The 58,831-nt window shown below is 42.4% G+C and overlaps 2 protein-coding genes and 1 long non-coding RNA gene across 3 annotated transcripts; 2 read left to right on the top strand and 1 right to left on the bottom strand.

Annotated features, from left to right (window-relative positions):
• Positions 1–309: 309 nt before the first annotated feature.
• On the top strand, positions 310–5,326 carry tmem238l (transmembrane protein 238 like). The gene is made up of 2 exons (XM_071896131.2): positions 310–942; positions 1,129–5,326. The coding sequence occupies exons 1-2, from the start codon at positions 429–431 to the stop codon at positions 1,137–1,139; spliced, it is 525 nt and encodes a 174-aa protein (XP_071752232.1). The 5' UTR covers positions 310–428; the 3' UTR covers positions 1,140–5,326.
• A 2,169-nt stretch (positions 5,327–7,495) lies between these two features.
• On the top strand, positions 7,496–23,040 carry foxk2b (forkhead box K2b). Its single transcript, XM_071896120.2, has 9 exons — positions 7,496–7,957; positions 13,429–13,623; positions 15,612–15,765; positions 16,489–16,635; positions 16,997–17,190; positions 18,216–18,418; positions 18,988–19,233; positions 20,150–20,356; positions 21,302–23,040. The coding sequence occupies exons 1-9, from the start codon at positions 7,665–7,667 to the stop codon at positions 21,517–21,519; spliced, it is 1,857 nt and encodes a 618-aa protein (XP_071752221.1). The 5' UTR covers positions 7,496–7,664; the 3' UTR covers positions 21,520–23,040.
• Positions 23,041–34,248: 11,208 nt separating this feature from the next.
• Positions 34,249–34,831, bottom strand: LOC144539526 (uncharacterized). The gene is made up of 2 exons (XR_013505004.1): positions 34,585–34,831; positions 34,249–34,490 (listed from the first exon to the last, which is right to left on the bottom strand). It is a non-coding gene; the product is annotated as an uncharacterized LOC144539526 (long non-coding RNA).
• Positions 34,832–58,831: the final 24,000 nt, after the last annotated feature.

Raw genomic sequence — 58,831 nt, forward strand, 5'->3', positions numbered from 1 at the left:
TGCAACATATTGACGGTAAAGTTCACATGTTGGGTCATGGAATGCAGAGGCCTGTATAATAAGGGAATAGTCATTTGACTGTCAAATTAAAAAAGTCCTTCGTCAGGCCTGCAAATCCTGCATCATTTGCATCTGGGCAATGAGACCAGATGTGACATGTTGGTCAGCCTGTCGCAAGCCTATTTTGAACTACATATTTGTAAAGTCAGCAGTGTTATCGTTGATTAGCAACACAAAATGCAAACTAGCGATGACTCTGAGCGTGTGTTTAAAGTGTACGCACACAGGATACGCGTAGGGAAATGCCTTGTTTACCCTCTGCTGGAGGCGGGGCGTCTCTCCACAGGTGCGCTCCGGGCAGCTCAGGTAAAAAAGGATGAAGCATCCTCCCGTTATACAAGCTCAGGTCGCTCTGTAATGCTCCCAGCATGGACGTGACAAAGTGCATAGGCGGCTGCGTGATTTTATTTTTCATAGCTATCATTCTCGACGTCGTCGGTCTGATCGTCATCTTCGTTGGCATATTCGCCAACCTGCGTATCGACGGCAGGTTTTACGGCGATTTCTTGATCTACAGCGGCGCTCTGATCATTTTCGGCAGCCTGGCCTGCTGGCTCATGTGGTACATAGGAAACATCCAGGTCTCGGACGAGGACACTGACGGCTCCCTGAAAAAGACAAGTAGCTTCGTGCAGCTGGCCAGGAAGTTATCAGAAAGGTTGAGCCAGAAGCTGAGGAGTGAGGGTCCTCGTGCTAAATGTGTTGAGGATGAGGATGATGAGGATTACAGCCAGGTGGGTCTGCCCGCGCACAAAGCCAGCAGGGTGACATGGGGGAAATCCACCGCCTACCTGAACCAGGGTTATGATGCCAGCCTGGACTCCCTGCCTGACGAGAAGAAAAACAAGAGGCCTGACCTGCCGACAGCTGCCACCTTCCCTGGTAATATAGAAAGACTTCTCTGATGTTGATAAGCTGCCTGTGCTGAAATAGCCCTAAGGAAATAGGCCTATGGGTCTTGAAATACTGTGTGTGGATTTGCAAAGAATATGTGTTTGCCTGCAGCTTCATTTCTCAACCAGCCCTAAATGGAAGCAAAAATAACATAGTTTCTTGTTTTTTCCGAAGACTATTCCTAGGCCGGCGATGTCACGAGTGTCAAGACCCTCCGAAGGCCTCGTCCAAAATCCCTGAAGATCTCGGTTATCATCATCACCATAACACCGTAGCCATGACTCAGGAGAAAGGCCGTTAAGGGCGTGAGGTGAAATGTCCCTGTGTGGATACTCCTCATCTTCATTTATTTTTTTTTACAATGCTGAATGAAATGCTTTGTCACATATTCCACAGATCAAATGTAGATTACAAATTTTCTTTTATAGCAATGCGTCCCAGTAGCGCAGAGGCAAAGTTGCGTCCGCCTCCGGGCAAAGTAACGTGAAGTCTTCTTGTGTGCCGTTTGATTTGCTGCCAAAGCAACAACAACACTGGTCGGACTGGTTTGGCTTTGTGGTGTGGGTCAAACAAGCCTGAAGGCCTCAACAGAGCGTCATGTGACCTGGGGGGTTGGTTCTGCAACATGTACATATGGAGGTTACACACATTTCACGCTTTAACTCAGCACTTTTGATGGAAAACATAGCCTCCTAGGATAGGTTTTCACATAGTTACAATAATGGCACGCCTTATGCAAATAACACAGCTCTGATGGGAACAGGTTAATAACAATAACTATAGATTCTGTCAAATAGAAAGTTAGAAAAGAGGTTAGCAGCGGCCCTTCTACTCAGCTGAACATGACTGATAACATAAAGCCTCTTTAATCAAACTCAGGGCGTTGTTACAGTACATGAACATAATTCATCACTGCTACTCCTCCTGGTATAATGGCAGGCAGCACATTGGTAAGTCAAAGCCCCATAACAGTGACAAACAGTGACAGCTTGACTGGTCAAACAAGGTACTTAGTTGTAAATTTCCATTGCCTGCATTTCCTCTTTATGCCAGTCACTTAACAATAGGCGTCATTATTATCATGAGGCATGAAGCATGACTTAGCAAATTATCGGGGAACGCATGAACGCAATGTACACACTCACCAGGCCTGCTTCCAAGCGAAATATAAAGGGTGAATATGTTTTCAGGGCTGCATCTCTGAGCTCAGTGATAATAAAGTCAAGAGGGAGCCTTGAATAATCTGATATAAGATGCCACACGCTGGTGCGGCCCTGAATTACTTTGGTTTTATTAGCTTAACAAAAAGATCAGGGAACCCCAATTAATTACAGGAGGCTTATCGTTGTGTAAACTGAGGTTCAAGTGGCAGCTGATTAGGAAATATATGTGCATCCATCTGTCACGCAGAGTACAGACAAAACGTTGATCTATCACATGATAACTACACGAAAGGTGTTAAACAAGTCAGTTTTGCAAAGGAATGAGGTTAGACTGCGAGGCTTAGAGCTTTTGTTAATGAGTCGTCAAGAGGAGTTGTGGTTGAATACCAGTCCTGCCACTGTGACTTCTGCTATGAGAGAAATGTAAGGTGTGCTGCAAGTGCAAGAGAATGATCCAGAGGGTAGAAAAGCCACTTTCTGGAGAGGTGTCCTCTCACTCTCGTCGCACCTCCTGACAACGCCGACCCTTCCTTCGATCGGCCCGACCATGGCGCAGGGAAAATACTCCATAATGTTCCTGGTGCTGGCTTTGATTTTTGACATCGTGGGCCTCATCCTCTTCTTCCTGGGGATCTTTGCACCGTTCAGTTTCTGGGACTTCTTCGTGCTGTCCGGACCTCTGCTTATCTTCCTCAGCCTGGTCTTCTGGATATTCTGGTACATGGGGAGCCTCACTGTGCCGTACGAGGAGCTCATCCTGACGAAATGAGACGCAGCGTGGCTGTGAGTGAAGCTCGGCCCAGTAGATGCCGGCCTAGCTGCTGGACTCCCTCGCACCAGCAACATCAGGAGGGAATTGGCAGGTCAGAGCGGAGCAGGAGCTTCTCGTCAGGTTTTGAGGCCAAGGCTCTTCTGGCTCTGTGAGGTTTGTGCCTCAGTGAAGGATATGCGACGAGTCCACGGCCAGGCACGACCAGGAAAACACTTGGCTAAACCCATGAGAGCTCAGGAGATGAACTGAGACTTTATTCCACCCTTTGATATAAGGCAAATAATTCATGTGATGTCATCTGTGGACAGCAGTGATTCCTCTGGACTGTGTCGGAGTGGAAAGAGCATTTCTGTTTTCAAGCACTTTTATTGGGACGATTTTAAAACTGCAATATGAATATGTGCTTAATTTATCTCATTGTTATCACCTGTGTACAGTGTCAATTGATATTTATACTTCAACAAATGTGCTGTGCTTTATCCTGCAACCTGATGTAAGACAGACAAGCTTGAAAAAAAGTGACTAAACACACAGGACATGCTTTAAAGTGAGCGTTGTTGTGTTCCTTGTGAGACTGCTTTTCGAAAAACTAGCCAAACAGGCGCTGTAGGTTTTGGCTCGGGGATATTTTAGTGAGATCCACCCAGTCAAGAAAGAGGCCAACAGAAAGAATACACATCCCTCTCATCAACTTCCACACAAAGAAAATTACTGAGGCACACACAGAGACTCGGGAAACATGTTCTCTGCCAAAGCAGTGAAGCAAGTGAAAAGCTCCAACCGGAGCACCATCATCAGACATAACACCTCATTCCGAGTGGCAAAGCATTTTGCCAATTAGCAGTTTTGCCTCAAATAACGTCAAGCGCCGGAGTTATACTTCGGCTTGTTCATTGTAGCACAGCACAGTGAAGAGAATGAAACTAACACTACTCCTCCTCCACACCCATTTCTTCCCTGCCTTAATCAGCACTCAGGGCACCATTAGCTCCCTCAGACATGGAGAGTGTTATTAATGTGTCCATTTGGTTCCTGCCCCTGAGAGAGGAAATGGAGGAGAGGCGTAATGGGGCTCTCTTTGCAAAGAGAGAGAGAGAGGGAGGGAGAGAGAGATGGAAACCCTGCTGCTCAGCCCCCTGCCCATGGGACACCGACTTCACTGTTATGCTGAAATCCCAAGTTGTCATGATGGTAGATGTCATTACGAGATGCAGCTTGATCACGACTCTTCTCATCACGGCACATTATCGCCTCCCACGAGAGACGCAGATTAGGGGGATTTGCCTTGAGAACAATGAAAAGGTTCCCTAAAATCACCTTGTGCAGAGCGTACGCCCCTGTCACTTTACAGGTAATGCTCGGCAGATATTAGGCTTGCTACTTTGTTGTGAATTGCAATCAAGTGTTGGTTTTTTTTTGCTTCTACGAGGTCTGAAAGAGCTTCACTTAATAGTTTATACTTAGGATACCCATTAGCTACGCCACAGCGGCTGCTAATCTTCCTGCAGCCCACAGTGAAAATGGGACTGACTGTCACCACTAGACAAACAAGTATTTACCACAAGACAAATACATGGAAAACACTGGAAAAAGACTAAAAAAAGATACAAATGTACATACATGCATGTACACACAGATCTAAACAGATAGATAGATAGATAGATAGATAAAGTCAAAGATACAAGTAAGTTAATCAAATAAAGCAGGGAACAATAATACATTAGGTTTCCCGCTACACCCTTTTAAAAGTCATCAGGCCGACAGTTCAAGAGCCCTAAAGCTTTCAGATATGGATTTCTAAGTAGCTCCATTAAATCATTCTGATAAGCACGATTACCTGTGACTTACAAAATCAAAGCAGTGTCAAATCAATGAATTACTGCAATTAGGCTTTGTATTCTAATGTGTATTAATATGTGCTAGTGAGAGATAGGGAACAGGGCCATTAGGCAGTCTGGGGAAGTCGGCCAATATTGATAAAACCTGCACTACCTGCTCTAGAAGTACAATAGAAAAAACAAAGTACAACAGACTGGGTTTAACAATCACCAGCCAAGAGCTGGTACATGTTGGCTGCCTGTCATTTCCTCCAGACACGCTGGCAGGTGACAGTCCTGTGTTTTCTGTTTTCAACACTGCTTTAGCTAAATGCTTAAAATGGCTGGTGACTTTATGATGCCATCTTGAGAGGCTTGTGAAGGTGCATGTCTCCCTCCAGTGGCTGGTAGAGTTGAAGTTATACTGTAGTGAGGTGATTGTGGCAGATTGTTTCAGGGCCCTTCAACTCATCAGTGCTTCAACTTCAAAAAGGGAAAAGAAAGAAAAACAAACACACAATATCCTGTTTTATTTCTGTATGAGAGGCTGCAGAGTCGATTCTTCAATGTTATAATCATTTAATTGTACTAAATGGAAAGTTACCAATGAGTTTGAATTTCCTGCCTAAACTCAATTTCACCACATTAAAAGCATTATTATTATCCATTATCCAGACTAAGTCATATATGGAGAAAAAACAGTGATCAAACCTATTTATTTGAAGACATCACTTTTTATCAACATTGCCAAATGCTGTTTCAATTACTAGTACAATGGCACTAGTACATAGTATATAGTACAATAAGTATTGCATTTGTTTGTTCAGTTTTATTATCTTTATGATGATTCATATCAATTCCCAGTATGTTATTCCTGATTTGCCTATATCCCCTTGGATTTTTTTGGGAAATGTTTTGCCATTCTCCATGTTTTACACCATAATTTCTCAAACTATATGGTCATAACACAAACAAGGTGAAGGCTACCAGTATGTCGATGATAGGCCTTGGTCTTGGGGTGACACTGTATTCAGTGAAAATAGACTATTAATGCATGGAAAAATAGGTGCATTAGATGGTTAGAAAGGTCAACAGTTAGAAGTACATGAAAGTTCACCAAATATGGAAAACAAACTGCAAGAATATCAATAAAATACAGGATAGGGAAAGAAAAACCAGATGTTTCAGTTTCTAACAGTAAATATGTCATTATATAATTTTAACACAGTTATATTTGTCTTATTGTTGACCATTTTTAACAATTTTATGATCAAATTTTATCCAAAAACTGCAAACTTTGGTAATTTCTTTATTTTATTATTTTTTTTGGTTAGCTATAAAAAAAAAATATCAGCAAGGAAGATAAAAGTGGCTTTTATTTCAATGGACTTATTTGCTTTGCAATAGTAAAAAATCATATCTTTCAGCACAAAGTGGCATTAAGTATTTATGAAATTAAAGCCATGAGTACTAAGGTTTTCCCAGAAGTCGTAGACCGCTTCACAGGAATAGAATGAGTATCAAATTTTCATTATTATTTCCACCAAGGAGCAGACATCATCAGTATCACAGCATATGGAGTCACAGTGATGTGTCTCATGCAGATGCACCATCATTAATTGTCACCTGATGATAAGTAATGACAATTAAATTAGTTTTTTGCGGTTGTTTCTCGTTGATGATGATTCATATCAGTTTCCAATGTGTTGTTCCTGCTTGGCCTTCCCCCTGTTGGCCTCCTCCCTGTTTTATTTCAGCGTTTCTCAAACTAAAAATGGGTTCAACAAGAGTAACAAGAACAGGTTACTAGTATGTTAATGAATCTTGGTCTCAGGGTGACACTGCATTCAGTGAAAACAGACCATTAATGCATGTTCATTACTTGTCACCTAGTGAGAGGTGTGATTGACCTGATAGAGGTGGGTAAGAGATCTGGTTGGAGGTGTTGACAACCCCTCCCCCCACTCTCTCTCTCTCTCTCTCTCTCACACACACACACACACACACACACACACACACACACACCCCACCTCCCCATAACCCTCCACTGTTTACAAACAAGTGTCTTAGGCTACAGATGGCAGGGTCATTCACCCTGACAATATCATTGGGGCTTACAAACAAGCCTGCAGCACCACCAGCTCATTTCATATTAAAAAGCAGTATAAACAAGTAGCTGACGACGCAACAAGATATTTTTCGCAATTATTACAGATTGTAACAATGATTATCTAAAATATGGACAAACTCATGATTACAAAGTAACAAGCTGCTGCTGCAGAAGGAGGGATATTCAAAGCAAGGCATGGATTATGTAGTGGACGAGGCAGAACATTTTGCACTGTGATTTTGCGCTGGTGCGATGTGGTGACTGAGCTGATTTTCTTGCCAGTCGATTACATCGCTATGATTGTTTTTTTTTATTTCATTATTGCATTGTGTACATTATTGCCGATGCATGAGCGTAGATGATCAATAACCATCCCCCATGTGATCATTATGGGGGATGGGGGATTGCACGTGTAAACTGATTTAATCCTTTCCCTTCTTGTATAAAGATCCACCTGCCGTTTCTTATATCTAACCAAGCATATGCGCGTATTGCTACCGATCAACCGACCTTGAGTCTGTCCTCGGGTTAATGCTTACGTGTGATTGGCCGCAGCCGCGTAGCTGCATGCGCTTCCTCGCATCTCATTGGTTGGGAGCGCTGTCAGTAAAGGCATATCCGCCTCTTGCGCCGTTTGGTTGGATCTTTCCGCTACCCTTTCTCTCGGCGGTGGGTCGGAGCCGCTGTCCCTGGCCTCGCATGTTCCCCTCTAAATTCCTGTTTTGAATTTGATGCCCCTGTTGTAGATTTGCTCCATTTACGACGCCTTTGAAAGGCCGCAGTCGGGCGTCCGCATACCGGTGTTTTATTTTTCAAAGTATTCGGCGTTTAGAGGCTTTAACCTGAAAATGGCCGTGGTAAGCGGATCGTCTGGGCCGGTTGCCCGGCTCGAGGGCCGTGAATTCGAATACATGATGAAAAAGCGCTCGGTGACCATCGGCAGGAACTCGTCTCAGGGCTCCGTGGACGTGAGCATGGGCCACTCCAGCTTCATTTCGCGAAGGCATCTGGAAATATTCACGGCCAGCGACGATGGAACCGGCAGCGGAGACTTCTACCTGAGGTGTCTCGGTAAAAACGGGGTGTTTGTAGATGGAGTGTTCCTCAGACGGGGCGCCCCTCCTCTGCAGCTACCACGAATGTAAGTTTCCCTTGGTGAACATGTGGATGCTAATGCTATCTGTTGGTGTTAGCCAAGCCAGCTAAAGTCAACAGTTAACAACATTGGTTTGTATTTGCTAGCTAGGTTGAGAGGAACACGTGTTTTAGCTTGTTAGCTAGGACTCAGCATCCTGTCCACAATGCCCTTTTTCTTTGTTGTCATTCTCGTGAGTAACGTTAACCGTGTTAATTAGCCGACTGGCTTACTCACCGGCTGGCTCCCTCATTGCCTCCAGTGGCTAGCGATAGCCGCATTCCTCAGTGTCTGTAACGTGTCTAATTAGCCATCACAAGATTTTAAATGCGATGCTATTGGTGATATGGTGTAATGTTAATGGTAGTTGCCGTTTGTTATATGAACATCCCTAAGTCAGAAGTAACGTTATACTGTGTTATTTTAAACATGCGTTGAGCCACCGGGTAACCAAGTTAGCTAGCAGTTAGCTGTAGCTTCGCTGTAGTTGTGAATGGAGCTCCTCTCGACCCCTAAACGTAAACAAACCAACCGTCCCCGCCCTACCGGCTCACAACAGCAGCAGGACGGGGGCCTGCTGGACCTTTGGCCTTTCGTTAAGACTGGCTACCTTATGCTAAACAATATATCACCAATTATCTGCTAAACATTTAGCATTGTATATGTAGGCTGTAGATGTAGGTTTATCAGACCAGGAGTCGCCATTAATAGAAAGTTAATGAGCTAACTTAGCTAGCTGTAGGTAACTTGTAGCGTCTAGCCTGCACTATGCCATTGTTTAACTTTGAGGGTTGTTGATAATGTGAAAAGGCTTGTTTTGAAACCGTTGTTTGTTATCCGTTGGGGAGCCTGCATCACCGATACGTGTCTCTTGTATGTAGAAAACATTCGCCAAACTTCATTCAAAACTATAACAAAATAATATGGATTTGATTTTTAGCAAACGCACACTCCTCGTAGAACATGACCTCAGACGTTTTGCGTCGTTTTTTAATGGTGTTTATTATTTGTTTATTATTAGGATCCCCATTAGCTGTGCATAATGCAACAGCTACTCTTCCTGGGATCCACCCAAAACATAAAAAACAGGACATAAAACTTAACATTAGCTGTGATTGCACTTCACTTTTTCAGTACAATACAGTTCATTACATTGCTTAGACTTTGTGTTATTCTAGAACAGTCCATGCAGTCCACAGAGAAAGGAGAGAGGGGACAAAAGAAAAATTAAATTATCACAAAAGGTTGGCATGTTGTGTAAATAACCAGCATACAGTATGTAATCTACATCTTGACCAAGAAGTACAAACCAAGTTTACATTTGGATTTCTTTTTTTTTTCTTCTTTTTTTTGAGTTTAGCACTATGGCATTTTACTTGCCGGGTAGACAAACTCACCAGCCACAGCCAACATTGACCAGGATTTTCCATCTTGCTCTAAACTGTTCTCTAATTCCTTAAGTTGCCATTTGAACCACTTTATTCACACTAAGCAACTTTGTGCAAAAATGTAGTCAACTGGTTTGGTTTGATGCAATTTCTGGACTGCTAAAAAAGTCCTTACCAGAGCTAATAGTGAATATTACATCTGCTTTTTGTTTTATGGTGTGTTTTATATGGTTTATTTTGTCATTAACTACATTCTTGTCTTAACTTCGTTTTTGTTTGTTTTTCTCTGCTTGATAGTCTAATCCAGTTTCTGCACTGCTGAATGTACATGGACAATAGTTTTGGTCTGTCATTTGCAGTTGCTGGCTTGCTGATACTACTGTAATATTTGTATTTGAAATTATTTTGTAATTGTTTTTATCAGCATCATCCATGTCCTCATTTATTTTGTTGTGTCGTAATTAACTTTACAGGAATTGTAGGTTTAGAATAATATTGCTGCAGACACTGATGTATTGGGACATGATTGTGATCTGAACTCCTGTCCCATTAACTACACATCATGCTGGCTGTTACTGTACTATGAGGTACAAGGATCAATTCCCATTCATGGAACACCAAGTGGTTTCATGTTCTCATATTGATCAGGTTGACTGGCACTAAAGAGCTTTTAATCAGCAAGAGTCCTAATACACTTGCATTTACTCCTGTTGGTTAAGACACTTCCTAGCATGGCCGCGACCTTCCTCACATGCTTTATCGTAATCTGTAACTCGTTAGCGCAGTTAACGTTAACAACCCAGACCAGTGGATCAAAAGAAGGGTGCCACTAAGGAAGCAGGCTGACAGCATGAGAGAACTGGCTGAGCTCTGGCCCAGGGGACAGGTTGGTTATATTCCAGGGATTCCTCTTTGGTGATGTAAACAGACTGAAGAGAAAGGAACAGCCACCCCCCTCTCTCCCTCCCTGTCTTCTCCACACCCACAGATTTTCTCCCAACTTGTTACTCTTGCTCTCTTGCTGTCTTCTTTTGTTTACATTCTGCAAAATGGTTTTGGGGGGGAGGTTAAAGCCCTGTAAATATAAGTGAAAACCAAAGCGAAAGTGTTTGCTGTGATACAGAGCTGGTAAGTTTTCGGTTGAACAAGCTTTGTTTGTTGCCATCCTCACAGCTTAGCAGCATAGCAACTGTGCATTTGTGTTTTGTGGTTCAGGCGTCATTGTGCATAGAGGAGAAAAAAAATTTGGCAAAGAGGTCCTGATGAATGCATGGGGGGGGGTGCTCAACAACATGAACAGGGCTTTCTATTCTGTGAGCTCAACTCGGACATGTTTTGTTGTATTGAGATTTCCAATATTAATTCAAACTGAAGTGTTGAATTGCATCATTTTTTTGAAAGTCTGCATTTTTAATTATTAAAAAGGCAAATGCCTGTTTTTACAGTGGTGGGGGGATGTTTGGGTGGGTCATCTACTTCCTCAAGAGGAATTTATCAGTCCGACTTGTTGAGCCCCTTACAGCAACAACGTATTAACACTATCTTACAACACATGCATGCACACACACACACACACTGTGAACTTCTAGGGTTGTAAACCCAGCATGCGCTGCCTTTTGTAATCATACACAGCGCTCGGTATGGAATGTGATGTCTAAAGCTGAGCATTCCTGTATCAAAGACGTCCTAGTGGTTGCCAGGCGAAGCCGGAGTCCAGGGCTTGTTTTTAATGAATTGTTTTAAGGCCGGCAAGTTATGAGTATTGGAGTTAATATTAATGTTTGACCTTACAACAACAATCAGCAGCAGGTGATGACAAACAGGATATGACGTAATGAAACACGATTGTTTTTAACATCTCTAATTCCATTTACAACAGTGTATTCCTGTTTTCAGAGCTGTGTTGGCATTATCCTGTTAGTTATACATAGTAGTTGGATTCTGAGAAATGCTCTGATTTGGTTTAAGGATCTTCCATAATTTTATCAGATCTTTATCAGGTCTTTGCCGGAGATGGAAGTCTATACCCTTCCTGAAAGGGTGTTTGGAGGGCACATGCATAATGAAAGTGTCTCCCCTCACCAGTCTGGCTCCAGGAAGTGTTTCAGTCTCCTTCTGAGAGTGGCAAAGCTAATTTGAGACGTAGGTGTCGGGGACATAGTTCTCTCTGTAGATGCCAACTCTGTTAGGGCTTGGCAAAGAAGGGCTGTGCCTGGCACTCTTAACCAAATGAATAACGGGGCCTTGGCAAAACAATCTGGGCCCGCTCTGTCTCTAGGGTGTCAGGCTGCCCGAACTTTACAGTGATTTAGAATTGTTTCTTCAGTGGTATCTGTGAATGTTGCAGTCATGCAGATTTCCCTCAATTGTTCCCCTCCTTCCCACTGATATAAACATCTATCAGAAAGGAATGATGAGCCTATTTTATCAAAACTGAAAACTCTTAGTACCTTGCATTCCTTGGTCTTAAGTGGTGTGACTCTCACTTTGTTCCTAGTGGCAACGGCACCTAGCATTGCTAAGGCTCTTTCCCCCTACATGTATAAAACGCAGAGTAAAGTTAGCTTGATATTGGATATTCGGTGGATATTTGTTTCTCCACCATCAAAAACCTGTAAATCAAACAAGTAAAAGCACATTGATGAATATATTTGTGATTGCTGGAAGAGGAAGAACAATTTACAACCACTGGTTTCAATATTGCAGAAAATGTATACAGAGAATATCCAGTATTAAGTTAAAGGTCCCATATCGTGGAAAACGGGATTTCCCTTGCCTCTGTGATTATAAAGGAGTTGGATGGTCTATCTAAACATGGTGAAAGTATCAAAATGCACGGTCGCCAACTAAATCCACACAATCCATATTAGAAAAGCGAGCCTCTAAACGAGCCGTTTGGACTTCCTTAACTTTGTGGCGTCACAAAGGTTCGCTCATTATCATTTTTGTTAGAAATAATAGACTAACAAAGTGGTTTTTTTTCAAAGCGGTTGTCATTGTTTATTACCGGAGAGTTTTCCCTACCTGTAGCTGCCGGGCTGCGGTGTCTCACGTTTCACTCTTGAAACGGTTAGCCAATCAGAACAAAGGGGTCGTTAATATTAATGAGCCTTAAAGACACAGAAACAGCCTGTTCTTGTTAAGGCTCGGAGAGATGCTGGAAAATGAACGTGTAAAAATGGATTGAGAGTGTTTTTGGCACATGACACCACACACACAGCTTTTAATGGACCTCAAGACACAAAACAGGAAAGCGTACAATATGGGACCTTTAACTTTACCTCTATCACATACAACCCACAGCTAAATGGAGTTCATGCCTGTTCTTTGGGGTTCTGGGAAATGTAAGAAATCACTAACTGAAGTAGACGAGGCAGTTTTGAGGGAAAGTGGATGCAACAATAAAGTAAATAACGCCACTTTATCACAAAATAACTGCTGGAATGCATTGAACACCACAGATTGATGATATCTAACAGTGTATCTGAGGGGAGATTTTTCCTAAAATAACCACAGAAAGAAATGCACACTTCCATCCAAGGCATGCATGCTGTTGTTTACATGGTGCTGAGGGGAGCGTGCTTCAAGCATGTGTCTGTGTTTACCACACCGCCTAAATTTATCCATATCCTCCACTGAGGCGCGTTGTCCCCCCTAGAGCTAGCCATACTCTGCTAGCAGTACTCTGCAGTAATAAAGTCGAGGTTGGTGTGATAAATGCCATGGAGCTTGCTGCTTGCATCAGTGGTTCCCAACTGGTGTGAGAATGACGGAGGGAGCTCAAGTGTGGTTCGGCAATCAACGTCAAACAAAATGATTGCATCAGTATTCAGATTTAATTAACTAGCATACACATTGTTTCTTCCAGCTAATTAAAGACTGGCAGCATATTGTGTCTTGTTTTATCACATCTGTGGCTTTGTGTGGTATTTTCACGTCGACAGCGGTCGGATGTGCCTTGAAATGCTTTTGTTTCTCCAATGGGTGCCTCAGCACTTGGAGCGGGAGGGGGGGAAAAAAGACATGAGAGCTTCAGGTTTTTGATACCATTTCTCTCTTTTTTTTTGTTATTTTTTTTTTTATCTGCAGGTGCACTTTCAGGTTCCCCAGCACAAACATCAAGATCACATTCACAGCGCTGTCCAGTGGGAAGAAAGTGAAGCGTGAAGCACCGGAGTCCCCAGTGAAACCAGTACAGCCCCAGATTTCTCCTCTGACCATCAACATTCCAGACAACATCGCTCACCTAATGAGCCCCCTGCCGTCGCCCACTGGCACCATTAGGTACTCCCTCTTAAAAATAGGGTATTCACTGGGCTTAAGTGGGGGAAGGAAAATAACTTGGTGGGATCCAAAATTCACCAGCCGCTTTGATTATTTCACCCATCAGATTTTTTTTTTTTTTAGAGAAGAACCTCCCAGACGATGCTTGGTCCAGTCTAGTCTTGTTTATTTATATAGGTCTTAATCACAGTCAAGTCTCGAAGGGCTTTACATACCATGCTACATCGTACATATACACTACCAGTCAAAAGTTTGGACACACCTGATTGAATGTACTATGTCCATTTGTGTTATTTCATAGTTTTGATGTCTTTGCTATTATTCTAAAATGTGAAAAATAGTAAAAAATAAAGACAAATGTGTGTGTCCAACTTGACTGGTAGTCAAAAGTAGTCAGCTTCAGGGTTTTAATCAGTCAGTGGAAGGGGTGGGATATATTTTTTTATATAATTCAACTTGAACCTGATATTTAGAGCAAAACCAATAACAAAAGTTATTATTTTACTTAATCTTGATCAGTTACTGTAATCTCTAAGTACTGAAACTGAAATAGTGACTACTACACTACTCGTTACTACTCGTAGTCAGTATCATCTTTTAAATCACTTCTGAAAACATAATTTTATTGAAAAGCTTACCCTTTAATCCTGGTCTGATTCTAGCCAATTTTCTATAAGATTTTGATGTATTTATTCATTCATTTGTTTGTCTTTTTATTTATTTATCGTCATTTGTTTGTCTTTTCTTTTATGTCTTTGCTATTTTAATTTTTACAGTACCTTCAGTTTTTATTTTTGCCCTACATGTTTTATTCCTTGCACTTTTTCCTTGTTGTGAAGCACTTTGTAACTTTGGGTTTGAAAAGTGCTCTATCATTATTACTGGGAGAAGTAGTAAATAAAGTACTGGACATTTTAACCCTTACTGAGTAAAGCACGACCACCCAACACCGCCGACAAGGCTTGCAGTTTTGTCAGGCTAAGATCCCAAATCCAAAGAAAAGTCAGTCCCTCACGGCCCGTCGCTGACCTCGAGGTGTCGGCTAACCTTGACACGGCCTCTATGGGGATCAGCTTAGGCTTAGTTCACTGAATGCGGGGCGAGGAGTGGGAAGCGGCGGCATCAGAGTCGTAGATCCTCTCAACCGTCCAACCTGGCCAGATGGCTAAGAAACAACCCAGTAGAGTCAGATCAATACCAGGTTTCTATCCTTTGTTACTCTTGACTCAAGTCTCACTTGAAGGTGTGTCTACTGTACACACATGTAAATTGTCTCGGTGCCAACACAAATCCTAACTAAATTCAATACATTACATTGTCGTTTAGCAGATGCTTTTGTCCAAAACGACTTACAATAAGTGAATATTCTCAACAGTAGTAAAACCGACTGTATCAGTCTTCATCAGCTAAGCCTGTTATAGGAATAAGTAGCATTCGATCTGTTTTTTTAGATATTAAGAGTAGAAGGGCAGCCACTGCTGTGCATGTGGGAATCCCAAGCTCCTGCAACTCAGTGTTTGTTTGGTTTATTAACATCTCTGGAGTCTCCAGAGAATAGGCTTTTAATATGGACATTTTCCTTTACATTAAGCCTTTTATCCCCCTAGTTATTTAATCCATTTACTTGATAATTTGAAATGATTAAGATCCTTTTGCTTTATTGCTTTAGGCAATTGTGGGTCATAAAATGACTGCGGTACTTTCTAGACAATCTGAGAGGCGAGGCTATTTGCATAGGTGTTGGCCGACTGCAGGCCACTGCAGCAGAGACTATGGATGAGCTGAGCCAGGGTATTTAATTGTCCTCCTTCCTAGAGATGCCAAGCTAGTTATCTCTTAAGTTGAAGCACTTGTTTCAAACCTACTGTGTTAGTTAATTGTTTTTTTCTGCATGTAGTTTAAGTTGCCCATGGACATTTTTGTTTTCAGATGTCTGTTTGTATATCAGGTGTGTGTTGTATTAACAGTCTTGTTGCTTCTCCTCCCAGTGCTGCTAACTCGTGCCCCTCCAGTCCGCGGGGCGCAGGGTCTTCAGGCTACAGGATGGGTGGTCGCATGGTCAGCTCTGCAGAGCTGCAGCTTATAAACGACAACTCCCAGCCTGAGAACGACAAAGAGGCCTCAGGAGGGGACAGTCCCAAGGTGAGAGCAGGCTGGGTGGATGACGTTGTTGGTCTAGCCACTCTGTGTTAATGTGTACATGTTACGGAAAGGTTGCTACGGCATTATTACTCTACAGTTTGTTTGTAGAGTTCACACATTTTGCAGTGTGGACAACTGTAATTCCCAAATTGCCAAAAATATGTAGAGGAACTCTTTCCACATGTGTTGCAATATTGAAATTGCAAATTCATTGTTTATTTTTGGTCAAAATCATGCAGCCATAACTCAAACAATCTTATCTTAAAGCTGCATTAGGCAACTTCGCATAAGGTTGTCTCCAAATCGCAGCTGTTTGAAAAATCTGAACCTTAATTCCCCGAAATCCTGTAATGTGTCATCAGTAAACTGCACACAGCAGACTCATGTTTACCAACCCGGCCGGTCTGTGATTATTCATACCAAAGGAAACCAAAGGGATGCGAGAGGCAGAAGATCTAATGTTGACCATACCGACACCAGAATTTCATTTGGGCAAATAGGGGAATGTACTGGGCCTCAATTAGTGGAGATGTTGCAGCTCCATTTTGTGAGTTAGACTGAAAAGACTGTTGTATTTTTACATAAATATCTTTCCTAGTGCTGCTTCAAGATATAAATGGTGTGTTTTTCATGATTGCATGATAGCACATGTCTTTATGGGTATAACGGAAGAGTCTTGCCATGTTATTTTTAAAAACCTGCCTTTCCTTCTCTGTGCCACAGGATGACTCCAAACCTCCGTACTCCTATGCACAGCTGATCGTCCAAGCCATAACACTGGCTCAGGACAAGCAGCTCACACTAAATGGAATATATACTCACATCACAAAGAACTACCCCTACTACAGGACTGCAGACAAGGGCTGGCAGGTGAGTTTTGGCCCGGGTCCTTCTGTCGGTACACCGCTTTCACTGATATCAAGTCAGCGTGACGGTACAACAGATAACACACTGTTGCCGAGGAATGTAGGCACAAAGCAGCTGAAATGCCTCAAAACCTTCGGGGCATAGTTGGGAGAGCATTTTTCTAGTCATAAGGCCTGCTCTCGAACATTGAATAAGTTTAATATGATCTGTTTAATTTGTTAGGATGCATCATATTCACTAAAACCGATATTCTATAGATGCATAACCTTATTTCAGAATCTGTGTTTTTCTTTAGTCTGCCAGCTGCCTGTTTTGTTGCTGCAAGACTTCTGTCTTCACCACTAATGCGTTTGCTCTGTTGCAGAACTCGATCCGCCACAACCTGTCCTTGAACCGCTATTTCATCAAAGTGGCCCGGTCGCAGGAGGAACCCGGCAAAGGTTCCTTCTGGAGGATAGACCCGTCCTCCGAGAGCAAGCTCATCGAGCAGGCCTTCAGGAAACGAAGGCCCCGGGGCGTGCCCTGCTTCAGGACCCCCCACGGACCCCTCTCCTCCAGGTTGGGTTTTTATCAAACTTATTCCTGCTGTCACTCGCCGGTCACACACTCAAACCTTCCTTGACAAACTTTATTAGTCGTGTTAAGCGGAATCACAGTTTACTGCCGTCTACAATATTGGCTTGATTGAAGATTGGTACAGCAAAGGCCCCGCTTGACCAAACTGTGGCCTCAGAAATGGTTGGAGCAGGCCAGTGAGCTCATTTTGTACAATAAAACCAAATGGTGCAAGGTGAGTTCGGCATAATTATAATTAATATCATCTGAAAGCTTTGCGATTCAGTATGAAAATACCCTGGAAACAAAAACGTACAACCTCTCACACTCAGATTTCGACAGCCTGCCACTAACTATGGGGTTACAAAGTAGTCATTAACATAATCTGTTTACATTTTATGGTTAAGTTTGACACACTAGACCACAAAATGATGTGTTCATGCGTGTGTGCTTTTTTGATTGCATAATTTTAGAGCGCACAAAGTTTGGTTTAAGTAGTATTTGTTATGCATTTACGTATTATTGCACATCAGTAAATATGCATGACGGCGCATTGATTACATTTAATTTCTCCTTACCTAGAATGGACCAGTGGAAATGCTAATTTAAGTAAACTTTAGTTCAATGTCCCCTGAACTGAATCAGTAATGTACATAATCCCATAGCAAATTAAAACACAGTATCATAGCAAAATTAGATTCTGACTATATTGTGATGCATGTACGTATTGCCAGTATCACACCATAAGGTCACATCTTATGGTTTGATGATGTTGCTGTGTGTTTTTATTTAATGTGTCTTTATTGTTATATGTGTATAATATGTGTTTTTGGATTACTGGCTGCGAAGCAAATTGTCCTACGGAAACATTTAAGTCTTACTCTAATATGGACATGAATTCGGGGATAATGCAGTCAGTCCATATAGAGAAAACACCTATCATGTTTTTTATATAAGTACCCATATTCACCTTTTTCTTAATGCAGATTTATTTTAATATGAACTTTTTGTGCCCCCACCTGTTTCAGGAGCGCCCCGGCCTCACCCAATCACTCGGGGGTGCTCTCCGCTCACTCCAGCGGTGTGCAGACCCCTGACAGCCTATCACGAGAGGGCTCCCCTGTTCCCATGGAGCTGGAGGCCGCCCCCGCCCCCGCCCCGCCCACCGCCATGACGGTCCAGCCCAAACTGGCCGTCATCCAGGAAGCACGCTTTGCACAAAACACACCAGGTACGAGACCGTGCTCGGTCGAGTAGTCGGTTTGTACCTATTAATGTGAATATGATGCACATTTTTCACATATATTCTGTAAATTCACATATTTCTCTTCATGCTCTCATATGATCTCATTTGTTATGTATTGCGTATGTCTTCATACTTGATATATTTTTAATCTCTTTTCATGCTGCATCTATTTTTGGGATATTTTCCATATTATACATGTATTTAATTTTTTCTTTGTCTCAGTATGTTCCAACTGCTGTTATTTTTGGACACCCTGCATGCCTGCTGTATTTCATATATTTCACACTATTCGTTTATGTTTACTTATAACTTAATACATTCCAGTGTTGTAATCGTCAGTTGTGATATGTTTAATACCTTCCTTCTTATATATACAGTTTTGTCTTAGCAGTATCCAGTTGTTTGCTGCTGCCACGACCCAATTTCCCCACAGGGGTTATTAAAGTTTCATCGAGTCTGATTAGATCAATTAAACTAAACATACTCAGCGGCGATCTATACTCCCAACTGTCATTATAATACCAGCGGCGGGGGTTGTGTTCGATCTGTTCCAGGCTCGCCTGTCAACAACCAGCCGGTACTAATAGCAGTCCAGCGCCAGTTACCTCAAACCATCAAGCCAGTGACCTACACCATGGCCTCGCCAGTGACCACCAGCACCTCGCAGCCTGCCGTCCAGGCTGTCCACGTCCTGCAGCAGATCCCGGCAGGATCCCTCAGCCCTGCGGTGATCACCCAGCAAGCCACCATCATCCCCAAGAGCGAGCCGCAGGAGAACGGGGAGCACACAGAGATCAAAGGTGAGTCGGGAGCATGGTGGGAAACCTTTTCGTCTACCAGCCACAGTAGCTGCTACATCCCAGGGCCTGGTTGCATGAAGCATCTTAACCGAAGATTTATGCAAGATTTCCTTAGAAAAATGAGTAGAACAAATTCACCTCAAGCCGGTCCTGTACTTAGAATTATGCATATATCCTTAAATGCTTAAGTTTTCATCCTTATGTTGTGTTTTTTATCATAAATAATGTCGTCCTTAGCAACAGGAAACTTAAACAACCATAAACAGTTCCTTAACTTTAACAAAGTCTAGATACGGCTGAGTTTTTCATCGGAAGAAAATTTGCAAGGATTTCATTCATATTTACTACAGTTCGTGCATCCTCACACGTGAATGAGATTTCACCAGCTCAACTTGTCTGAGATATAATGCAGGAACACACAACAACAACTCCTGCTGTAAAAAGAATAAATCTTTTGATAGAGCTATCCATTAGTTAAGGGCTTAATTATTAACATCTATTCAGCATTTTTGAATTGGCACGGTAGGGAAGAAGGCCACTGAAGTTAGATTGTCTATAAATATAAAGCTCACCTATTTCAGCCAAGAAGCCCTAAAGTTGCAGCTTTCAGAGTTGTGCAGTTGTTTCTGCAGTCTCATCAAATTGTCCTAGCTGTCCACTCTATATGACAATTTAACCAGTACGGAAAATAATAGCTCACTGCCAGCAATTGGTTTAGCCATTAGCCTTTTCACTCTAGCTATGAATTAACTGTGTGTTATTCACTCATGCAATTGTAAGATTTGTAGTTTGAGCCATTTCTGACATTTGCCGTGGTGCAGATAATGTACCAGTCAATTGAAGGGCTGCATTTGTCGAAAGGCTTTTTCTTGAACAGTCCTTGACACCATCGTTCCTGTTTCTGTCCGTCTCTCAGTGAAAGTAGAGCCCGTTCCGACCATCGCCCACGCCTCTATAGGCGGCTCCAGTCGCATCATCCAGAGCTCCCAGTCAGCCACGCCCCTGCAGACTGTTACCATAGTGCAGCAGGCCCCAGTGGGCCAGCACCAGCTGCCCATTAAGACCATCACACAGAATGGCACCCACAGCATCACCACTGCCATCCAGGGACAGGCCAACTCAGGTGAGGCACCAACACCGCAGTGATTCTTTTGTCTGAGACGCTGCACTGTTCTGGGGTGTTTTTATGTTAATCGTCTTAATATTCAGAGATTCATTTTACTTATTTTGTTTTTGGGGATTAAATTTGATGCCCACACAGTTCTTCTCTCAAGGTCCCATATTATACCGTTTCACTTGATAGTATACTATTTATACTGTACTATCAGGATAAGAAAAATGTTCTGCATGTTTGCAAATGTATGTAGTTTAGTTGTAAGGGTATTTAAAATTAGACTTCCTATAACGCAGCCCTTTAAGGAAGTGTAATATTCCAGTCTTTGTCTTCTGTAAGTGAGTAATCCGTAACTCTGTTTTCAAAATGTACCAAGATGCAAACAAGCACAAGTAAATTATTAGAAGTATTGCTTGGTTTGTAAAATGTTTTAGGCTATCCATTGTTTCCTTTTCAATGTGAAATGAACCCAAAAACCTCACACTCGCCAAGTAAAATCAGTGTAGGATTTTAATTATTTTGATAAAAATCGTTTCTGGCGGGTTAATGCACTTCTTCCTTAAACTTCGACTTCGATCTCTTACACTACTTTAAATTAAGCTGTCCAAGCTTGTTCCGTGTTATCAGCGGTTAATGTTAGCATGACAGCTACTCCCCACCTGACTGCCAGAGAACTCCCTCTGCGGCAGTAATTCAACCCACCAAACTGAATCTGTTCAACTGTTACGACACTCGCTCTGCCTCCACTGAAAGGCTCACGCGTTCCCCCTGTTCTCCTGCGTATCTGGAAAAATGTGTTTTCTATTATCGCACATTAGCAGCAGCTGGGCCAAACCGCCTTCCACACAGGCCTCCTGCCTACAGATGTTGGTTAACCACCGTTTGAACAATTCTGACAGTGAAACATTTCCCCTTTACTTAACCGCCCTTTCCCTTCCATTTCCTCCCGTTCAGCCACAGCTGTCGCGAGCCCCCTCCACCTGCTGGCGGCCCACGCCTCGGCCTCCGCCTCCCTCCCCACCAAACGGCAGAACGGCGACCAGACGGCCGGCGAACAGCCGGAAGCCAAGCGCATCAAGTCGGAGGACGACGAAGTTTCCACCTCAACCCCCGCCACCGCGGCAGACTCGGACTCGTCGGCAGCTAACGACCAAGGCGGCCACCTCAACTAGTCTTATATCCAACCACACACCACACAACCCCCCACCCCCACCCCCACCCCCACCACCACCACACACACCTTCTCTAGGTTTTTCTCTGGTTTCCTCCTTCCACGGTTTTTCTCTCGTTCCCCATCGTTTCTTTCATTTGTCCTCCTTCTACCATCGACTCCCAAAGGTGCCAAACGGAGAGGATTATGTTTTTTTCTCTTTTTCAGTTTGGGTTATCTATTCTAGAGCATCGGGAAGAAAAAAAATTATGCCCACCCCTTTAAAGACTGGAAAAAGAAAGTGGGTTGAGAATGAAATTTAAATAAAGAGTTGAAATGGGACAAGGATAAACTCATAATTGAAAGGTGTCCCCTGTGAGACATTGCCACTGAAATAGGAGGGTGACTAAACCAAGACCACAGGAAGCCTTAACAACAATTAACCCTTAAGAGCTGACCTTTGACCTCAAGCGGTCCGACGGGGGGCGGGCCTACTTCAGCCCGGGCCGGACGCCGCCTTTCTGTCTTATCTACCTCAGTGCAGACTGGGGGCTCCGGCAGCCAGCGGACCCGTCCTCCCCGGACCAATCGGGACGGCTCTGGATGAAGTGACCAACCAAGCAGCATGACGAGCATTTGGTGTTTTTAAAAAAAAAAGGAGAAAAAAAAAGGTGACACGGTCAACGATGAGCGCACTCAGAAAGGGATCAAAAACAACTCGGAGCCAATATTCCTGAACCTTTTGGCAGCTAGCCTTTCATAATACTGACCTTCCTTTATCGCAGCTGTACGTAGATATGCAGTATTTTGTTGTTCATATGTGGAGCATAGGATTCGTTTTTTTGGATGTATTTTCACTTATATAGATAAGTAATAATTTAATTAAAGGAAGCATACAAACGGTGAGGTCGGTGACATTTCCGTGACTTGAGCTAAGTTTAGAAATCTCACTTTTTTTTCTTTTTTTTTTATGTGGACTTCCTTTCTGTTCGGTGAAACAGTGTAGTTTCTTAATGATACTCGGTAAATGGAGTATTTGTTTCCTTTTCCCGCCCCCTTTCAAATCCTTGTTCTGTCATATCCATATGAATTTGCTTCATTATACCTACATATTTTAATACTTGCACAGATAACCAATATGATATAAGCATATGAAATCTCCATGTGTAGTTTCAGATGTCTCCTTGACCTTGCATGTATCAGACAAGAGAAAAGTACCTGAGTTGTTAACTGTAAATTGAACAGAGGAAAAGACCTGCTTTATCCAAACCAGACCTGCACTTGATTAAATGTTTGTGTTTTTATTTTTCCTCCCCTTTTTTTTTGTTTTTCTCCCACCCTTCTTTTCCTCGTTCCCCCTGGCTGTGTTGACTTGTGGTGTTGGCAGACCCTTTGCTTGATTATTTTACTCTGTTCTGGCGACCTGGCGAGTCTGTTTTCAGATTGTACACGTTCCAAACAATAGTAAAGAAAAATTGATTGATGTTTGTTCTGCTTCAGTGGAGAAATGCTTTTTTTTTAATAAATTAATTTAAAACCTTTATTTTTTTTCCTGTATCTTTGGCTTTGATATTAGAATCGGGCCCAGACTCTCAATCAACAACCCACTGAGCGTGTTATTATTATTATTATTATTATTATTATTATTTAAATCTAACATTGTTGCTAGTGCCACTGTTGTCCACAGGAGGGCAGTGCAGGAGTGTTTTTCATCCTGTCAGCTGGTCAGGAAAGTACCAGATAAACTTTGCTGCCTTTAACACAAGATGGCTGGACCCTAATACACCATAATTTGTCATGCACACAAGCATTTACGCTAATTCTAATCGGCACAGAGCGCTGAAATAAGACAAAAGTGGTGAAAGATTGGAAAATTGACGGTTTTAATCTTTATGTATTTCCCTCTGCTGCACCGCTGTTTTACCTCAAAAAATGACAAAATTCATTGCCTCAGAATGTTTTTCACAAAATGAGAGTGTTCATGAGAGTATAGCGGTACAGTATGTGAGACGTTTGCTTCACTAGTAGCGAGTTGTTGGTTAATGTCTGATGTGGTCTGGGAGGGGAAAAGAGACGCCCAACAACAGTGAAACAATTATCCAGTTTGCACCCTGCTAAGTTCCCACATTCCACCTTTGTCTTGTGGGATCTAAATAAAGCTGCTGTGTTGGAGGTGTTTCCTCACATCGCGATTATCACAGAAAGCCCTCGAACACACGGTTAACAAAAGCACGAGCTGTTGGCAGATGTGCCGCGGTAATGGAGAAATCAACAGCAAGACCCGCGGGCTGTTAATGAAGCTGCTGGGAACATTTCTCGTCGCCTCGTTCAACTTTGCCACTCGCCACATCAAAGATTAGGTGTGATGAAATAAAGTGAAAATACAAAAAAAACCAGCATTATTTTTTCTGAAGTACCCAGCAGCAGAAATCAGTTTTCTTTTTCTCTGTGGTGCTGCAGAACAGTGTGACCAACAGCATCTACCTATGAAACCACAAGCCTGTTTTACCTCTTTTGTTATTTGTTCTTGAAATAATGCATGAATGATTGAGCTCTTATATACTCTATATACAGCATACAAACAATGCAAATATATGAGTTAATTAATGGTGAAAAAATACACAAATTCCAAGCAGTAGTGCTGGAAAACAGCAGGGAGTTTGAACGTTGAAAGATTTGACCTCTTGACTTGGCTGCTTATTCAGGTTTAAGTTTAAGTTCAGTTTAGTTAGCTGAAACTTTAATGATCCCAGTAGAGAAATTGGGCTGTTGCAGCAGCTGAGAGAAGGATATGAATACGAATAGAGACAAATACAAAGATAGTACAACAATAACAAGCAACAAACAAATAATTACAACCTGAGGACATAAAAATAACCATAACACATCTTTGCTGACAGATTTACAGGTTAGAAGTGGATTTTGCAAGTGTGCATCGTTAGCTGTTCACATTGTCAGGTGTACAGCTGGAAGAACATATGTACAGAAATGTGTGCAGATGTGCATTGTAAGCCATTCACATTATTAGATCATGCAGAACTACAGATACAAAATACAAATCACAGAGACTTGTCCAGAATTATGTATCAGCCCATTTACAGAAGTATGTACAGGTCATGTGCATGATCACAGATCTGGTTGAGGAAGTAGAGCAGATGTACAGAGTATTTGAGAGTATCGGAACAGAGAGAAACAGTCGAGAGCAATGCAGCAGGAAGCATCGTGTAGCCGGGCGGCACTTTAAACGCTCCTTGGTGCACTATGGTACATTTGCACCTACAAAGGATAAAAATTGATAAAAGAGAGAAGACAAACTGTGTGAGTGAGACAAAGAAACCCCAAAGGGCTGATAAAAGAGTCTTACCCCAAAAGAAAGAAAGCATAGATAAGAATGGTGCAAAAACAACAAAACCCAGAAATACGTCAGCATGTGAATGACAGTCTGTAAGCTGTATATCATGTCAGCCTGAAGTCCCACCACACCAGTGAGCAAGAGGTGAGAGTTAGGGTTAGACACATACTGTAGACTATATCAGGCTGATATTGTCAAAAGGCATTCTGGGAAATGTAGGAAACCACTAGCTGTAGACTAAAAGTAGACGAGGCAGGTTGAGGGAAAGTGGGTTCACCGAAAGAGTAAATTACAACACTTTCACATCACAAAATAACTCCTGGATTGCATTGAACATCACAGATTGATGATATCTAACAGTGTGAGAGGATCTGAAGGTGGAGCTTTCCTTTAAAGGCCTAATGCATCCCGGAGTGTCTAACCCTAAAAGAATTTAATTATCCTGGGTTTTCAGTGGAGAGTTTTTTGGCCTAAATGCTGTTTCGGAGACTTTTCCACCCTGACAAGAACTAAATTCTCGAGGGGAAACACTGAGTACTTTTGAGTACTGAGGCATTTTCTTGGCATGAAAATGGAAAAATTGAAATATATTGAATACCGGCACAAAATATCAGCTATCGGCAGCTTCGATACAGGAATACCGGAAATGCCGGCCCTCAAAAACCCATGTCGGTCGCAAGTAAACAAAATCCATATACTGGACATCTGACTATGAGTAATGGCCTGAGGTGGAGCGGAGCCTGACCCGGGAAGGCTTCTCATACAGTGGCAGGTATTCAGCGGCTCTCAAGCCTGTCAAAATAAGGCCGGTTACGTAACAACTCATATAACCCTGACGGTGTTAAGCAGTGTTAGGCGGCCTAATGAGTGTGTGCATACTAGATCAGAGGCCCTGACCCCGGGCTCTGCCCCCGGCCCGGGACGCACAAGAGCGGCCATTCATGTGTAAAACGCACATCAAACATAAACCGATCCAGTCTGTTAATGCGCGAGTGCTTCTGATCGGCGGTTTTTCGGTGGGACGTTGGCAAACAGACAGCGAGGGACGGTGAAGAATAGCAGAGGAGACGAGTCGGGCAGCAGCAGCATTCAAAACACAGGGAAGAGAGAGAGAGAGAGAGAGATGGAGAGAGAGGGAGATTGGCATTGTGAATACATTTCTATTGCCTCCACTGCTGGCTGTGTAGGTGGAGTCTCCATAGAAACTAGGAGCTTGCTGCAACTGCCTGTATCGAGCGCTGATACTCTGGAAGCTGGAGGGGGGGGGGTTTGATAGATAGATGGAGAGTGTGCAACCTGCCTAAAATGACCACACAAAAAAAAATCCCATTTATCTCCGTCTTATCTCTCTCCCTTCTTTTCCAAAAGAAGAGAGAAGCAGCTATTTTCCCCCTTAAACGAAGATCTAACCATTCACGGAGTTCAATTCAAAGCTGGCCTGATCCATTACTTGCCAGAAGGGAAGAAGCATGCCTTTTATTAGCTTAGTCTCTCAGGTCACGGGGGGTTGCCTGCTATTTGTATTCCCAGAATAAAACTATTCCAGGCCTCTAATCCTCTGATAATATCTCTGCTGTGCATGTTTGACTGCGGCCACTCCGCTGTAACAGGCTGCTTAATGCTGCCGTTTCCACAAGGACTCTGTCTGTGTCGCGGTGGGGTTTGGTGTGTGATGTGAGGGGTCAAATTCACACAAAAAAAAAAAGTGATACAAGCTACAAAAATAACACGTCAACCCCCCTCTGTGTTTGTTATTGGTGCATCACGATGGAGCAGAATTGAATTTGAGGTAAAATCCTGGTTACACAAAATCTCCCTCTCCACGTGGATTTGCTCTTGTGATCCTGCTATTTTAAGAGTCCAAATCCAATTATTTGGTAATCATTGCAATCCCTGTTTTGAAATAACACGGCAGAAACAATAATCCTTTTTTTGTGAGAACCATGTAATTCTGAGGAATTTTATATCCAAAGGCGGCATTCATAGCCTGGGCACCAAGCTCAGGCTGGAAGCTGCATTTTTTATTGTACAATAGATACTTAAGTTAATTTAAGAACTGAAATAAGCTGCTTTTTAGTTCCAGCCTCTGGAGTTTTCAAGTATTCTGTCTGGTTTTTTATGCTATGAACCACCTTCAGGGTTCCTACGCAGGTCTGGAAAGTCTGGAAAAGTATTAAAAATTAATTTGATCATTTCCAGGTCTTGAATAGTTTGGGAATTTGAAAAAAATGTCTGGAAAAGTATGGAAAATGTTGTGGTTCAGGTCCGATACACACATAATTATAGCTTTTATGTTGTTGTAGACCCACTTTGAGTCCACAGTTTTTGTTGATGTGAAGAATAATGTTCAGATAGAGGGATGCTCTTATTATCCAGCCGCTGTCAGCATGCATTATATCAAATACCGACCAAAATCAAATCCAGTCAAGAACATAGGGTCTGGGGAAAATATGGAATTTTAAAATGGAAACCGTGTAGGAACCCTGCCAATCATCTCACATATTCTGATATTTGTCGCTGTGAAGAACAATCTTCATCTATACAGTGATATGACCTAGTTAGCAGGGGCAAGATCTCTATCTGCGTAAATCATATTGGACACCAGACAAAATCTTCAAAACAAATCAAGGTCTGGAAAAAGTATGGAATTTTTTAATTGAAAATGTGTAGGAACCCTGCACCTTTTTGGATTTTGACAGTCCTGTAGATTTACCATTTAAAGTGATATTCCACAAGATCCTGTTTTTTTGTTGTTGTTGTTGTTTTGCCGTCTTTGGTGCTAAGCGCTCATTTGGCGTTTTTGGTGTTTTTGCACTGCACTTCCCAGAAATCACAGTTCTGTGACGTCTTCTGCCTTGGATTGCATAAAACAACTCCTCGGAAACGTAAAACGCATCACTTCCCAGGAAAGACACAAGACAACAAACGTAAAAGCTCTCACGAACTGGATGAAGTTTGATTCATGGTTGTGTAATATCAATAGAGAATGGCAAAACGGACATTTATTCATATGAAAATGTTGCAGATTATTACTTTAACCAGTCTACAAGGCTGCAGTACAGCCGTCCACCACATGATGACAGTGCAGAGCAATGCATGTGAACCTGCATGTACACATACTAGACACACACACACACACAGCATAACAGCAAATTCAGAACTGCTGCACTAGAGTACCAGAGAGTTCATAACACCTCATGCTTGGTCTTGAATCTAATCATTGATGTGGGCATTTTTTCCCTCTCTCATGTCTCTCAACCGCTCTTAACATCCGGTGATAGTCAGGCAGCAGCAGCCATTTCTATATGCAGCGGTGAGGAGGACAAGGACAGAGGGATGAGAGAGAAAGAGAGGGGGAGTGTGATGGAGATAGAGTGGGAGAAAAATAACAGAGAGGCTGAGAGAGAGAGGAGAGGGAGAGAGAGAGATGTGGGCGGTTTTGAGCCGAGCGGAAAGATGCACTACTACGGGAGGATGTGTGGGCGCGCTTTTGCCAAATGAGTGGCTCTGGGTGGGATGAGGCGCGCTGCCCGACCCTCTGTGGAGATCAACACAGAAGACTGCAACCCCTGGATAACAACAGCGCTGCTCTTACAACCGGCCTCCCAAAGCCCTTACACACACACACACACACACACACACACACTCATGCACGCTCCCACAAATCTCACGGCTTAAAAAAAAAAAAAAAACCCAGGCAAATGGATGCTTAAGAGCACTCAGTAGGCATTTCGCTGACGGGCCTCAGTGAGCTGTGCTGGCCGTGTTTACATGTTAATGTGATGCTGAAAAACACTTGACAACGTCACCGAGAGTATATTCTGTCTCTTCACTCTCTCTTTCTCCCTCGCCGTCTCTTGTTTTTATCTCTCTTTCCACTTCTGACTCTCTCTGCCTCTCAGATTCAAAATTCAAATGAATAAACTGCAAGAAGGAAGCAAAGAAACAGAGAAAAAGGAAACTTAAGATGCAGTATTATAGATTAGCAAAATAGCAAATAGCAATAACACGATGGTACAAATATAACAAAATAGTAATATATATCATATGTTATTTACAGTCATACATATTTACAGTCAATAGCTATACAATGTTAATCACAATGTGTTGAATGATGTACAGCTGATATATATTTTCCAGCTATAAACATGGTATCATCTTCCACTCCAAGTATCACAGCTAGTTTATGAGAATCAATAAAGAAAAACTCTTCTTTATGTTTTCAAATTCTCTCTCTCTCCCTCTCCCCCCCCCTCTCTCTCCCTCCCTATCTCTCTCTTTCTCTCTCCCTCTCTCTCCCCCCCTCTCTCTCTCTCTCCCTCTCTCTATCTCTCTCTTTCTCTCTCTCCCCCTCTCCCTCTCTCTCTCTCTCCCTCTCTCTCCCTCCCTCTCTCTCTCTCTCTTTCTCTCTCAATTCAATTCAATTCAATTTTATTGTCATTATACCAGTCCAGTATAACAAAAAGTCTCTTTCCCTCTCTCCCCCCCTCTCTCCCTCCCTCTCTCTCTCTCCCCCCCCCCCCCCCCCCTTCTCTCTCTCTCTCCCTCTCTCTCTCCTGGATGGGTTTGGACATGTGTTTGGCTGCTGGTAGCTCTGGACTCGGAGGTCCGGGGGTCAAGCCGTGCCTCTGGGTCATGAAGTGGTCTGAAAACATCACATGGGCTCCTCTTGGACCGACATCAGAGGCCCCATGAGGGAGTGCATGGAGTGCATCCGTCCCCTAACACTTTTTTTTTGCGGCGCTTCACAACACAATATCTGCAAGACTGTGAGGTGCGTTTTATATTCCGTATCTGCCGGAAAGCCACTATCAAAAGAGAAAGTTTGTCACGGCTGGAAATGAGTGGTGTATTGCCTCATGAGATCCAGGAACCACGAGCAATCCAATATACCTCAGTCTTTTATTTACAAGCCTAATTTCACTGCTTCAAAATTTAGAGAGTAAGTTGCATATACACACTTCACATCTTGTTTTTTTCAGTGTAAACTAGAGAGACATTGTGTCAATATTCTATATCTTTATATGGCCATTTTCATGCCATAATAATCCAAAAATTACAAGGATTTAGTGTTTCTTTCAGGAGTTTTATTCTTGTCAGGGTGGAAAAGCCTCATCATGGGACACTAAAACTCTGTTGAACCCCAGACTCGTTGAATCCCAGACGATTGCAATTCTTTTAGCTGGGTTAGCAGCTGCTCAAGGCGGGACGACCCACCTCACCTTGAGCAAAATACTCCGACCACACTGGAACTTTTTCTCTGGTCGGCCTTCTGAAATAATAACAATAACATTCATGCATGCTATGAATCAGATCAAAATGCCCCAATACAATCAGTTCAGGTTAAGGGCTTCCCATCAAAAACAAATGTAGTACTGATTAATTATACAGTGAACATGTAATAAAAAAACTGCAATGAATAGTGCTAATTTTCATAGTCTGTTATGACAACTTATGATCAGTTCAGTTGTGCCTATTCCATACCAACGAAACCTGGTTTAAGGAGCTGCCAGCTTGCCTCAGTGAATTTCATTTGAATGGGTTTCAGTGAATGTTTCAGGGGCTTTTCCACGCTGCCAAGAAGCTGGACCACACTGACTGGCCGATGTCCAATTCTGAACAAAAGGCCAATATCGGCCCGATGTGTCGTCAAACCGATGTATCAGTCCAACCTGACAGTAATCTGTGGCTGTGTGTAGGATGTGAGGTGTGGAAAAGCCAAGAGCTTTGGCTCCGATGCTGCATTCAGGTCACATGGGAAATACAGAAGACACAATCTTCCTGCTTGAAAACACCGTTCACCTCAGCTGTCAGGTGGTAAATACTACTTGGGAACTTGGGAAATAGCAGCAGTCAAATAAAACGCGAACAATCTTAAATCTCACAGCTCATAAAATGCCACGGCGAGATTTTCAGTACCTCGATTTTTCATTTGTGGCTGACATGGCAATGTTTGGTTTGCTGCAAAACCTGAACTCAAATGTGTCATCACTAGGTGGATGTGTGTTAAGTGTAAAAAAGCTGATTATGAGCAATTAAAGTCTACAGAAAACTTCAAACGAGTTTGAATGTATGAACGCAGCCCTTGCCTTTAACCATGAAATCATTCTAATGGTTATTCCCATACATCTGGGAGAAAAGTAGGAGTGCAGCAAAAGGCAGCAGTGTCCAGTTTCCCCTCTGAAATGAGAACCACAGGCCAAATCCCAACAGGAATGCCTGTTAGGAGCAGACCGATGGTCCCCTGAGGGAAACAGACATCTATTTCATAACATTCAACTGCCCAATACCCAGGATCTCGTGTCTTCTTGGCCCATTCACAAATATTCAATCACGCACAGGAACACACTGGCATCTCCGTAACATCAGGTGGGCATTCAGGTGCAGCGAGCGCCTGAAGGCTCAGCTTGTAGGTCTGGAATCCAAAAAAACACCAATAACTCAAATGTAAAGTCCTGCAGGTGCAAGATGGAGCAAAAGTGAACAAAAACATACGTATTTTTGGACTTTGGTTAGATGGAAACTGGTGATGGAGGCTTCATTTCCCGTGCCAAAATTGTTACCTATCAGTGCTCATCAATGGAAACTTCCCCATCAAAGTTCTTGTCTGTTGGCCTGTGTCTGAACATTTTGTGCATTTTTCATCATCTCCAGCCTCGTTCTTTTTTCAATTCAATATTATGTGACCACATTCAAGCAGGAGGGTTGGGAGAATTGACCTGAACAAAACGGTATTTGCTGATTACTTCAAATGTCTGTTTTTATGATCTTGCTCAAAGCAACGCGCTAGTCAAAATTAAAAAAATGCACCAATTTGCACCAGAATCAGACTCATTATCCCATCAAGGTGACTGAAAAAAACACTTTGGGGCATGTGGCTCCTTCTCTTCCCACCCTCACTGTCAAAACACATCAGGAAAGGCCTCATTCCAGCAATATACAGTTTGAGTACCATCATTCGGTTAATGCGGTGGACTTAATGAAAAATGTTGCACTGCTATGAATTAAGATGTTGAACGTTTATCCACAGAAAATCGAGTAAATACGATTAGTAAAATTTCGATTTGATACGCTCTTGAATAAAGTGCAGCCAAACGCTTTCATAATTTATGTTTCCCATGCCTTTCCCTTCTTGCTTTTTAATTACATTCTTCACTGAGGTGATTGAAAAGGCTCTTGAAGGTAATTTGCCCAGGCCATCTAAGAAGCACGGCGCCGCCGGCCCTCTCGCCTGTTAATTGGTCAGTGTCATTCTCCCCCAGCACTCAGCTCCTGACAAGGCTTAGAGATGGAAAGCCTCCCCTCAGTTCCCAAGGAAACAAAAAGGCCTATTTCACACTGCGGCAGCTTTTCTGAGCTAATGCCAGCGTAGGATTCGTGGGCTTCCATATCTTGCAGCACAGACACAGACACACAGACAAAGCACACAAACACACTCTGTTTTAGTCAGTGTTTCTTTGAGTAATTAATTCGTTTGCTAAATTGAATTCATGCCGGCCTGACGCAGGACATTATGCTGCTGTCCCAATAAGGAGGACTTCCTGTTTGTGCGAACATCACATCTCGCTCCTCGCTCCCATTCTGTAATGGTAACCTTACATCATAACATAATGGCTTAGTTGTACTTTGCTGCATCTTATCTCCAGGACTACCCAGTCTCTCTGCAGCACAGCCGTTCATAGCAAATGCAGTTGGCCGTATTCCTGAGAGAAAAACACACCTGTGCACCCACCTGCCTGCCTGCCTGCATACAGCTGCTGTCATTTCAGTTGCTTCATGTGTTCTGCGGTCTGATGCATCACTCAGCTTGCCTCTAAAACACTATGGAGACCTGCAGAAGAGAGGATCGAGAGGGCTTCAGCTGGGCTTTGGTGTGTGACCACGTTCTTTTTAACTAGCCATGATATAAAGTAAACATTTCTATCTTGTCTATCCTTTTCTTTCTTCTTCTTTTTTTTTATAGATATGTTTATTGACCTTTCGCTTTACGCTTTACAAATCACACAAGTACATGTTACAGCAAAAATGTATATGTAAACATAAATAGGACAAAATAAAAATGAGAATGAAACAAAATTGAATGACATGAAAACCAAAACTCAACTCAGCACGTATTGATGATGATATCACTTTGTTGCAGGTACAGTTAGCATATGGAGTCGCATATGGAAAATTACTAGGCGTACAACATCAATTAAGGTTGCATCTTATCAACTTATCCTCTATACAAATGCTCTGGTCAATATTGCAGAAATGTTTACATTCTGCAATATTCCAGGTTTATTACAGGTTTCCATCCTGTCCTGTTTAACCACCAATCCAACTGATGCTCTTTGCCAGAATCTATATTATTGTGCTGTGCATTGTGACTATAAATGAGCAGTAATAGCCTCTTTGGTCCAGCCTTTGTCTGTCAAAACATACAGTATTAATACAAAACTGCTACTTCTCCATTAAAAAAAGCAACAAATCTCATTATGTGCGGTGAAAACACTGGGCATCATGAGGAGAAGCTCTCAGGAAGCTTGAATATGGATGCAGGAGAAAGCGAAGTGAGGCCAAAGGTGACTTACAAAACCCCCGTCGGGCCACACGTGACATTGTGTAAGAATCGATGCGGTTGCGTGTCACCAGGGACGCGAAGCCACAGCACTGTGCACCGCGGCCATCGGTAATGACAAGTGGACTCCTCAGAGCCGCTTCGGCCAACACACTTCAGTCTCTGGAATAATTACCAGCGCAGAGCAAGACCTGAGAACCAAGCCCCACCTTTGGTTTGGCGTCCGCACAAAGCCGTATTGTCACAGTCTGATCCAGACAGCTCAGTTATTCCAGCATAATTGGATTTTTTTTGCTAATTTCCTGCATTCCCTTACAGTTTTATATCACCGTAGATCGGTTTCTAGTGCATTTATGTTAGGAGATTTGTGCTATTTTTCCATTATTTTCAGTTGTTTTTAATATTTTGAACCACTGTCTAAACAAGTTACTCCCAGTAAAGAAGCAGGCAGCAAATTAAAGGTGTAATTATGTAAAATGTAGCTTTAATTTCCTTATAGCCTTATAGACTATAGCCGGCGGAAGTGTCTTGCAACATTGGCTTGACTCAGTTGTGATTGACAGAAGGCGGGTCCTTATGTTACTGAGAACATCAGCTATTGGTTGAAAGACTTATTTTGTAGAGGAAAAAGCAGAAATCGGACACGTAGTGACTGAAACTTCGGATGTTTTTTTCTTGTTTACCACGATAAAGCAGAAGTAAGACGCCCCCTCCTGTCTCATGTCAGGTCTCGCAGTGTTCCCGAATGCGCGCATTAAAGTCGAGATGAAACGGCATTTCGAGAGTATTGTTAGGAATGGTTTGTCTTCTTGGACCCAAATGCAGACACGGACAAGGTGTAAAAGGTAAAGGGGTTTATTGAAGGTAGGATTTAGAGGTGAAGAGATGAAGGCAGGCAGCCGGAGTTGGGAAGATGATCGGGGCTGGGCTGGCCGGCGAGCTGACGAGCTGGCGGGTTAGCCGGCGAGCGAAACGGCTGGCTGGAGCTCGGGTTGGTATATAGCGAGCTGGCAGACAGGCAGGAAAGCTGGGTGGCTGGCAGATGTGGCGCGGGCAGGTGGAGAGACTCATGGAGGAAATCCTGGGCACAGGAGAGACACGATCAACATGAGCAGAACTAGGTACACAAGGTTAGTCCAAACATGAAAGTGTAGAGCGACCGAGAGTGTGTCTACCACGGAGTTGGTGGAACAATCTGGCGACCACTGGTAGGAACGCCGGGGTTGATATACAGGAGGTGATGAGTGATGAGGTTCAGGTGTGTCGGCAACTCAGGAACCCAGAAGCTGGGAAGGAGAGGGAGCCACGCCCACGCCACACACGACATGCACAGACAACACAGAAAGACAGACCAGGGAGGCGGAGACACACAGGGGGCAGGGAACAACGAGAAACACAAGGAAAACTAGAGTCACGGCAAGAGCCGTGACAAGTATCTAACTTCCGTATCGTGACGTATTTCCGAGTGAAACAGGAAAGACAGGCGGGACATAACGTTGGGAGGAATTTGATTTGAACGTTGAAAAGTGGGCGGGTCATAACACCCGAAGACACACCGAAGTACCATGCTGTTGCTAGCTAGCTAACTAATGAATCTTAGCTCTGTGCGCTAAAAGTTGAAGATTGATTGATGGGTGGATGTCATGATATTATTGGTTGAAATTGGTTATGGGCATGCTTACGTAAGCACACGGCATATTTTGTTTTACAGGAAGAAAACATGATTGAATTTAGATTTTTTGATTTTTTTTTGGCATATATTGTTAAATAGGTGCACAATATGACCGAGGATGTGATCTAAAAGGGTTAAAAAGGCATTTTTCATTTCATCTCGACTTTAATATGAATATTACAGTGAACGGAACTTCTTTCAAAATGTGACGTTAGCGTGATATTAGCGTTCTGATGCGACTTTGCAAAATGGGATTGTTGGCTTCTCATTCACAGTGACGGATTACCTTTATCGACCAAATTAAACGTCTAATCTGATCATGCTGGAATGGTCCTTTAAAGGGAAAATCCACCTAAAAATCAATTGTTTTCTGAGTCAGAGAGTATCGCTTCAGCAAAATTTGGATGCCTTCACATAATTTTTTTAGACAGTATTTTGACAGAGTGCAAAAAAAAATCTTTCAAATATTTTCATTTTTTCATTATTTTTCTCTGCAAAAATGGAAGGTGCATAAATTCATTTGGTGTAGAAACTTTTGCACCTGGCTGTGCTTATCCATTGATTTATTTCTAAGTGCCCAATCCTTTTTGCATGATGGGTTTCTCAGTGGCTGCGGACAGCTGCAGGAGGTTAACCCAGCAGTCGGCCCCTTCACCCTCGGCTGAGCGAGGTCAGAGGTCAAACTGCCGCAATAATCCTTCATTTGGCCCAAGGTAGAGAGAGTAGTATTTCAGGTGAATCCGTGAATGGAGAAGGCGGCTCACTTCATCATTTTGGTGTGATTTATTAGGGTTCAAATGATATGGGCTTTAGACCCTTAATAGGAATAAGTGGGTATAGAAAATGGGTGGATGGATGGATGGATGGATAGCAATAATAATATTTTTTTAGATTGAAGCTGAACCTGTTAGCTAATATTCCATATAGTTGACCATTTTCATGCCAAGTGTTCAGTGTTTTCCCCCATAATTTTATTCTTGTCAGCATTTACACCACGGGAGAGTCTCTATGGAAACCCAGGATAATATGATGCTGCTACTGCTGCTACTACTAATCATTATCATAATCATATTCATGCATTCTATGAGTTGATAATGTCATTTTACTTGACAAATTATGTATTTTTTGTGTTTTATGTGAGGCACATTGAATTTGCCTCGTGTATGAAATGTGCCTTGCCTTGCCTCATACATACTTGTGTGGAATCTGATCAAAATGTCCCATTAGAACAATTCAGGTTAAGGGCTTCCCATAGACAACCAGTGTAGTATTGATCAATTCTACAGTACTTGTAGAATGTAATCTGTCTCACCACAAAATAATCTATGCTTGGCAATGTAAACTGTATCATATAGGATCATAATGGAAGTGGATGACACAGACTGGCTGGCTGATTTTTAATAAAAGACCAGTCCCAAACCCATATCAGCCCAAATCTAATATTAATTCCATAGCAGGCCATTCTATAGGAGGCTAGTCTAGACTCTATTCACCCTCTCTCTGTCCTACATAATAAGATGTCTTATCCATTTCTTCTCACTATGACTACTATCTTATTTTCAGTAGGAAAGAACAAGCTGAAGGTGTTACTATTCCAGTACAGCACGGTGCCGCCCGGTGAGGCGTGGTGTTGACAGTCGACAGTGACACGCCGGTGACACTGGGATCCCCCTCATCAGCGCAACACCGTGAACTTCAGCCCAGTGTGCATCCCCCCCCCCCCCCCCCCGCCCCCCCAGCCATCTAATTTTACCAGCGAGACCACACAACTGCTGCTGGACGCCGACCGCAGAAGACGTGGTCTACATTTCATTTTTCATATGGATATGCATACTCACCCCTTCCTCAGAATGGCTTTCTTTGAGCCGTGCTGCATGACCGCCTGACCCTGTGGTGCTATCAGAGAGGCGGCCCTCTGATCAAGAAGAAGGATGAGGTGAGGGGGAACGCCCACTGCGCGGCTCTCAGGGATGAATGAGGCTTTATATCTTAGAGCTTTGTGCGAAACATTCCACACTTGTAGTTCAGCTTGTTGGACTGTTGAACGGTTTTACGATCTGTGCCTCTCCTTGTACTTCAATACCCAGAAATCCTGCAATGTTTAGTCAGTAAACCGCACACAGCACGCTCACTGCTGTTTAGGAGACAGTTTGTATTTCGCTCTTTTTGTCACGTCCTCTGAGTGGAGGAGATTTCCCGACAGTGACACACACACGACACCAGAATTTCATTTGGGCAAATCGGGCAAATCTACAGTTTTTCAATCAGGGGTGATGGGACACTCCGTTTTGTGATTTCGACAGGTGTAGTTTTACATTAAAAATCCCGTCTAGTGCAGCTTTAAACTGGCTGTCCAACTCCTACTAGAGACCAGAGGCACGAAAACGATCGAATCCCATCCATTCAAGTTACCCAGTGAATAATTGTCACCTGCTTGAAGGCAAAATCATTAGCTGCTATTGTTTCAGCTCTAAGACGGAGTCACGGATCATTAAAACTTATGAGATGTAGTAGTACTCATTAATTATGCTCATTAAGAAACGTAACCAGCCCCTATCAACCTCTAATCAACCCCGAAATGATTATGTGACAGGCATGTTAATGGCACTTTAGCAATAAATCAAGTGATTACAAAGACTGAAAGTGTTTTAGATGGTAGGGGGGAGAAAAAAAATCTCTCTGTACTTCTCTGTTAATTAAAAAATGGCTTTGTGATTTATGCGTGCTATGTTTTCGATTTTCCGTCCACACATGCCGTCACAGCGGAGCACGCTCGAGCAACAAGTGCAAAAGTCCACATCCTATACCTGGAGCCCCTGAATGAGGCTAAACGCAGTGGAAACAAAAGGTGTACAAACAGAAAGAATGCAGAAGGGGCAGAAAGCGCACAGGGTCAGAAAGTGTACATTGCCCAGATTGATGGTGTGACACATGTGTGAGGCCCTGTGTCTGTGAACTGCATTCCTTGTGCAGGGAGGCCTCCAGGATAGGGGCTTGCTGCAGTATTCTTGTGCCTGCGTGTTTAATCACATTTGCAGGAGGCCAGAAGCCGCGGCTGGGGACGCCGAGGCCCTCTGGACCGGAGTCCCGGCGCTCAGTCGAACCTGCCGGCCGCCTGCGTCTCAACACACACACACACACACACCCTCTCTCCTCCCAGCTCACACCGCCGGTGCTCGTCCGCCCCCCTCATTTGCGTCCGCTCCTCCCTCCGCTGGCTTCCTCGGTCCTCCTCCACGGTGGATTCCGCTCCGGGTCTTCTCTCTCGCATGTTCCCTGCTTCGAAAAGTAGGTCACTGTTTGCTTTGTATTATTCAGCAACTGGAATGATTGTGCGGTGAGGGTTCTTGACTGTGATCTGGGTGACATGCAGCCAGGCAGTGGTGTGCAGAGCAAGAGAAGGACTGCCAGACGACAACACACCCCACCGGTTGATTAAGATCCCTAATAACCCCGGCCCTGTGGCCCGCCGTGGGCACGACACACCGAGCGGGACTTCACATCGTCTCCGTGCTCTCTCTCCATCCGAACGGCAGCTTTAAATGCCCCCTCCTGCCCACGTCGTCCCACGAGAATTAGGGCGCTAAATACCGAGTTCTGTTGCCGTGAGAGTAGGACTTGAGCACGAAAACATCTTCTTCTTCTTCTTCTTCTTTTTCTGCTGCACACACAGAAGAAAACACATGCATCCGTAACGAGCAGGCATGAGGAGGCCAATAAATAAACAGGGGCAATGTTCTGAGCCGAAAGCGCGGGGAGGTCACAGCGACACGGGGTCATGAAATGTTTTAACAGGGAAGAGGATATGAAATGGGTTTTTTTTTTGCAGACACACATATGGGCACAAACACAAACACACACTCATCTAATCGAGATTAGCTCGCTGTCCTTAGGCAACAGTACATGGGGTCTAAATCGGGAAGGTCAGGCCCTGTGCCGTGTGTGTGCGCATGCATGTGTATACAGTTTGCATGCGCGCGTGTGTTTAATGTATGTGTCCATTTGGCGTGCACATGTGCATTTTTCGTCTCACAAATGAATCAGTATTCAGTCCGCAGGGGCTTTATCCCAGGCTGTGATCCTACCTGGAATGCAGCGGTATTATGTAACACAGAGGACCTTGGATGATCTCTGGATTGATGCACTTTGTGGCATGTTCTCTGGACTGGCTCCACCAGAAAATACACCAGGAACAAAAACACACACACACACACATGAATACACACACGCAGATGGGACAGTTATTGCTATAGCGGTGGGCATGGGCATTGTGCAACTCTGATCCTGAGCGCTCCGAATCCCCCCCCGTCTGTTGAGTCCTGAAGTCTGGCTGTGAGACTTTGTTCACACATCTGGAGGCCTTTTACTCTTGTCCGCAATTTATCTTTCTTTCTTTCTTTCTCTCTCTCTCTCTTTCTGTCTTTCCCTCCTAACAGATATTATTCTCGTTTCCCATGGCTGAATAAATAACAGACTGACAGAAGACGATGTTGTCACTGCATTAATGCCAAAGATGATAACGCTGAATGTCTCAGAACATTAAAAAAAAAAAAAAAATGCAGGTTTCAAATTGAGATGCTGCCCAGAATAGAGACAGCATATGAGCAGGGAACAAATCATCTCCTTGTTCCTGCCGGGTTTCTGATAACCTTTTCCTTTCCTCATTAACAGACAGAGATTACGTTCCCTTGTCTTGAAATCTGTCATGTTCCCATCTCAGCGCTGATAAAAACCCATCAATCAGCTGTCTGATGGAGCCGCCGCCTTGCTGATTGTAAGTTTCCTATCTACCTAATCTTGAATCATCAAATTTGGCTAAATATAAAAATGGAGTATTCTCAGGTTCATGTTTTTCCTGGCAAAGACGGGGCAACAGCAAACATTTTATCCTGTATTCCAGCACCAGACAGAGCGGTGGCCAAAAAAGACAGTGTTCAGTCGGACTCCCAAACAGCAAAGTGCTGCCTCCGAAAAAAGTTCCATGATGTGTTGGGGAAGATTAGGTGAATTAGTCCGTCATTAATGCATCTCTATTATTTATTTTCACCACCGGTTATTTTCGTCTCCGGAAATTTCGTTTTCATAAAATGTGAATACGTGTTCTGTGCACGAAAAGTGAGAGAAATACGTTTTCCCACCGAAAAAAAACATCCCTAACCCACCTGGGATCAATTCCCAATAAATTTTGGGGGGGTCTTTTTTTGGCTAAAGTTTTTCTTATTTTAACCTGACCCTAACCTTCACCCAAATTTTTGTTGCTTAACCCTAACTTTAACCGAAGTTGTTTTACTTACCTAAACTTAACTAATAGCTAACCTTTTCACATGCCAAACAGGTGATAAAGGTGTGTCCAATTCATGCTATAGTCACATTATCCAATTCGTAGTGGATAAATGTAATCTTCACATCATTTTCAGAGTTTCAGAGTTTGTGCTCAATTCACAAAATGTCATGAAGACTGTGTTGCATTGAAACAACGTTGCAGATTCTATCCTTTCTCGTCTTCTCATCAACAGGGAAAAGAATAGTGCATTCTAACTTGAAAGTTTCTATCAAAAAGGATAACTGGCATTGTTTCAGGAGGAACATGCAGCCCACACAGCTGCCTGTCTCTCTTGATGTTCGGTTATCCTCTGCTCGGCGGTGGGTTTATCTATTGGTACTGTAGTCAGCCTCTTTCTCCACAGGGAACAATAGAAAATCAACCAATGTATCCTGCAGAGCCAGAGACTGAGGATATTGTTGGCCACACACACACACACACACACACACACACACACACACATCAGCTGTGTACAGGGGTGGAGAGAGCACTAAAATATCCTGCTGAAGCAGAGGTACTGCTACATTCGTTGTCGAAATATATCAAGTACAAGTGGAAAAGCAGCTCATGAAATGCATACAGAGTAAATGATATAAAAAAAGAAAACCTTGATGTTTCTTGTGCTACCCATCAAACTAGCTAACGTTAGCTGACGTATTTCGACAACAATTAGGCAGACACAAACCAACAGTAGCTGGTTGGATGGCTTTTTGGCTAATGTTGCTACTATCCGAATATAAGGTTGTGAAATTCATGTTAGTCAGATTGTGAAAATGCCCAGTCCCATTTTCAATAATGTTTCCTTGACGTTTCTATTGCTACTAGCTATCGAACTAGTTAGCAAGGTTAGCGAAGTAGCTAGACAACAACCAGGCTAACACAAACACTGTATGGATGGATGGCTTTTTGGCTAAATGTTAACTAAGCTAATATCATGGATAAAGTACAGCATTAAACGTTACAGTTAGTTAACGTTACCCTTGCTTGAGCAGGTTTGATGCAGATAAACTTATGACTGGCCAGTTTCTGTTTCAGTGCTTGGGGGGACAAAGTTTGTGGGCTACTGTGTAATGGATGCGATTTAAAATGTGATGCAGTACATCAGTAAAAACATTATATAGAAGTAAAATGACTTCAAAAAAAGCTACTCAATTGCATTAACAACAGTAATTGTAATCCGTTAATTCTCTTACTTTTCTATGTAAGGAATCATTGTCCCCTTTTTTGATCATGGACAAATTGTATTTTGCAGAGAATGACGCATTCTTTTTGGGGAAATTTGCAGAATATGCTTTGGAAGAGTAATTACCAGTATGCTTTATCATAAATATGGCATGGATAATGCTGATTAGGCATAGGGATAACGTGATCAATAATGGACGGGGTCATACCCCCCCCCCCCCTTAGTGTGTCTTTGTGTCTTACTGCAGTGTCCCCTCCAGACAGCGCTGATACAGACGTGTCATCAGGTCAGACCGTGGCTGTCCTGAACCTGCAGCCGCCATCTGCTGTGCACCGTCCTTAAAGAGACACGACCAGGACAGAGTCTTACCCTACATGCCCCCATGAGCGCCTGTTTCACGCATCCATACCTCTCCACCCCCTGCCTCAAGCCGAAGAGGAGAGATGAATTAGCACCTGTTGCGCTGCAGCGTCACAAATTCATTGCATTGCACCCAATTGCCCATTTATCATTTTCTCTATTGTTCAGAGAGAAAAGGAATTGGCTAATATGGGTTTTTTGAAGGTCAGCACTGCTATTTTTGGACTGAAGCAGCAGATAGACAATATTTTTAATTATTCTGTGAGGCTCTCATTTTTTATTTTGTCTCCATCTTTGGTGCGAAGCGACCATTGCTGTGGTGTTTCTGCACTGCACTTCTCATAGATCACCTGTCAATCAAACAGTGTGGCCAGTACTGCGACGTCTTTTTCCTTTTTCCTTTCCCTCCTTTGTCTGTTCAGCCATGGTGGCTACCGCTGCTCATGCTAACTACCCAGTTCTTCTTCTGTTTATTCCAAACAAACCGGAAATGTAAAACGCATCACTACCTGTGTGCCAGAGGATTGTAAATGTAAAAGCTTGGGATGTAAAAGGATGTTAAAATCTTTCATGAACTGGGTATAGGTTGAATCACTATTGCGTTATATCATTATGGAGTAGCAAGATGGACATTTATTTATATACAGATTATTACTTTAAATTCATGTTAAAAAAAATAGCAATGATTTATTTTTTCTCCCAAAACCCTCTGAAACAGCAACTAAAACTCTCCATTAAAACCCAAACAAACATTCTTTTATGTGGGTTCATTTTAGGTTTTACAGACTGAAACCCCTGATGGTTGAGTAAAATCCACACTAGAATGATTTCTCAGTTCAGACATCGAAAATATAAATAATAACAACAACAAAACCACATTCACTAGCTGTGGTCAGGGAGGAGTCTCCATCCTATCAGAGGGGAACTATTTTTTTCCCCAGCCAGAGATGCGAGTAAGGTCACAGCAACTTAAGGTAAGCGAGTAAGCCAGTGGAAGAGCATCGCCTAATTAAGAGGCGATCGGCTCGGAGGAGGCGGCCGGTGTGTGAGTGAAACTAGGTCGTGTCGGTTAAAACCCAGAATACATAAGACGGCGTGAACTCTCCTTTGAACTCGCCACGATCGGGCGGTGAGGATGTTGCCTAGAAACAGAGAAATATTCCTCATTTCTCCAAGGTTGCACATTGCAACACACACATCACGACTCTTTTGTGTCACACACTTTGGAAGCTGTTTTGTATTTTTTTTTTTTTTTTTTTTTTGTCACTTAAGTTTTTATTCTTTCAGCAGGTTTGGTACCTGACAATGGCAGTGACACATCTCAGAATTGAAATAAAAACCAACAGTGGAACAAGCAGTAATACAATGACACAGGGAAATCAGGTTGGAAAGATAACACAAACAAACAAACAAACAAACAAACAAACACACAAGGCCTACATGGATATGAGCATGTTATAAACAACCATATGGGTCCAGCAAAATGACACTAGCTGAGGTTGATGAAAACATTACAGGCTGGTGAAAGTTACGTAACCAATTACTTTTTTATCTGCCTGATTATGCTTGCCCCTCTTATAATTTTATTGATTTATGTATTCTTATTTATTTATTTGGCTGTTTTATTGTCGGCTTTTTATTGTTTTATATTGTACCGTGCGTGCTTTTATTGTTTTAATTTTTGTGTAAAGCGCTTTGTAAACATAAAGTTTGTTATTATTATGACTTCTTTAGACTGAGTCACACACAGCGCTGTCGTGCTTTCACTCACAAACAGAGGTGACGTAAGTGTGGGTTACAAGAACAGGGACTAATCCTTTATTCTTGATGCAGATTTAGTCCTGGACCGTGTAGGACCTGAACCTGAAGCACTGTCATGACAAAAGCAGCATTCATATCTCAAATACAAAACACACCTATGCACTAAATCGTCACTTTTTTTTCTTTCTTTTTCTACTGTTCGCTTCCGGTTCTGTGTAACTGCAGAGATCCAAAGTTGTCCTTCAACACATTTAGGAGGCTAGTTAAGGTTTCCAGGACACCGAGGGATTTTCCCGGTAATCCTCCCATCAGCTGGTCAAAGCCAACGGTCTACTATTTCTGCTCTACTGATACTGTACAACTATTCCTGTAGTGCTTTAGTGATGGCTGAGCACTTCGACTGGGACATCCAGGAGCGAGACCAAGACTTATACAAGTAGCTTAAATATAATGTAGACAATATGTGTAGATATAGACCATAATTTCATGACAAACACACTGATATTTAAGGATGTAGTCAAACTGGCTGTAGCTGCAGTATGCATTACTGCTACAGTGATGGAGAATAGTTACCTGCATGTCGTTCAACAACTACTTTAAGTACATTTTGCTGAGATTTAGTGGTAATTCAAAACTCAAATCTTACTGTTTCTTTCAGTAAATACTTTGCCATGTCGTTAAGGTAGTAAACTACATGTGTTTTCCCTTAAAACAGGAAGTAAATATTTTTTTTTTTATATATTTTTATATATTTTTACATATTTCTTTTTCATTTTCATTTCGATTTCTTACCTTGATTCCCACCTAATTTTCTCTATATTGTAGACATTTTTTGCCTGTTTGGTTTGGTTTTCACTGCATCAGATACTTTTCAGCTGATGTCATGAAGTCATTTCAGTGCCGGTGTACAGGCCAAACTTCCTGCCTTTCCTCCCCAAAAACAACGCAAATATAAAGAGGTTGCTCATATTCCAAAATGACAGCGGTGGCCTTTACAGCCTGTAAGCTTGACAAGGTTACAGGAGATTAGATTAAAAACAGAGCAGCACAATAAGGATAAAAGCAGGCAGTAGAAACAAGCAAGCCTGATAAGTAACAATTCACCTTTATATGTTAATATTCCACAATGTAGTTTGACGTAGTTGAGCTAGCTTTAGTGTTTACAGACTATAACATAAATAAAATGTAAGTGAACTTCTTTTATTGTGAAGTAATTGGTAGTTTGGTAAATTACAGCTTTACAGCAGTTCCCTCCACTCCACCTACTGAGCACTAAAGTGTATAAAAATATGAAATCCCAAATGATATTATAGGGTTAGACTGACATATCAGTGTGCTGATACATTGGGCTGATATTGGTGTTTTATTAGAAATCAGATATCAACCGTCAGTGTCGTCCAAGTTTCCTCCCAGAATAATTGGACTATCTGCATATCTAGAAATTAATAAATTGAGAGAAGATGGGGACCTCGCCTGACCCGTGTTTGCTGCATAAACATTTATTTAAAAACCTAGACAGTAGGCTACAATGTATCTCCCTTCTCTGTCCACAACTGATTCTATAAGTCTAAATGAAATCTTTTTTGCTATAAGAATAACTAACTCCTCTAGATGCTGTTGTTCCTGGGGCAGAGAACACCTGACCAACCCGTCTTTGTCTTAAGTTTTACTGAATCTTGATCTACCAAATGTGTCTCCTGCAGCATGGCCATGTCACAAGCTAAGAACTTCAGGTGTGATCAAATGTTATATCTTTTCCCCTTATTTGATATCTCATTCACGTTCCAACTTTAACAAGATTAGTTGTCATGTCTTACATTAAGAGGGAAAACAAATAATACCATGTGTATTTAGTCCTTTAATCCTTTTTGTCCACTTGTGATGGATATGATGCAGTTTGTATGATATAGAGCAGTGATCCTCAACCTTTGTCACATCAAGGACCCCTAATTTAGCCCTCATTAGGGCCATGAACCCCCATTTAATGAGATTTTGTCTCTCACACCCAAATCTGAGAACATTTTGTATTGTTAGATATGATTTTGTCCAGATTTCCATAACGATGAAACTATGATCAAAATAGTCATTCTTCTACATTCTCTAATTGTGTTAATTTCTTGTAAATGAAATAATGGTGAAGTTTAACAATTCATCAATTTGCTGGGGACTCCCTGGAACCCCCTCAAGGACCCCTGGTGGTCCCCGGACCCCACGCTGAGAACCACTGATAAAGAGAACATGTAGACTTCATGCCACGGCAACAAGTTGACTCGTTTTACTCCTTTCCGGATGCTCCCACACTTCTTTCCAGCGACAGCCTTGTGTGTGTCACGGAGCAGATCCGGCGCCATGGCAACTAAATGCTCATTACTAGTTAGGGCTGTGACATCAGTGCCTGTGTGAGTCACTGGGCCTGAAGGTTGGCTGGTGATCCTCCAAGGGGGGCTTCCGTGACAACACCAGACAGCCCGAGGCCACTTCCCCCCCACCCCCACCCCACCCCCCGGCTGTGTGTTCAGACGCCGGCCCGGCTCGCTCCTGGCCGCCTGGAGGCAGGAGGCAGGGAGCGGCGCAGGCCTGCACCCACAGAGCCGGCGGCACCACCGGGGGAGCAGCTGCTGCCGCGGCACCATGCTAGCACACCGGAAAACAACAGACGGGGCTGCAGCCTGAAGAACGCTGTGTGTGCTGTATCCACTTCAGCACGGGCAAACGGTGAATCAGTGGCTTTGTTTACATACACAGAGAATTCAGTTCATAACCCCTTTACTCAAGTAGCCTGGTTCTTTACCTGAGTAAGACGCCTGGCTTACTCCCATATTCAACAGGTTACTGAGGCATGAAAACATCTTTCACCTTTGGTTCACGCCGTCTGCATACACTCAAATTTGCACAGCATTGTGGGTACATTTTGATTTTGACAAAAAGAAACATGGCAGCAAGCAAGTATTGTTACTATTGGGATCATCATTTCTTTCCCCTGTATTCAAAGAGGATTTCTCATAGTCTTTTGCTGTTCTATCTATGGACGGGCCTCTACAAGTAGACAGCAATATTCTGTTGGTTTATTCATGGCAAAGAAAGAGAAAGAGAGAGAGACTCAATCACAGAGTATCAAAAGTGCGTAAACAGCTTAACCCGAATAAGACCTTAACTACAGTATGGCCAATAGCGGGGTCTCTATTCATTCACATCTTTTCACTGTGTCACTTTGGAAAGACACCCTCCAGATGAAAGTCATTTGTTTTTTATTCATCATTACAGGAGTTGTAGCTAGCACACGACAGCTCAGAAAGCGATTAGATACCAACCTGAGATAATCAGCCACAACAGTCAAACAAAGACTTTTCCTCCCACCAGTGCTTGCAGAAAGACTGAAGGTTCCCATGCTGCTCTTTTTCCCATCATGCCTCAGAGTTCAGAATACTCACTGTGTCATTGAAGGTCTCAAGTGGCTCTCTGGTACTAAAAGAATTCAGTTATAATGGGTGATGTTCAGGACAAATAGGTTCAGGCAGCCAATTTGAGCTACAATGCCACACGGATAACAATCAATCAATCAATACAGTAGTGAAATTCAATATATCGCAATACATAAATGTGACAGTCTGCATTGTGGGGCAGAAAAAATGAATTGTGATATTAGCTACATGTTATTCTGCTGCAGTAATCACAAACGAGACGCTTGACCATCACAGTTTCACAATTATAAATTATATTATTTGCACCTTGTAATGACATTTTTAATTCTAGCAGCCAATGCCATCGCTAGAAAGATTTGTGGCTCAGAAATAAACATAATTCTGCACAGTCAGACAGAACTTATATTTATTACATCGTATCGTGGTTGTATTGAATCATGAAGCCCATATCATGTATCGAATCGTATCGTGGGATAAGCATGTTGTCCCATCCCATCAACATATATCTTTACCAGCCTTTTACGGCACGTACTGATGATCCTGATGATGGACAATGGCATCAACATACCTGCAACATTCGAAGAAGGCGGGGAATCAAAATGAACTCCATGCTGGAAAAGGTGGATAAAAACCATTTATTTTCTAATTGCCGGCCACAGTAAATGCCCTCACAGTGGACGCCTTGGCTCAACACCAACAACTTCAATCAACTGAGCGTTGGAATGGGAGCAGACAGCAGTCATTTAATGAGGCACTCTGCTGGGTCCAGATTGTTTACGCTCTGTGTCATGGAAAAATGAGAGGGGCAAAGTAAAATGGTCCACTGTCTGTTTCCCCCTCTGCTCTCTCTCTCTCTTTCAATATTGTCCTGCAAACTGGTGCATCTCAACCAGCCCTGCACACACATGCATGCATGCATAATTATGAAACGCACACATTCACACACACACTATTTTTCACAACACGGCCACAGCAGTTTGATATTTTGATGAGGTTTTTTTGTGTATGAGACAGGAGCAGAGGATGGAGAAAGAGATTTAGCGAGAGTTGAAAAGAGAGGGAGCCAGAAAGGGAAAACGAGGAGACAGCAGTACAAAAGAAGTCAGGAAGGGGAGGGAGAGATCAAGCAGACAGAGAAAGAATGGGAGAGAAAGGTAGGAGACAGAGGACATAGAGGAGAGAGAGAGAGAGAGAAACAGAGGGCATGTGCTCAGAAACGTGTCCGTCCATGCTGGCAGCATGTGACTCCATACAAGTCTGTGAGCAGCGCACAGCAGGCGAGTGAGTCTGTGTGTTTGTGTGTGTGTGTGTGTGTAGGTGTGTAGGTGTGTGTGTGAGAGTCTGTCTGCACGTCTCTATGTCTCTCAGCCTGTTTCAATGTGTGTGTGTGTGTGTGTGTGTGTGTATGAGTGTAAACAAGTATACGCGCATGTGTGGATGCTGGGGTTCGACCGATATGGTTTTTTTGCGAAGGCCGATATGGATGTTTACTAGGATGGAGCTATTGATAGATGATGATATTTTGTGCCGATATTCAGCATCGTTAAATTTGACCATTTTCATGCCAAAAAAATTACAGGTATTGACTGTTTTCTCCAGAATTATATTGTTGTCAGGGAGGAAAAGCCTCTGAAAGAGCATTTAGACTATATGGGAAACTAAGAAATAGAACACATTTGCATATTTGCACACCTGTCTGTCTGTTGTATGTGCCATTTTAAGCAGTTTTTTACAGTGTGTGTGTGTGTGTTTAGCATTTTTATTTATTCCGTGTTGTGTTTTTTATGAGCCCATGCCAAAGACAATTTGCTGTCGTATGATGGATGATAACGTTTTCTGAATCTGAATCTGAACTCTCCAATGAAACCCAGGATGCTAATCATAATCATAATCATGCATACTTGTGGAATGGAAAGGAATCTGATCAAAATGTCTCATTAGAATCAGGGCTTCCCTATTGATCAATTCCACATCAAACTGCGTCATATCCATCATATCCGAGGCCATCATATCGGGCTGATTTTCTACCTAAACCCCCGGTAGACTCTGTTGTTTTGGCAAGCTGTTTCCCACGGGGAGTATCGCTTTCCCCCCCGTGTGCGCTCTCTTCCCGGCAGCTCCCAGGGAAACACCCAGCTCAGAGGAGACAACTGTGCCAGCAGGAAAAAATATTGTTTGCCGCGTGATGAGAGCGGCAAGGTGACAAGGTGGCGATGCGATGATGCGTCACCGCCGAAGACAGATACCGAAAAGACTCGCGTTCAACGGCACAACCAGGAGAGACCAGCTGCAGATGGTTGGCGTTAGCTATAGCGTTCTGAAAACAATATGAAACAACATATGGTGTTTATGAGGAGAGGAGGAGGTCCCCCCCCCCCCCCCCCGCCTGTTTCCTAAGCTAAGACCAAAGAGTTTTCCCACAGCAGCTCTATGTTCACGCGGTCTGCGATATTCTTTGTAATCTTACACCTGTGCATCGAATCAGGTGTTTATCCAATGGGAGGATCCTGGGAATGTGCATGGAAAGCACAGCAGAGAGACTCAGAAACACAATCAGCCAGAATAATTCCAAAAATCATAAACAGTTTTATATTTTAAGCAGATGGGGAATAACTTTCCGCACAGAGGCTGTCAAGCTCAATCGTGCACAGAATTTGATAGCGATGGTAGGGTGTTTTCACTTTGCAGCACGTACATCTCAGTAGGTGGTCAAACTCCAACATTATATTTAGAGTTTTAAAGGTTTTTTTTTTACCCTCAGCACGCAGAATCGATAATTACAAAAAAGGCTAAATTGCTCATTTATATGTTCAAAGTATTCTACACTCATTTCCGAAATGAAAGAAAAAAAGCGCGCCGACTACATTCCCCATTGCCAAAAATGATCGGCAATCATAAATAAAATAAAATGTTCTGCCAAAGACAATTTTCACTTTAATGGTTGAAATATCTGTTCAAATCTTTCTCCGCTTGCTTGCTGTGGCATTCGTATGAGAGTGCGTACGCTTGTGCTCATATTTGTTGTTTAGCAGCATTGTGGATATTGAGCAGACCTTGAAACTAGCTGTCGCACTGAAGCATTGATTTGAATAGCTCTGACCTAGTTTCCAATGCATATTCTTCTATTGGTTTAGTCGTTGGAGCTGTTAAACTGACATACATCAGCCTATTTCAGTGGCATACAATGACCAAGGACTCTCAACCTCCTGAGACACAGCAAAAGAAAGAAAAAGGTTTCTAGATTTCAATTTTGTCACTTTACTGTAGCGGACATCAAGACCAGGAAAATTAGGAAAAGTGGGACATTCACGCATTACATCATCAGCACAAACAGTAGGCCATCATCATTATCCATATTTCAAACACATTTCAAATCCAAATCTTAACTGATGCAATGCTGGCCGCCCATAATGGATGCCAGACAGTTTCAGGTGACGTCTCGTCCTCTGAGCCCTTCAGCTCCGCATCGTCTTTCAAAAACAGGGTCTGTGAATCCAGATGTGCACTACAATGTACAAATACTCTCTTATTTAGTGTAAAAATGGTTAAACTTTAAGATAAAAGAAAATATATTAAGCTGACAAACACCTTAATTAAGTAAACCTCTTTCCATAAAATGTCTGTTTTGAAATATGGGTAATTTTGCAACGCCAGGAAGAGGAAGTTCCTAAGCTCCCACCCCCTAAAGATGTGATGTCATTGAAATGCTTGGAATGTCCTCTTTAAGGTACAACAGGATGCAGCGTAGTAGCATGTATGGTTTGGGAGATGCACTCAAAAGCAACTCGGGTCTCAGGCCGCTCAGAGAGTGAGATATCTGTTTTCCCCATGTAATCCAGACAGGCAACTCTACGTATATCCTGCATATTGTAATATTACAAACAATAGAATAAAAGTGCTTTCCCCAGGGCAGAATCAGAGTGACACAGACCACACCCGGAATAAAGAGGCACAGTTTAGACTGCCTTATGTGTGTGTGCCCAAGTGTAAATCCAAGTAGTGTTGGCTTTGGCTTTTAACAGTTTTCACTTCAGCACACTCCAAAGCCAACTCCATTAAGTAGCTTACCCACTGACTTTTTGTTCAGAGGCCAAATCAGTGCAGTCGACACATTCAGGGTCTTGAGACGCAAGCTTGACTGAAGTTGCCCAATGTGCGAGTGAAGAGCAATTGACAAAAAAAGCAGAGGTGGGACCAAGTCGACTTTGCTCGAGTCCCAAGTCAGTCTCAAGTCTTGAGGCACAAGTCTCAAGTCAAGTCCCAAGTCTAAATGTAGAACAGCAAGTCAAGTCAGAACAAATCAAGAGTCCAGTATCAATTTAATATCTTAAAGAAAACGAAATATCTAGGACTTTTCAATGCAATATGGTTTTAATAGGATAAAAACTTGGTAAGAGCATCATGAGTTTGATTTCTATAATCAGTTTCAACTTCAATAAATTCAATCATTCCATACAAATTCAGTCTGCTGGAACAAATCTCATCACTTTCAATCTAAGTCATTTACACAAACACAAGATCTCAAGTCAAGACTTTAGAAACCTTTTCAAGTCATCAAAGTACAAGTCAAGTATTCTCTTCATGCATCGAGTCTCAAGCAATTAAGTCATGTGACTCGAGTCCCCACCTCTGCAAAGAAGACACATGAAAGCAAAGTAACTTGTCCATAAAGTCCCCACAGTAGGTTTCTTTCTGTTTTGACTAATGCTGTTTAATCAAGAGGAGACAGTAGATGCCATGCTGCACTACACAGCGTCCACCTCCTTTACATGATGCAGTAGATGTTGGGAAAGCTAATCTGCACACAGTCAAGTATCAACAGTGAAGAAGCGTCTCTCCATGCAGCACTTTCCCTCCCGCCTCTATAACTGTACTCACAGCACAGCAGAGCACACTGCAGACTCCAGAAATACACACCGCACATCTGTCAGGTACTTGCTTCACCTGCAGCCCTCTTGATGCGTGTGGGCAACTGAGTGTTTAGACGGGAGGGGGGGGGGAGCTGCGAGAGTTTAATGCAGTGTGTGGGATGTGGACATGACCAACCCCACATCTCAATATCTCTCATCTGCTGGCGAAGGGGGAGATGATGATGAACAGGCAGGCAGCGCCAGGCAAAAAGTCAGCCAGCTCAGAAACCAGGGAGAAGATAAGCAGCAGAAAGGCTTGGAGCACAAACTGTTGACACTATATGGCAGAAAGCCTGAACCAGTGTAGGAACAAACAGATTGTTCCTTTCTCCCCCCGAGTCCCTCATGCTGAAACACATTCAAAAATAGCAAAATGTGGTTTGGCGTAATTATCATATCATACCATAAGAAACATGCTTTAAAACGGATGCCAAAATGTGACCTCTGCTTGGTGGTTTTGTTGGAAATGGATATCCGGACTCCTAAAATAGAGTAAGATAGAGTAAATCATGGGGATGTAGTCCATAAAGTATGTCATTTAGCTTCAGTGTCAATGGATTCATTAATCGAGTATCACACACGTTGGCTTTTCTAAGGAAAGCTTCTCCTCGGGTGGCAAGGTTACCAAGGAAACATGAACCTGACACTTAGCCTTTGTCACATTTGGCCCATCTGCTGAGTCAATGTTTTGCTGTACACTTATCAATGAAATTAGATCGTGTTAAAGTATCCCTCATGGCCCACTTCTGTTTTCTGTGAAGCACTGCCTCTGCGCCCGCAAAGCCACAATTTGAGCTCCACCGATTCTGGGAAATATTTACGAACGAAGTAGAAAATCGATGCTGACGACTGCACAGGCGTGTAAATGTGTTGTTTTCCAAAACAAGGCAAGACCGCTTGTGGGAGGAGCCACTGATCTGGAGCAACAAATGCAATGAATGTGAACTAGAAAAGTTACTTTTTCTGGAGAAAATGTGTAGGCTAGCTGAAAGCAACTGGAGAAGTAGCAGTAGTAGAAGTAGTTGAAGTAGAAGTAGTAGAGGTAGTAGAAGTAGTAGTAGTAGTAGAAGTAGTTGAAGTAGAAGTAGTAGAGGTAGAAGTAAAAGTAGTAGCAGTAGTAGAAGTAGTTAAAGTAGAAGTAGTAGAGGTAGAAGTAAAAGTAGTAGCAGTAGTAGAAGTAGTTGAAGTAGAAGTAGTAGAGGTAGTAGAAGTAGTAGTAGTAGTAGAAGTAGTTGAAGTAGAAGTAGTAGAGGTAGTAGAAGTAGTAGTAGAAGTAGTTGAAGTAGAAGTAGTAGAGGTAGTAGAAGTAGTAGTAGTAGTAGAAGTAGTTGAAGTAGAAGTAGTAGAGGTAGTAGAAGTAGTAGTAGTAGTAGAAGTAGTTGAAGTAGAAGTAGTAGAGGTAGTAGAAGTAGTAGTAGTAGAAGTAGTTGAAGTAGAAGCAGTAGTGGTAGTAGAAGTAGTAGTGGTAGTAGTAATAGTAGTATAAGTACTAGTAATAGCAGAAGTAATAGTAATAATGGCTTTAGTAGTAGTAGTAGTAGTAGCAGGAGTAGTAGTAGTATTAGCAGTATTAGTAGTAGTGTTAGTTTTATATCACATTTAGATCACATTTTTGTAGTTAGATTACTTTTTGATTACATTTAGTTGATATATTTGCCATTGCATTACTTGTAGAATACATTTAGATGACTTTTTTTTTTTTACTGAGATTACTTTTACATTACATTTAGATTGTCTTTTTGTCATAAGATTACTTTTGGATTACATGGATATGAAAACAATGAAACCATTTAAATGAATCAAAGAGAATATTTTATTATTAGTATTAGTATAGTAGTAGTAGCAGTAGTATTGGCAGCTTGGTACGAGCTTGGATCAGACTGCTAAGCAGCCAAAAAACAGACTAAGATGCCTCTCCCTGGTGTAAAGACTAAGGTAAGGTATGTAGGGTAAGTGAAAAAGGCAAAAGTGTGCAGTCACTCTATTCAGCTAACATTACGCCCAGTGCATTTAGCCTGTCCTGAATTATCCTTTGGATACACAATAACAACTGTGTGCGAGCAACATAATGCCCAAAGCAAAACCCTGACCTGATGTCAAAAATGGGTCGAGGGATGTCAAACACCAAATTTTCTCTCTCTGAAAAGGGGATAATAGAAAGCGGGGGAAATGAATAATCATGATGAAATAGATTGGAATAATCCCTCAGCAGCAGCAGCAGCAGCAGCAGGCAGCAAGGCCTTAAGCCTGCTGCAGCAACTGAAACAATGCTGAGTCTCCAACTCTGGAAAACTATTCCTGTTATGTAACATTTAGCAGAGCAATTACAGGGACCGGAGCGGTTATCCTGCACTCACAGTACAGCAGGATCCTGAGTTCTGCAGCTCGTCTGAAACTACACAACCGTCCCAGTGGAGGGAACCTTGACTCCGGCCTTTCAGATGCCTTGAACGGAGGTTGTTTACATCATTTGCAAAATATCTGCACTGAATAAACCTTGGTATGAATTACATCCGAGGTTCCCAATCACCTGATCACCTGCTGATGAAGTTTCAGGCCTGTTTTGCAAGTCAAAACAAAGCAAAACAAAACAAAAACAGAAAAACATTTCAGTTGAGAATTGACATGTCAGCTTCTCGTCAAGACTCAAAATTCAAACTTTTAAAAATGACATTTTTAAATACAATTTCACAATGGTGCATTCTTAAGAGATTAGAAAATACTAGGGGCTTCATTTACAAAAATACATTCTGTGACTTGATCATAGATTACAAGATACAATTATTTCAAAAGAATATAAAAAAAACAATGTATGTATGTATTTATGAGTAATGATTGGAATTGGACTGGAATGACTGGAATTTCATTTCAGCTTTTAATATATCACAGAAAGTCGGGGGGAAATCATTGTAAATTGTTGATTTTTACATCAAGAAAACATTTTATAAATTACGACTTTGGGTTCAGCTGTAAGCACAAAATTTGCGTGTAAGGAACTTTTATACTTTCAGGCTCCGGGTGCTTAAATCAGCATAGAGGAAAGCAAGGAGTAACTAGAACCGTGAGGAAAAACCGTCCAGGCTCTGTCTCTCATCCAGTTCTTCACACAGGCTTTCAGGCTTCAGCTCTTTTGTAGGTGACAATAACACCGTTCCTCATCCATTGTGTTTTCTTTTATAGGCCAAAGCAAGCTTGCAGGAAAGGAAGCCCACACCCAACTGAGGCTCTGTGCAGCCAGAGACGGTGATGTTAAGCCTAAATAATAATCACTGGGCTCATTGATTAGACTCACAGGCTCTTATAACCCATGATGTTTCACCTAGTGTTTCACCGAGTTTAGCAGGATTCAGTCACATGAACCGATTTTCTTTTTCCGTACAGCAAACGCAAATTTAATAATAAAATAAAAATGTCTCGGGGGAAATCTTCATGACGTGATAGTTAACTCCTGAGACTAAGGAGCAGTTCCCCTCTGTGAAACAGTGTAATCCCCTCTGCCTTCACACACACACACACACACCACACACAAGTCATGCTTTGTAGTCCGATGCCACGGTGAGAAATCACATTTTCGAAAAAGGCCGAAGTTCTTTGAATTCGTCTCTATATCTGTCCTTGACGAACTCTGCTTGGCTTGCTCAGCTGACTGATTTCTCACAACACACTTTTTCTTCAGTCGTTCATCACAAATTCCTGTTGATGATAGTCTATATTTTTTTTTGCCAGTTAACAGCACTTATTATTATTATCATTCTTACTGCATGTATGAAACGGCAAGTCGCACAGAGAGGCAGAGCAGCAGCTGTCGCCAATCAACTATAAGCTTTTCAGAGAGAGCGATGTGTTGCATGGAGGGAGCTGAAGAGCAATCACACAAGTATGTTAGAGAGTCGCTTTATCTGCAGCTGATTGGGCCCAGGTGACCCGTCAATGTCTCTCAATGTTCCTCTTCCCTTGACCTTTAACCCCACCCCCACCCCTCAAGTCAGTCAGCTGCCATCAAGAAGAGCATTTCTCTCAGTTTCTGTTGTTTCCATAGCAAATCGTTGTTTCACTTCAAGTGGGCTGGTGTTTGAAAGGTAGGCATCGCTGTCATTCAGGCATTTTGTTTTACCATACCATTCATGTTTAAAGGGTTTCCAAATTGCAACGTATCCAATTAAAACAAACAAGACAAAACACAAAAATGTTACGTGAGGATTCTTGAAATATTATTGATTATCTACAATGTTATGACTTTGGAAGCATGGAATGCTGGATCATGATGATAATGGCTAATAACTGTCAGCAATCATTTTATACAGATAGGTGTCACATTTTTCAATTAGTGGATGTCTCATTTCATACTCAGTTTACCTTTAAAGATGAGTATACGGGATGCAGCACATTTGTTTCTCATGTGTTCATGCTAGGGATCCTGAGATTCGCCTTATGGGTAAATTGTGAAAGATTGTGAGGCTTTCGGCCATCGGCTGCCTCGTGATTTTTTTCTCTCTGTTTTTATTTTGTTCTACCTATCGGCGTCTAGAAGCGAGGGAAATAACAGACGCAAGAATGAATTCTGTTATTGTCTTAAAACTAAACAAAATATGAATAAAAATAAACTTTAATTTGTTTTCTGGGGATCTGCTGAGAGCCAATATACAACCTTGTTGGTCCCTGGATTAAAGGCTTATTAAGGTAGAGAATTTATTTGCATTTCCATTTCATCTTAAACCTCATCAAACCGCTCATTTGTGTTGCAATTGCAAATGCTCAAAACCTTGAGTATTCAGATGAATTGGCTCTCAGTTCAACTTCATGTCAGCCAAGTGTTTTTGCAAACCAAGCTGAGGTCATGAATGAGTTACAGCCTGAGCCAATAGGGCACCTATTCAAGGACCCAAAAGATTAGGGCGCCCACAAGGGGCCCATGAGGGATTCTCATTAAGATGCACAATTTAAAAGGCAAATCCTTATGGGGATAAAAGGACATTTTGAGACAGCGCTGCTTTAAACTAAAGCTAATTTGGATGGGGAAAACAGCTTCATTTGATGACATTAAAAACAGGATCGTCGGTTCTATGTGGTTTCTCACTTTCGCAAACATGAGGCCAGTTTCAAATAAATGGATTAGTCCTGGTCTAGACTTAATCCACGTCTGCACAAGCAACTCCTTTCATTACAGGTTTTTATTAAATCTGTTTTTTATCTTCAGCTTGTCACTCTTGTCATCTTTGTTTGAGAGGATTTTTATGGAAAAACTAGTGACACTAATGATAAAGACTAATGAATCGTAAAAAACAAACAAATGGGGAGAGCGTAGCGAGGCTTTTAAACTATGACTCAGCCACTATGAAGCTAGAACACATGAGTTTCCATGTGCCACAACCTGTACAGCTAGAGTTACAGTTTGACAACAGCCATTGGCTGAAAGTAGGTCAAGTTAAAATTCACGTCACCTCCACTACAGCACTCCACTGAATTTTTTCCTCAATGCATTTGCCTCTGATTCGCTATTTGCTTCAGCAGCATTTGAGCCAGTGACTGAATTAAAAGGCAACAGAGATGCAAAAAAAAAAATCCCTCTGAGAAGTCTATTTTATCAAGATGTGCTAAAGTCATGTAATGATATTCCAGGATAAAAGTGAAAAGCACTCAGTTTGAGTTAGGAGATCCCAGTGGCACTGGAGAGTTGAGTCTTCATTTATGAACACATCTCACCTGAGAGGAGAAACCACATAAAACCAATTAAGGATCTAATCTGCACTGGCATAAGATGAAGCTGCTCCACTTACACAGAGTTGGAGACTGATTGACTTTGACAGCAGATTTTGCATCCAAATGAGGTTTAGTTGACAGCTAACTTTGTCGGGAAAAATGTACTCTTATCCCCAGAAAGTCATCCAGGTCAGATACTGTGAGAGTTTTAAAACTGCCAACTGATTGTTAATGGAGATGCACTAGATCACGAGACAAAAACACTTAACAGCCGGGTGTGTTTATATGTTTGTTTGTTTTTTCCACTCAAAGGATCATCCGTATTATTTCCAGGCGATGTTCTTGGTGGTTTTTGGCCTGAGAGTAGGCTAAGAACCTACTGCAACAAGAATGTATGGTGGTAGCCACACATTAGCCACTGCTAATGCTAAATGAATAAAAGTCATAGAGACAACTGAGAGTTTCAATCTTTTGACAAAATCAAATAAAAAAATACATCTTGCCATTCAAGATGATTTAAAGTAATTTGACACAGCATGCCCCTATGACTCCCATTTATTATGCCACTAAAACTAGGTTACCAGTGGCCTAATTGGAGGGTCGGACATGTCGACAAAACTCCATAGCTCACTCTTAATGAGCCTGTCCATCAGAGTTTTTACAAGTTGACATACTTGCCCAACATACCTTGAGGTGGTACAGGTACAAGAAAAATGACATGGGAGCAGCAGAAACACCAAGGGGGTAATAGGCTACAACTGCAGTTTATGACAGGGGGCAGAAATGATTGACGTTTCTTGCAGCCTGTAGGTAAGCAAGCACAATCTATCCAATCAGCAATTGCAGTATGAAATATCGCACAAACATTGGGATATTTAGATTAATAGCACCTTCTATTCCTTCGCATGTAACAGCTTAACTGAGGTTATTCTCATATTCAGAGAGCAAAGTTCGGTGTCATTCAGTACCGACTGAGATACACGTTTACTGCTGCTTTGATATCACTTTGTTGGGTTGCTCTTGCCCTAAAATACCATATTTCCGACAGTCCTTGAAGGCAGCACGTTCCAAGCAAGTCGCTCTCCCCGTTC

The sequence above is a fragment of the Centroberyx gerrardi genome, chromosome 7 (genome assembly GCF_048128805.1).
Source record: "Centroberyx gerrardi isolate f3 chromosome 7, fCenGer3.hap1.cur.20231027, whole genome shotgun sequence".
NCBI lineage: Eukaryota > Metazoa > Chordata > Actinopteri > Beryciformes > Berycidae > Centroberyx > Centroberyx gerrardi.

What these genes read in the sequence shown, in the direction of transcription:
- tmem238l (XM_071896131.2), top strand. Translation starts at nt 429, where the DNA reads ATGGACGTGACAAAGTGCATAGGCGGCTGCGTGATTTTATTTTTCATA.
- foxk2b (XM_071896120.2), top strand. Translation starts at nt 7,665, where the DNA reads ATGGCCGTGGTAAGCGGATCGTCTGGGCCGGTTGCCCGGCTCGAGGGC. An exon ending in TCGCCCACTGGCACCATTAG is followed by an intron (nt 13,624 to 15,611) that starts GTACTCCCTCTT and finishes TTCTCCTCCCAG; the next exon opens with TGCTGCTAACTCGTGCCCCT. An exon ending in CCAGGGACAGGCCAACTCAG is followed by an intron (nt 20,357 to 21,301) that starts GTGAGGCACCAA and finishes CCTCCCGTTCAG; the next exon opens with CCACAGCTGTCGCGAGCCCC.